The sequence below is a fragment of the Silene latifolia genome, chromosome 3, assembly GCF_048544455.1.
Source record: "Silene latifolia isolate original U9 population chromosome 3, ASM4854445v1, whole genome shotgun sequence".
NCBI classification, from domain to species: domain Eukaryota; kingdom Viridiplantae; phylum Streptophyta; class Magnoliopsida; order Caryophyllales; family Caryophyllaceae; genus Silene; species Silene latifolia.
Genome location: NC_133528.1, coordinates 20343588 through 20415676, shown reverse-complemented (window position 1 = coordinate 20415676; position 72089 = coordinate 20343588). Strand labels below are relative to the sequence as shown.

Sequence of the window (72089 nt, the reverse complement as noted above, 5' to 3'; positions counted from 1 at the left end):
GAATTTGTTTTCAAAAAAAGTGAACAGCACAGTTTCACATGCGGAGTAATACTTGTTTAAGTATCTTAGTAGTTAATAGTCCAACTTCTCGAGTCCTAGACGACCATCATGAGCAAAAAAACATAAAACCAAAAACGGATGATCTTCATTTCAACACAGGATTACAACTTAGACGACCCAAAACGATTAAATTTGCAAACAAAAATTAACATACTCATAAGTTGAGTTATAACTACGGATTTAAAACTAACACAACATCTTGATTAAGATACCTCGCAACAAACCTAGCCTCATCAGGGTTACTAAGGGTTAACGGTGGGCAAGGTCCTCAACTTCTCAACAATAGTAGTGAATTGGTCAGAAGAATTGCAGTACCTTACCCTTGCTTTACTGTAATCCATGAAAACACACAGCGACTCATCATTCTTGGTAACCAAGGCTGCCTGACACTTTTCAATAGACAAAACGAGCTTGGTCTTGGTTACCAAGAATGATGAGTCGCGGTGTGTTTTCATGGATTACAGTAAAGCAAGGGTAAGGTACCGCAACTCTTCTGACCAATTCACTGCTATTGTTGAGAAGTTGAGGACCTTGCCCACCGTTACCCCCTAGTAACCCTGATGAGGCTAGGTTTGTTGCGAGGTATCTTAATCAACAACATTAAGATGTTGTGTTAGTTTCAAATCCGTAGTTATAACTCAACTTATAAGTATGTTAATTTTTGTTTGCAAATTTAATCGTTTTGGGTCGTCGTGGTAACTATTGTTTTTGGTCTGGATAGCATCCGAATACGCATCCGCAACATCACACTTCAATTTCCCATCTTTAACTTGTTTCAACTTCAAATCTATAAAATATTATTAAAAGGCTAGCCTAAAGTGCCATGTAGAAAATGTCACGTGGGATAAAAAAAGCCACGTACACAATAACAATGTGACTTGGCATATGATATGGATTATCAATTTATTATTATATTGCATTAATTTAATTCACTTATTTCCTTTAAAAACTCATCCATATTCCATTAGCTTTAAACTTAATTAACTAAAAAAAACTACAATAAGAAAATACGCATTAACTATAAGTTAATAATTTCAAGAAATTTTATATGGATTAGTATTATATGTAGTCAAGATAAAAAAAAAAAAAAAACTGGATACATAAGAAATTAAGAACGAAGAATAATAAATGAAGTTGAAAACAAGTGTTTTTTTTTTTTTTTTTTTTTGTATTGTCAGATTTGTCACTAATTCACTTATTATAACTTTGTTGTATATAGAAGATATTTTACAGAACTAATTAATCAAAAAATGAGTATCAAATATCATATAAAATATTTTATTACGGAAATATAAAATATATGAAAAAGAAAATATTTATTTAATTTAAGTAATTTTCAAACAAATTTTGTAAATACTTAAATGAAATTAAACACTAATAATGGAATTTTAAAAGGGTAGTAATACCGTGTATTTAGTTCATGAAATTATTTCACGTAAAGGAAAATGGAAAATGTAAAATATATGAAAAAGAAATTATTTATTTAATTTAAATAATTTACAAACAAATTTTGTAAATACATAAGTAAATTAAACACTAATAATCTTATCTTTATTAATTCAGAAGACAATATTCAATCTAGGACGTGCCACGTCATTAATTCAGCTTTTTTTTTTCTTTTTTTTGGAAATACATGTTATGGTGTGATACCCGTCGTTGTGAGTACCAAAGATAAAATTTATAAACTCCTATTAAGACTAACCTAGGCTAGTGGTAACAGGGTCGATCCACAAGGAGGCAGTTGTAAATTCTAGTTGTTCTATGATCAGTCTAAGGTAACTATTATGGGGGTTGAATTGAGTTGGTCTAAGTCTAAAGCAAACAAAGATAATAAACTAAAAATACGATTTAAACAGATAAAAGAAAGGTACTAGGATATTCGGGTCATTACGGCTTCCTAAGTCCGGCAAAAACTAGGTCGGTCTGAAATAAACACAAGTAAGGCGGGAAATAAGAGGTCCTCTCGGTCCACTCCTAACAATTAGCATCTCTCGATCTCGCTAAAGGTCCCTAATGTCACTAATACTAACTTTCGTCCTGAAAAGCGACTAATGGCCTAAACTATACCTATCTTTCGATCTTAGCACAGTTTAGTCGAATTAATTGACGGTCAAGCAACCTACCCTACCTTTCGGTCTAATGGGTCAGTCACAAAAGAGGTATCTAACAGGTCGCATGCATTCGATTCGTTAAATACAAGTTTAAAAGCAATTAAAACGAGGGTAACCTTACAAGGTCAGTCGATCGACCAACTATGTCAGTCGATCGACTGACACGCGGGTTCAGTCCGTGTCTAACCTATTGCCGCCTAGCCATAAATCGCCTACATCCTAGCACTACAGATTTAGCTACTCATGGCGAAGGTAAAAACAACAATAATATTAAAGATTAAGACTAAAGGATTCATGCTTGAATTGATAAAGAAGACAATAAACATAAACAATAAATCGGCTTAGGGAATTAACTAACAATTCTATATTAACGAAAATAAAGCAAAACAGAATTAGGGCGGGATGAATACCGAGATTTCAAAGGAAGATTAAGATTAAGAACTCAAAGATCCGATGCAAAAGTCGATATAAAAAACCCTAACTCGAAATAAACTAGAACTTAAAGCACTGTATCGTGTTGTCAAACTTAATGTGTTCTCTGATAAAAATTCGATATGCTGCTGTTACGTTATATAGGAACTAACGCAACAACCTATTCCAAAACCTAAAACTTCACGGGCTTTCTAAATCTCAAATGCCTGAATCGAAGTCCGTCGATCGACTACTCAGGATGGTCGATCGACTGAATATCAGCAAACAGTAGCTTCTGGGAACCGAGCCTTGGTCGATCGACTGAATAAGCTGGTCGATCGACCGGATTAGCTGCTACTCGACTTCTTTAAACTCGTGGATTCGTCTTTCGGGCCTTGGATTGCGCACCAAGCTTGTTCCTTAAGCGGTTCCTTAACGTCATTTGCAATGCACTTACTCGGGAACAGATTCGCTTGATTTCCGCTAAATTCTCCACATTTCTGCAATAAAGTACAAAAGTACGAAAGTAGAGGAAAATAGAGAAATATGGGCATATATAGCACAGTTGAGCTCTGAAATGCGTGTAAAAAGAGATGTAAAACATCATATAAATGACACGCATCAAATCTCCCCAAACCAAACCTTGCTTGTCCCCAAGCAAGAACTAGACTCGATCTAATGACCTAATGGAACGAGTTCAAACTCAGAGCGAAACGCAAACTGTAGGGCCTGAACCAATTTAATGCACAACCAACAATCAACTAGTAATGCGAATCATGCAAACGAATTATAAGGTCGTCAAAAACTGCTGAACCATCAACCGTACAGACTTATCAAATTGGACTCTCGCGGGTCGCTCAAATCACTCAATCAAGCACAGGTGATATATTTGTAAGATAGAAAGAATTAATTTTGTAGTGACTCTCACCTAACTACGACCTATGAAAACATGCCAAAATAAATTATGAAGACGACCTCTATGACCGTACATACGCATTCCAACCAAACAGATGACCATTGACACATGCCGAGGTATAATTATGGAAATGTGAGGTATGGGTAAGAAGAGGCAAAACATTTTATGGTAAAGTGGAGGTACAGGTGATCAAGCTAGTACCAAAACGGAACCAAAGGACAACATCCAACTTCTTTCTCATAATCAAACGAAACGGTGCTATAGCAAGCACAAAACTCACAATCTCCAAACTATTAAATCAATAAACTCCCCATAAGAAATAAATGAAACATGGGAGCAAAAATCGCCAAAGGCTAAGGATTAAATCATGCGAATTGATTTTTTTTTCTTTCTTTCACGAATCTCGATCGATCGACTAAAGGTGGCGATCGATCGATCGCTTACACAAAGATTTTAACCTCTTTTTTCTTCTTTTTCGAATCTTTTTCATTTTTTTTTTTCTTTTTTTTCTTTCCTCCTTTATTTCATTCTCCCAACGATATCTCAAACATGAGCATGTACCACCAAAAAATGAGTAACAATCCCAAGAACACAGACTACTAGCTTGACAAAGGACAGGCTAAATGTAGGATGTAGAAAATAGGACAAAAAGGATATTTTTGGCATAGTGAAGCTTATGGGTAAAATGAGAAAAGGAAACCTCTACCACATGTGTCAACTAACCACAAACCGAATGCATACAGGTATTAAGTAGATCAAATTCATAATTATGCAAATTAAGGAAACATGTCTCATAAGGAGTACTACTCACATCCCTAGATGAACTGGTCATGAATGACACCAGTTATAGGCTCTAAGAACTCAGAATATATGATGTAGCTTGCCAATTATTAAAGTCAAGTCTCGTGCTCAAGAAAATAGTTTAACGAAAACTCGTAGATATGCACTAACGATTCTACTAATAACATGTAAGTCAAGCAAGGCTCAGGCAAAACAGATGCAAATGCTAAATCATCATAGAAATACTACCGTTCCGACTCGACCTATATGCTAAAATAAACGTGCGTTTTATGGAAATTTTTGAAATTTTTCAATTTTTTTTTTTTTTTTGGACTTTTGTATTTATGAGAAATGAAATAAACAAATGCAAGACAGAAATGTAAACGTGAATGCAAGCAAATGATATGCGACGCAAAACCCTTCCCCAAACCAAATCGCACAATGTCCCCATTGTGCAAAATCATATAATGAAAGCAAAGAGAAATGGGAATTTGCGAGAAAAGGGAAATAAAAACACAATGACGTAAAGTAAAGACTTGGGAACTCACAAGACTTTAAGCGCAGCAAAGGAAACCTCCCCAAACCAGCGTGAGCTAGGAGGTTTCAGTAGCCAGCAGTGCTACCGACAAGAGTGCCTGAAAAACAATCAAAACCACGCATAAGACGGAAGAAAGCAATTTTGGAACGTAAAAATTGTGCATAAATGAGACAAAAGAAGAAATAGACAATTCGACGGAAAATAAAATGGAGTAGAAAACTCCCTTAAGTCCGCATATCGACCAAACACAAAGCAGGTAGAGGTCGTGAAAGAATGTAGCAAAGAAGCAGTCGATCGACCAAAAGGGACAGTCGATCGACCAGATGGTCGTGAACAGTAGCTCCTGTAACCCGCAACTCAGTCGATCGACCAATGATACCAGTCGATCGACTGAAAACACTGCTGCAGTGTCTTATTTCTTCGTAATTGCTCAATGATTCGAGCTAAGAAACTCTAAATACCTGCAAAAACACAATAGTACGCGCCCAAAATTGCGCAAAACCCAGAACGAAGTCTGAAGCAAATAAAAATCCTAAGCAAACAAAATAAAAGCGAAGTTTTCGCGCACACAAAAACAAATAAATAAAAAAAAATAGTTCGAAAGCAGTAAAAAGAAGTTTATAACGAAAATTGATCAACTAATAGTTGATCAAAAAGGACCAAGGGATGGCCCACTTCGTCGGCTTCTGGCTACTAGAGGTAGCCTCAATGGTGCTCATATTATCAGCTGCACCCTTCTCAGCTTTAACAGTTGGAGAGCTCAATGAATCAGCTTTGTCATCTCCCCAATCAAGGACTTCCTCGGAATCGTCGGACTCCAAATCTGCCCATCTCACCTTGGTTGGCTCATCTTCCACTTCCTCGTCAGTCCCATAACTTAGGCATCCAAGACCTCCTCTCGAGACGATAGGCTCTGTTGCAGCTGGAGCATCCAATGATTCTTCCTTCCCCAAACCGGCTCCTGCATTATCTAAAACAACAAATTCTTCCTCCTTTTCGCTCCCAATCTGGGGCGGAGGGGTTAATACAGCAGTAGTAATAGGGACAGTCAGTTCAGGAAGCACAAAGTTGGGTTTAAGAGACTCAGCAGCGAACTGATCAAAAAACTCTAATGCCTCTTTTTCGGGCATCCCTGTGAAGTCCACCCTAGAGTTTAGGTATGCTCGCGTAGGGTCGGTCACCCCATGGATGATGGTCAAGAATATTTGGAGTGGAGAGAATGCTTCTTGTCTGGGCCCTACCCATTCCATAAGCCTGGCGACATAAGCCCCAAAAAGTTCGTTCTCTTTCTGCGGAAATCTCACAAAGAACGACATGGGCACGGTCTCGAGGAACCGAGGTTCCCGAGATAAAAGGGAGACTAAAAATAAAAACAAATAAAATTAGGACTATTGCCTCCCCTAAGAAACGGCGCCAAAATTTGATACCCGTCGTTGTGAGTACCAAAGATAAAATTTATAAACTCCTATTAAGACTAACCTAGGCTAGTGGTAACAGGGTCGATCCACAAGGAGGCAGTTGTAAATTCTAGTTGTTCTATGATCAGTCTAAGGTAACTATTATGGGGGTTGAATTGAGTTGGTCTAAGTCTAAAGCAAACAAAGATAATAAACTAAAAATACGATTTAAACAGATAAAAGAAAGGTACTAGGATATTCGGGTCATTACAAATTCCGGCAAAACTAGGTCGGTCTGAAATAAACACAAGTAAGGCGGGAAATAAGAGGTCCTCTCGGTCCACTCCTAACAATTAGCATCTCTCGATCTCGCTAAAGGTCCCTAATGTCACTAATACTAACTTTCGTCCTGAAAAGCGACTAATGGCCTAAACTATACCTATCTTTCGATCTTAGCACAGTTTAGTCGAATTAATTGACGGTCAAGCAACCTACCCTACCTTTCGGTCTAATGGGTCAGTCACAAAAGAGGTATCTAACAGGTCGCATGCATTCGATTCGTTAAATACAAGTTTAAAAGCAATTAAAACGAGGGTAACCTTACAAGGTCAGTCGATCGACCAACTATGTCAGTCGATCGACTGACACGCGGGTTCAGTCCGTGTCTAACCTATTGCCGCCTAGCCATAAATCGCCTACATCCTAGCACTACAGATTTAGCTACTCATGGCGAAGGTAAAAACAACAATAATATTAAAGATTAAGACTAAAGGATTCATGCTTGAATTGATAAAGAAGACAATAAACATAAACAATAAATCGGCTTAGGGAATTAACTAACAATTCTATATTAACGAAAATAAAGCAAAACAGGAATTAGGGCAGGATGAATACCGAGATTTCAAAGGAAGATTAAGATTAAGAACTCAAAGATCCGATGCAAAAGTCGATATAAAAAACCCTAACTCGAAATAAACTAGAACTTAAAGCACTGTATCGTGTTGTCAAACTTAATGTGTTCTCTGATAAAAATTCGATATGCTGCTGTTACGTTATATAGGAACTAACGCAACAACCTATTCCAAAACCTAAAACTTCACGGGCTTTCTAAATCTCGGAATCGAAGTCCGTCGATCGACTACTCGGATGGTCGATCGATCAATATCGAAAGAACAAGAGCTTCGAACCGGAGCCTTGGTCGATCGATCAATAAGTGGTCGATCGACCGGATTAGCTGCTACTCGACTTCTTTAAACTCGTGGATTCGTCTTTCGGGCCTTGGATTGCGCACCAAGCTTGTTCCTTAAGCGGTTCCTTAACGTCATTTGCAATGCAGCTTACTCGGGAACAGATTCGGCTTGATTTCCCGCTAAATTCTCCACATTTCTGCAATAAAGTACAAAAGTACGAAAGTAGAGGAAAATAGAGAAATATGGGCATATATAGCACAGTTGAGCTCTGAAATGCGTGTAAAAAGAGATGTAAAACATCATATAAATGACACGCATCATGGTGGGACCCGTTAGTGTGCAATGTATTTATTTCTTCAGAATTTCGGCTATACAAACCTGCGACAAATTCCGTCTTAGAAGAAATACTATGAAATAATTTTATACACTCCGAATAAATTAAATTAATGACATATAAGCGGAATGAATTACAAATCGGAATAAATGAAACTAATTACAAATAAATGAATTGCATAATTTTAAAAATAATAATAATAATAATAATAAAATTACATAATTACGAGAAGAAATTACATTTAATTACGGGATTGAATTACATATAATGCGAATAAATTACTTGTATAATTTTTAAAAACTAGATAATGCGATATATTTTTTTAAAAAAAAAATATCCTTTGTTATTTCCTCTTAAACCATTGCACGTGAACAAGTATTTGTAACAAGTTTAAACATTAATTATGTAGATCGCTGATTTAGACCAACTATACAATAAAAATGCAAAAAAAAAATACATTAATAAAAAAACATTAATACTGGCCCAAATACATACCCGTGCAATTTTGCACGGGTTTAAAACTAGTAGAATTTTAAAAGGGTAGTAATACCATGTATTTAGTTCATGAAATTATATCACGTAAAGGATAATTTAAATGAGACCTTCTCCATTCCACTTTAATTGTTTAATTATCCTTTAAAATTTATTCCAAATTAATTATTTTAAAAAAATTTAGTATGATAAATGACTTAACTATAAGTATCTATACAATATAATAAAAAGACAAGAAGAGTAATTTATTATTTGACGTGTGTCATGTTAAGCAATTTTAAGTGCCACAATTTATGTTATTTTCCTTTGCATTTTATCAATACAATATAGTTAAAAGCCTACTTAAAGCATTTAATTTTAATCCACGTGTAAATTTCTATTGGTTAATAATAATTCAATTATATCTATAAATATTATTAAAAGGCTACTCTAAAATGCCCAATTAAAGTCACGTAAACAATGCCACATGGCAAAAATTTATTATGACATGGCAAAATTTATTTTGACATGACATTAATCTATACAATGTAAATTTACTAAATTAACCCTTTTATATATGCATAAAATGTACTCAAATTTCTAATAAAAATGACATTATTATCATCATTATTCTTAAATAAATTAATACAATAAACACAACAAATAAATCAATATAAACTATTTATTTTCCACTTACAACTTTGGTTATAAATCTATCTTTGATATTATGAATCTATCATATATATCTAACATATAATTCTTTTATTTAATGATAGTTTGTTATTAATCACCATTATTAAGAATTATGTTATGATAATGTTTAATCTTCCCTTCATTCACAAAATTTTTCTTCTTCCTCCAAATAAATTGTTGAAATTAATAGGAGAATTAATTATAAATATGATCTTATTATAAATATCACACCAATCCTAATTTTCATTTTTATTACAAAAGCCGGTAGGTAAAAAATACATAGAGAACTAAGTGTATTGTTTCAAATTTTATCCTTATTATGTTTTGAATTAATAGTTAGAATCTAATTTAGTTATTATTTTGTGTTTGTTTTCGAATTGCGGGAGGGTGACATACTCACATATCAATAACATTACATGAAATTAGAAATAATGGTAATGTTTACACTTTTCTTTTGGTTTGAATACTCTTTCATTTTTGTCGAGTTTTTCTTTTTTCTATTTATGGTGCGTAATATAAAATGATAATATGAATCTCTGATATGTAGTGACATGTTATATCTATCTAGAATCTATAAACAATATAAAAAAAACTAGCTTGAACAATGTGACATGGCATCTTCTTAAGCATCTAAACCATATGTGACATCTCTTAAGTAAATTCCACTTATAATACCCTACCAAATTTAATTAGAAATTTTCATATATATATTTGCTTCTTAAATGTCAAAACAAATAATTAAGCAATTTAATTAAAAAACTATCAACATTCTACCATTTACTCCGCCCATCTATGAGTTTCTACTTTTTTTTTTTGAGGAAATTAATTCTACTATTTGAAATTCCCCGTTTATTCCATTTAATTATAAGTCTTATTCATTTTATCATTTAAATTATTGACATCAATAGATGAACACCATCACTTGTCGATATCCACCCTTTGCTCTACTAATTACATAGTAGTTGCTTTTTGGTTTTATTGAAACCAAACAATTTGTTTTGCATATGGAAGTTTGGTAATTTTTTTTTTTGATGCCGAGGGGTTTAATCCCCCCGGGCAAGTTTGGTAAATTTTAAATGATGTCTTCCACAATACACGCCAAATGCATTATGTGACGCAAATTGTTATTGAGTTGAGTGTTTATTGGAATTTGTTACTTCAATCGTAAAATTATCTTAATTTTTACTTCATTATTTACTTTGTAGGATTTCTTTGATGGGAATTCAAATACACCAATATATTATCTTCTAACTGAGGAGATTTAAGAGGTAAATAGTACGTTCTATTTTGATATGATTATTGTTTGATTTTTTTAGCAAGTAAGATTAACTTATTGATATATGATTACTTTTGATGATTGTGCATTTTATTATGTCATTCCATGTCCTTATATGGTTTCTTATTTTGCCAGGTTTATATGTTTTGAGGTGTTCAATGGTCGCTTCCTAAATCACCAAAACATCGACTCTTTACGTAATTTGTTAGCAAGTGTTTACCGAAATTTGTTTACCACAATCGTAAAATTATCTTAACTTTTACTTCATTATGTATTCAAATACACTCATATATTGTCTTCTAATGGAAGAGATTTGAGATGTAAGTAGTATGCATGTTTTATCTTGCCATGATTTTTGTTTGCGTTTTTTAACAAGTAAAGATTTGATAGTACTCTAGATTATTGTGCCTTTAATTATTTAATGCCATGTCCTTATATGGTTTTCTTATTTTGGCAGATGTATTTATTTTGAGATGTTCGAATGAAAATGGTCACTTCCTTAATCCCCAAACCCCCGACTACGTAATTTGTGTGATTTTTTAGCGACTAATCCTTTTGGTTTAATACAAAATCGATAGACGAAAACTTTTAGACTACTAGCTACTAAAGTGAGTTCGAGAGTGAATGACAAAATTCTAATCCTTATTTTTTAATAATAATAATAATAATAATAATAATTTGTCTTATTGGAATTCCATCGTTCTTCGTATTTACTCTCAAAAAATTTTTTGGGTATGTTTAAATGCTATACCACCCTTTTCTTTATGGTTGTTGTTAAATTGTGACTTTCTTTTAGTGCTAAATGTTTCGAGTGATGATGTTACTAATGTGAGATACAACAAAAGTTGCTACTTCACTTATCGTATTCCGTCGCAGCCTTCTTCTTTTCAATTTTAGGTTGAATTCTCCGCTGACGAGATTCTTAATTGCAAGGTTTGTCACATTTTTATGCAATTCTTAGTTTTTTCTTTAATAATTGTATTTTTTATCTTGTAAGGAATTTGCAAAATTTAGAACTTGTGATTTTTTCTCGCCGATGGGGCCATTGAAGTGATTACACTGGTGTGGAGGGAATGAAGGGAGTTACTCGGGGAAGTGGTAAACTAGCCCTTTAAGTTTGCATCAATGTGAGAATAACCCCCTTAACTTTATTTTGGTGTAAACAACCCCCATAACTTTGTAATAAAGTGAAATCAAGCCCCTTTCACTTTTCCGGTCAAAATCTCGTCGGATTGTTAATTTCTCACCAATATCTCACCAATATTACGTATAATTGCTCATAATTAACATTGAGATTTGGGTGCAACTTTTACAAAATTAAATTGCTACGTCCGTAAACAACTGGCTCGGGGAAAACAAGGAAACCTGAGGTTGTTATCGCCTCTTTGAGAATAGAATGTCATGACATCATTTAGTGTAAATCTCTGAATCATCTTCACCAACGGAACTCTCCTCACTCGCTTCTTTAAGAATAAATTTATTTATTTATTTGGCAAATTTGAGAAAAGGAAAAAAAGAAGTGATAATGTTGGTATTGAATGTTCTGGGGGATAGACAAGACGCTAGGGAGAGAGAAAGTCGGAGGTAGGAGTGGTAATGTGCTAAAATAAGGGTATAAATCTTGCGGATACATGCATTTGTATAAGTATATAGAGTAGAAAGGGTTAAAATTATAAGTAATATGTACAACATATGAGATATTGGTGAGAAATTGGTAATCCGGCGAAATTTTTACCGGAAAAGTAGAAGGGGGCTTGATTTCACTTAGAGCAAAGTTATGGGGGTTATTTACACCAAAATAAAGTTAAGGGGGTTATTCTCACATTGATGCAAACTTAAGGGGCTAGTTTACCACTTCCCCGGAAGTCATTATAAAGGTGGTTGATTTTACTTTTAGGAATACTAGTATTGGTGCCCGGCTTCGCCCGGGCTACCTCTACTTGCCATTAATTTTTTTTTAAAATAAAATTACTTAAAGTTACATAACCCATAAATTTATTATTTATATATTTTTTATAACATATCATAAAATTACGATGGAATAAATTTTGAGACAAATTCACTACTCCCGCTATTAATATTTTACTCTTATTAATGAAACAATAGTAATAACATTTCACTACTTGTCCATAATCATTGTTACTTTTACTACTCCCACCGTAATTATTGTTACTTTCACTACTGCCGCATTCGTAATTATTGTTACTTTCACTATTGCTGCATTAATATTGATTATTTCACTACTCCCGTTGTTGTTTCTACCCCTCTCACTAATCTCGTTGATAATATTGTTACTTTTACTATTCAAATGAGTGATTAATATCATATAACCATATCCAATGTTACTACAATTCTTTTCTTTACTGACGAAATTACTTTTACTACTTAGGCATGCAATTTTAAGACGATTATATATTTATATAAATATATTACATATATGCATTAAATCAAATCGAAAGAATTATGCAATATTATATATTATGGAATTTAACTTGAATTATTTATAACCTACTTATTATATTTTTGTATGTTAAATAATTAACATCTCTATACATCTAATAAACTAAATAAACTATAAAGTTTAATAAAATTGCATAGATTTTAAATTTAATATATAATTTTATGATGATAATAATTAATACTATAAGTGTGCATGTTTATACTAATTAATTATTTTATTTTAAGGAAATTGACCATCTTCTAGTCTTCTATAAATATTTAGGAAAATTACCAGGCATTTTCTTTCTTTTAGTCTCCTTGAAATTGATCATCTTAATTAATTATTTTATTTTAAGGAAATTGACCATCTTAATTAATTATTTTATTTTATGGAAATTGACCATGTTTAGGAAAATTACCAAACTTCTATATAATTTAATTTTAACCCAAACTATATAATATTTGCATTGAGATCCCTTATTCGGGTCCATCACACGGTGCTATTGATTTAAAACTATATAGTATAATTAATTTGTATAACTTTCTTTAATTACATTGAAGTTTCTTGGTTTCTGGAATTAATATATAGTATTGATTGATTGATGACCTATAGACTACTATAGGATTTTGCTTGCACAATTTCACATGTATAATGTACTCTTTATCTAGCTGCCAAAAAAAAATGTACTCTTTATAATTCTTAATTATAATAAACTCACCTGTATAGTATTATAATTCTTTACACTTAAATATTAGTGATAAATTTCAGGAGACTTGAGAAATCTTATATTAGCAGCCTTCTTTTTACTCGAAATTATGTTTGAATTAATTGTGATTATTAGTAGCTTACCATTGTGGTAGTTTCTAGCTTAAAAATGTTGTAGCTTGAAAATCTTATGTGGTAAAGGTAAGCTAGGAGCAACTAGCTTACCATTGGAGATGCTCTTATCGCTCTCAGATTTTTGTGCTAACTTAAATCGTTCAATGACTTGTTGGACAGTGAGCTATATGTGAATTTGACAAATTATCGAAAACACCGTGGTCTTTGGGAAAAAAATGCCTAGGAAAGTAGTACCTATAGCAGTGGCGGACCAAATGGGTGTGCACAGTGAGCTATATGTGACGGCGTGACACAAGGCTGCATGTTGTCGTTCATGACTTAACGCGTAGATTAGATGAATAAAAGGAGGTCGGAAGTCCTTATTCTTGAACGATGAAGTCTTGGAATAGTGACATTCATCATATAGATTCAAATCAAAACAATAAACATCAAACTTGTCCTTGTAGCGCCCTTTCCACCAACAGACTAAGTTAGGGCAAGATCTAAGGAAATTGAGCATATTTGATTATTTTCCGACAGCCAGTGACCAACAACACATAGAATTGGAACAATAGACATCCAAATGGACTGGTCTCTGACCAAGTTCTACTCCTTAAGGTTTTCGTATATCCCTAATTTAAACAAAGTAAACAGGTAACAAAAGGTTTAAACATTAAACTCATCAAAGCGTCCACAATCACAAGGAACCAATTAAATACTTTGAACTCCTTTCCCAATGTAGCCACTAGCCCGGTATAGGATCCACAAGGAACCAAGTAAACAGGTAACAAGTGCGAGTTCAGGCGATCCACCTTCAAAGCAATTTCACTCCAGCACCCCGCACATTGTCAATAACAGCTTTGATCTTACCGTGATACTTCTGTTCTCTCTTCAAGAAGACACTAACAGCAGGAATATTCTTCATCAGCAAGCGCTCACCAAGAATCTTTCCTATTTTGGCAGCAGCAGCCACATCTCGGGTGATTTCCATGGTTGATCTCAAGCCCTTTTCCTGAGAGCTTGCAGAAGCAGCAACTGTAGCTGTTGGTGTATGGACGACTTGAGCATGAACAAATTTGTTTGTGAAATGCATTTTCAGCACGTATGGCTTCAGAAACTCGATGATTCTTGGTGGTCTGACTGGTGGTGGGATAACCATCTTGTTCTGCAAGATGTTTGCTAATGAGTTTGAGATCACATTATTTTGAGAGAGAAGGGGTGCAGATATGATACAAATAAATGACTTTAGCATATAATTCAGTAAAAAAATTAACAGGGTAATGAAACATAGAGTAGTTGAAACTAAGAATGCGGAAGAAGCTAACAGAGTAATTAAAATACAAAGAACAGATTTCTTAGTAAAGGAAATCTAGTCCCTGTTGTCATAACACGACAGATAAATTTAAAGTGGTCGTTTCAAAGCAATTAGCTGAACAGCTCCCTTACTTTGGTCAGGCGTAATGACTTTATCTAGAACAAGAGAATGTCGAATTTCCATCAACCAACCAACCATGGAAGTGATACCTCAGCACACAAGTATTTGTCTCCACCTATAACTTATGATAGGACCATTCATTTCCATTTAGTCAAAGATTCATTGTTCTTTTGACTTCAAAACATAATGGACTTGAAAATTACTGGTACCCTTAAACGCTCCAGAGACGTTCTATCTATGACATACACACAGACGGCAGTATGCCTAAGGACTCCGCATAGGTCTTAAAACTTTTCAATTACTGTGTCAGCCAAAGAGACGAGAAAAAAACTTTTTGGAGTTACTACTAGGACTTGTCACTTAGAGGCCAGAAATCCAAACCCCAGTATAATAAGCACTTCAAAAGAGAATCCCCTCACCCTCCCCTCTCTCCTAATGGTCTGGAGTCTGGCCTACCAACCTGACACCCGTGTTGCACAAACTCTTAACTTTTACGGCCATACTAGCATCCAACACAACACTAAGGAAATGGGTATGGAATTTGTACCCAACACTTACCATTCTGACAATTCTCCTACCGGAAAGGGAGGTACCCATGACAAAAGTGAAAGACAAGATCGGTATGTGAAGTACTCCATGATATCGTTTTGGACGATTATAACCCTTATATTTAAAATATTCCTCAATTTTAAGTTAAAAAGCTCTAAATATTTCCAAATTTGATTAACTTTCTGTGTTGAAGACGAATCCCCATAGGCTGTGCACTTATCTTCCTGTTAAGTGTCTTGGCGTCTTAAATTTTGAGTCATGGCAAGTCCAATGCTTGTATATGAGCCCTTGCCCGAGAACAGTAAGAAAGCAAAAGAATTAGGTTATAGTCATCCACTTGTTCTTTCTAAAGTATCATACAGTCTTCCCATTTATACTCAAGGAGAAAGAGATCTCTCTTATTGCACACGTAAAGCCACCTACATCTAACAACTACTCCGATCCTAGCAAGGGCTTTAAAATGTCATGGACATATTGCGTAATGGTAGTGATGACGACAACATCACAACAGAGCACAAATAATGCAATTATCACATTTTCTGGAAAAGTTTGAAGAGGGGTCATTCTCATTCTTTGGATTTGCATTATTGTTACAAGCTTTCAATTATGCAAGGATAATTTTGAAAAACGATGCAATTCAAAAAGAATAAAGGAGCAGTAACAATTAGTACTATGTCGATAAATAACTGATCAATTTCCTCCCGTCCCTCACTTCACACTACCATTCTTGCTATGGCCCCCAAATCACTTTGGGATTAAAGCTCTTACGTAGTTGTCATTGGTGGTACCGATGTTTTCACAATACCATTCTTGATACGGGCCATACAGCCATCATACTGTCAACTGTCTAATGGTTATTTGCCAATAACAGCTCACTCCATACAACACAAACACCAATTCTATACGAGTAAATGTAATACTCCCTTTGTCTCAATCATTTATTTACCTTTGATTAAAATACCCCTGAATAAAAAAGTTAAACAAATGATCGGGACAGGGAGTAATTTTCAAGCTATCACTCGAGAATTTACTCATCAAATGCTATACCCAAAACGACAGCGGCAACGCAATAGATAAAGATAATCCCAATAACAATCATAAACCATGAAAAATTTCACGATTTAACTAACTCATACATAAGTTTCCGAATAAAGTTCATCAATTTTTCTAAGAGACAATTCATCGAACAGGTTGTGCGCATTGCGAGATTAATTACTCTACTACACAAACATCAAATCAAAAATTCGTATTAACATTGTGAAGGGATTACTAATATGAAATTGGATTTAATAATCTGACCTGAATGGATTGATGAACGCAATTGAATTCCCAATTTCGAAGGAAGAAATGCCGGCAAAAATACACGAAACAACACCTGATGGAGAAACTGAGGAGTATGCAGTGCACTGCTCTAGCGGGCTTTGGATTTGTTTTGTTCTTGTAAAATTGGACTGGATTGAGGATAATGAGCCCATAACCAACCATTCTTATAGAAGACCGTTCTAGAGGGTGAGAATGAAACGAGACAGTTCGCGAGCAACATGAAATCGGCCCGGTCAAAGCTTGGCTCGTGTGAGCCAGGATCGGGCTCTGTCTCAGCTCGAGAACTTAACGAGTGAAGCCGAGTAAACGTTGGTTCGACTCAAAAAGTTCGCGAGTAGCTCGAATTTGTGTGATTAGATAATATATTAATCATATTTTATAAAAAAAAATTATCATGATTACATATCAAATGTATAACTCATTTGCCAAATATATTTACATATAACATTTGAGCCATGTTGTTGAAAATATCAAAAGAAAAAAAAAAAAAAAAGAAAAAAAAAAAAAGAAAAATATTAATTAATTAACAATTATATGTAAGCTCGATTGACTCGAGCTCATATTAAAGCTCACAAGCTTGATATCGAACACATTTTTTCAAGCTCGAGATTGGCTCGAGTTTTACTTCATGAGCAGAGGCTGAACTCACATAAGTCATGATATGTATTCCTAATATCAATATCATTATTTGAAGAGTTTTCTGAACTCGGATATACTATAACCGTCATCTTTTAAAAGAAGCTCATTTGTTTTTCACTTATTCACGTTAATAAGTTATGTATCACTATATATTATAATGTATTATGATCTATATATTATTATACAACTATAACTATACAACAAATTATGATGTGTATATTATAATGTTCACATTATATATCACCTAAGAAACATCTGTTTGTTATAACTTTCTAATACCTGTGAAGTCTTGTGATACTAGTCTGAATAGCGAATTAGCGACAATATCTTTAATGACAACTCTAAGTATATAACAAAATATAATCTGTTTATTACAATTTTCACGTTATATATCACCTAAGAAGCGTTTGTTTATGATTTTTTATCAAGGACTCGTGACATTATTTTGAATCAATCAATATCTATTTATCTATATTAATAAAGGAAGCTTTTTTCGAGCGATTACAGAGTCTCCAGCTTTTACAAACTATCTAATTTTATATTTAGTAATATTAGATAAATAAATGAAATATGATAAGAATTTAATAACAATATCCCAGCTAAACTATGAAACTTAAGATCAATAAAAAAACAAAAAGAAGTTCAAGAGATTTCAAACTTTAACAAAGCAACAGGAAGACCATATATATACACTAATACACACACGCATAATCCAAATCTTAGGATTTATGATTTATTCTTAATTCTTAATTCTTAATCTTAGTTGCAAGCTTAGTTGACTTCCTTTTTTTTTCTTATATAGATTATGTACGTATATCAGTATATGTATATTACCTGTATTTTATGCTCTAACAAGTTATCTCTTAAGCACAAATATAAAGTCATCGGCTTTTATACTAATAATTTGGATTGGATTTTCAGGTACAACGTAAATTGAGCGTATGAGATGATTGAATTCATAGATGGATGATTTGTACAAATAATGTCTTAATTCTGAAGATTAGTGGATGTGAAAAGAATATGACGAAAAGGGAAGACATATTGTAAGTACTCCGTATTTCACATTGAGTATTCATTAAGACATGAATGGAATACAACTTTCTCCGTCTCCATTACTTACATCGCTTTATTGTTAACGTATCTAAGATTTTATACAATGTTCATATTAGTCCGTTTGGTTATTCTATCTATTGTTATGAATGATCTGTCTATGACAATTACAATTAGTGTCTAATTATGTTTGTATGATCGTATCACGAAATTTTGTTACACTTTCCACAAGACCACAATGATAGATGACCACAATGATAGATGAGATAAAGAAGCGTTGATTTGTATTATTAGAGTGAATTCAAATATTCTTAATCCCATGCCTTTCGCTAATAAAGTGATTCATAAGTTACATCATTATAGTCTATTGCTTCAAACTGTCACAAATTCTCATTTGTGACCATCAATATCCGTCACTTTGGAGTGACGGATACCATTTTACCTCACAAAGTACCCACTTTTTCTCTCTCTGCAACACTATTTTAAATCAATTTTATATATAATTCAATAGATATAAAACTGATTTTACTAAGAGCTACACACAAACTCAAATCTTAAACAAGAGTAGTTGAGCAAAACTAATTCTTTGTTGCCGTTAGAGCAATTTTTTTTATCTCCATTGAAATAAATATGGTGATGAATTTTTTTTATTGTATCGTGTAAAAGGGCTTTACAGAAAATCAACCCTATCAGAATTTCACTATGATCAAAACACATCAATGTTTCGGTGTATACTATACTCTCTCCAAGTTTTATCAATCTTCCCCTTTCAATAAAATACTCCTCACATATATTAGAGGGGAAGATACATATCACTAAGAGGGAGTAACTTATTTACTTACTCCCTTTTTCGACCTAACTACAACCTTATTTACTTACCCCCTTTTTCAACCTAACTACGGCTTAGGGAGTACAGAGTATTAGTTAGAGAATCATATATATTAAACTTCTGTTCTATGAGAATTTGAGAAGTATGAACTCACTCCTCCATGGCTCCATATGCTTAAATTGCCTCCTTGAACTAGACATTTGTTTATTTATATAAATACAACTTCGTCACTGTAATCCTCAAATTAATCATTTGTTTTGCTTTCTATTTTGTGCTATATACAATATACATAAGTTTTATCTGTAAAAATATAGCACGGGTATCCGTATTAAGAAGTGTTGTGGACAAACCGACAAAGTATTATAGTACGTACGAAGTAGTAAATAAACACTATCTAAGAGGCGGAAGAAACACACGAGATAAGTACCGACTACATGTGAGTTCCGAGTGACCTCTACGCACAATAAGGAAGGAAAACAATCAAAAATTAAATAAAGAAGATAGTCTTATGTAGGAATCGAACCATCAACGCTCTAAAATGCCGCGAGAAGAGCATGATACTACCATTACAGAAAACGTAAGTCAAAGAAGGACTCTACACATAGTGTAACTATTGAGTTGGAGAATGCTTACACTACTAAAATACGAGAAAAAAGATAAAGAAGTTACTCCTAATATTCCTACGAGACAGAAATTGGTAAAGAGCGGATTATTGAAGGACTCTTAAAGTACACTCCTATGTAATAAGAGTATATTTTTCCATACATGATTTTTGATTAGGGTTAATTAGGACCAATGTTTAAATTACATTATCTAAGCTACTATTTTTGGTAGGAGTTGTAATTTACGAGTTTTATTAGATTATTAGATTATATTTATATTTATTTATTTATTTGCATGATTATTCATGTTGTATGAGCAACAGATTTATTTTTGGTTACCGTTATTTTAAGTTTATTGTTGATAATTCATGCCCTAAATTTTTATAATCAGTGTTCAGGTATTATCAAGAAACAACAACACGATAACAGTATCAAACTAAGAATGTATATGGACTACGAGCACATAATGACTGGTTGAAGTATGAGCACTTAATGACTGGTTTGAGATCGAGCGTTATCAGTGAAATGTACCAGAATCAGTTTAAACTATTCGAGTAGTACTTTTATTAGTGAATTAGAATTAGAAATGTATTTATTAGGATACGTAATTTAGTCAGTTTGAAGTTGGAGTTCGCATCGAGCTTCTTTGTATATGGGAGTCGACATTTGTAATGGTTATTTTATAACGTGACGTTCAACGGTGTTTCAAAAGACAAAATATTACAAGTGGCCCGTGCATCGCACGGGCATTAAATCTAGTTATATAACTAAAGGAGGCTTTTTTTTCTAATTATACTATTAGCATTAGAATTAGGAGATAATTAATTATTTATAATTTTTCTATTATAATTAGAAATATAATTTTCCTATTAGAAATGAGAATTAATTAATTATTTTACAATTTTCCTATTAGAAATAGGAAATAAATTAACAATTTATTAAGGCTTTTTTTTCCTAATTTTACTATTAGAATTAGGAGATAATAGTTATTTAAAATTTTTCTATTACAATTAGGAATATGATTTTCCTATTATAAATGAGAATTAATTAATTATTTTATAATTTTATTATTAGAAATGATAATTAATAAATTAATTATGTACAAGTTATTAATATTAAAAAATTATTCATTAGTATTTGTTCACTTCCGATTAAAAAAATGAGGTATTATGAGGCTAAAAGGCCCTACGCTGAACTGGGTTGTGACAAACACAAATTCTTGTTTGTGACGGCACATATCCGTCACTCTTGAGTGACGGATACCATTTTACCTCACAAAGTACCCACTTTTTCTCTCTCTGCAACACTATTCATGTGGTCCCCTTTCTCCACTAACCCATTTTGTTACCATTTTATCTCACAAAATATCCGCCACAAATAGTAACCCGTCACAAGGGAGACCAATTGTGTGACAAATGTGCATGCATAATACGTACTACATAGAATTTACTCATGTAAAGAGTAAAATGAACGCTGAAATATGCCCCTACGTCTTTTGTTATTGCTAATGTCATATTTAATTATACATAATATGAAGTTTATTTTTCAAATGTCATATGTATTTCTCCTACTAATTTTAAAGTTACTTCCCTCACAATACACTTCAACTTCTATTGATAATTTATTATTATATTATTTACATTCATTTGTCATTATATAAAAGTATATTAACCAAAATTTAAATAAGATATTCACAAATTATTGATAAGTATAAAGTTTGATATCTATTTTTGAAGGAATATTAAAAAATAAAGAAAGTTGCTGCTAATTTGCGAATCGAAATATAATATTACGATAAATGAGTAAATGTTTTGAAAAACTTTATTGTGCGATTGTTTTACAATTTAAAGTAAAAATGGTACCACGAGTAATAAAATAGATATGAATGAGGCTTGAAGGTAAATTAGATACACTTATTATAGAAATATGTATAAGGTTAAGATTCATTTCAAGCAACGATCAACATTAAAAAAAAGTCATGAAAAACACATAAAAGGGTAAGAGTAGTCTTTCCCTAACATAGTGAAGACCGTCTCTCTCAAGCTTTTCTTCTGACAAATTTACATGCGTAAAAAACGGTACTATTCAATTATATGGAGCAAACTAATTATTGTTGATGCTATATATTTTTTTTTTTGTGTGTAAATTGAGCACATAATCACTATAATTTAGGTAGAGATACGAATTAGGGAAGGGTAAGACATATTCGTCATGCATAATACGATGTTTTAACCACCTTTAGGTAAAAATATAAAAAAAAATGAAAATAATTTAACCTAAAAGGGGGCCACGTACTTGCCAAATCTTCTATAGTTCTCTACGGCATTAATATTCTCATGAAGTTTATGACATTTATTTCATACTAATAAAAAAAATGATTATACTGCTTCATACAATTTGTGATTTATAACTTTTAGCTAACTTATTTGAACTTGCTTAAATTTATATATTTTAAGTGAAGAATATTAATTATAAATATGATAAAGATAAAGTTTGATTTTTAATTTTCTCAGAGATAAAAAAAACTCAATTTTTATTTTCTTATAATATACTAATTAAAGGTAATAATGTAAAACAGGAAATTACACCACAATCTACTATTTCAATATGTCGATGATCAACACTCAAAATAGCACATTAGTTATTTAAATAGTGTAAAAACTCTCAAAATGCTAAAAAAAATGTTCAATCTGTCGTTATCAAACAAAACCTAAGTTTCTGCATTTTTTTTGTCATGTTCAACTTAATCTTTACAGGATGTAAAAATGATGAAGTCAGAAAGTAGCGGTTAGTTTTCTGTTAGTTAGATGGACTTTTCAAGAGAGAGATGAAAGCTTTGCATTTTAGACCGTTTTATGTGTGAACCGAAGGGATTAAGTAGTAGGCTAAAGGTTATTTCGAGTGAGAATTAGGTTGATTGCGATGAGTTGGTTGACTAAATTTTTTCCTTACTAGATCTAGAAAGGGGATAATAATTATGAGATAATAAAATTTGAAGAAAAAAAGGGCAATAAAAATGAGATGGAAGTAGTAAGATTTATATATGCAAAATGAAATAAATAGCAAAGTTCGTGTATATATACATAATATTCTAACTTATTTAGTTTACAAACATAGTACCCAAACACTTTGTTTGAGTATTTGGAATGGAGGTAGGGGAGGGGATGAGAAAAAGACTAGGAAAGGAAAGGGAGAGAGATAAGAGGGAAGATTGCTTCTTAAACTTTTCTTTGTTGAAGGAAAAATAAATTGTCTTCGGTAAGGGAGACAAGGATTCATATATATCATCTGGAGTAAAGATTGATGTTTCATGGAGGTGAATGTGATTTATGACTTCTTAGATGTAAAACGTAGCAGAAAGGTAGTGATAGTGGTAGTGGATTTTAGGTTGTTTCAAGTAGTAAGAACTAATCACATTGGTTGATGTTTTATTTTGCGGGTAAATTAGTGGGGGTGGAGGGAGGGTGCATTTGTGGAAGGGTAATGAGTTTAACGAAGATAATGATAATAAATAAGGTTATTTATTAGCAAAATATCGCTTGCATTAAAACATATAGGTAACATGAATAATAACAAGAAACCTCAAAAGATCATACTGATAAACTTAATTTTGACCCCATCCATCCAAATTAAATTAAAATCTTAATTCCAACAACATTGTCGAGAGCAAGGGTTAGTTTCCATTGGATTGTGGATTTTTCTAGAAGTAGGAGTTTAGTTTTTCACTTGATTGGATAAATTTGAGAGAAGTTTCGAAGACAAGGATCGATCTTTCAAGGGATGAGATTGTTTTAGATCATGTGTGTGAATATGGAAAAAAATAGGGGTCGCGTGAAGGATTTTGTTTCAAATGAGAAGACGGGGGGCAAGACTATTGTTATAGGGGGTGTCATAAGTAGCCCTAACCATGTAGTATTGCGTTGGAATTTGGTTCACATTCAAAGGTACGTCTATAGTTTGACTGGGAGATATAACATTTAACTACCTGTAAATGTTTTTACGTAACTACCATTTGACCCAACAATGATTATTGTTTTCCTTGACCAATTGAAAAACAAACAGGTATTAATGAACAAGATTTAAAAACTATCAGTCCCAAGTATCATATATATAAACTTCATATTGGTTATATTTTCTTAAAAAAACAACATTGTTTAGAGCAAGGGTTAGTTTACATTGGATGGTGGATTTTTCTAGAAGTAGGGGTTCAGTTTTTCACTTGGTTGGATAAATTTGAGATAAGTTTCGAAGACAAGGATCGATCTTTCAAGGGATGAGATTGTTTTAGATCATGTGTGTGAATAGGGAGGAAAAATAGAGGTTTGCGTGAAAGATTTTGTTTCAAATGAGAAGATGGGGGCCAAGACTATTGTTATAGGGGGGGGGGGGGGGGGGGTTAAGCAGTCTTACCCATGTAGTATTGCGTCAGAATTTGGTTCACATTCAAATGTACTTCTATAGTTTGACCGGGAGATATAACATTTTAACTACCTCTAAATGTTTTTACATAACTACAATTTGATCCAGCAATGATTAAATTATGATTGTTATTCGAAAGAAGGAGATTTGTTGCATCATTTGAGTTGATTATGCAGAGTATATATTATTGTTTTCCTTGACCAATTGAAAAACAAACAGGTATTAATGAACAAATTTTAAAAACTATCAGTCCAAGTATCATATATATAAACTTCATATTGGTTTTATTTTCCTGAAAAAAAGTATTTTATTAATCAAACATTCTTTTATTCTTATGTCAATATTATGTTAACGGAAATTATTTGTTGGTCATGCGGCATACATAAAATCTTAGACATGAACGATGTACTATATGTCTATATTCCATTTTATTGTGAAATTTATCACACATTATTTTAATATCCGTGCAACGCACGGGCAAGAAAACTAGTACCAACTATAATCTTTAATGACAACTATTAATATCAACAAATTATATGTTTATTATAATTTTCACATTATATATTACCTAAGAAACGTCTGTTTATTATTATGATTTTCTACCGATAAGGACTCGTGATAGTATTCCGAATAACGACAATAATCTTTAATTACAACCATTAATATCAACAAATAGTGATATGTTATTATAATTTTCTTATGGGTTTTTCTATCCTATGCCCACTAGGTATAGGATAAGAAACCTAAAAGGAGAAAGAATTAGTGGATTTAATGGGAAATTGCAATGTCCTATCACTTTAAAAGAAAAATATCATTAATTATTTCCTTTTTAGGTTTCTTATCCTATGCCTAGTGGGCATAGAATAGAAAAACCGTTTTCTTATATCTACTTGGAAGGACTCTTGATAATATTTCCAATAGCGACAATAATCTTCAATGACAACCATATTAGTATACAACAAAATATGATATGTTCATTATCATTTTCACGAAATATATCACCTAACAAACGTCTGATTATTCTAATTTTATATTGTATTCATAATATTACTCCTTCCTATTCACTGTTTTCTTCCATATTTCCTTGTTTTATTCATCTCTCTTTCTTATCACCATACTCCTCACAGGCCCACATAACTCACAATTCCTTATTTAATTCTCAATTATTCATTACTCTCTCCAATCCACAAACCCTACCATCTTAATTTATCCATGTTTAACTCCTCCTTAGAGCATCTCCAATGGTTGAGAAAAAAGACTTGCTTGCAATTTTAAAAAATTGCTTATTTAATTCTCAATTATTCATTCCTCTCTCCAATCCACAAACCCCACCATCTTAATTTATTCAGGTTTAACTCCTCCTTAGAGCATCTCCAATGGTTGAGAAAAAGGACGCAATTTTAAGAAATTGCATGCTAGTAGCTCAACCATTTGAGTAGTCCAAATAGATTAGCTTCGCTCAAAAAAATTTGAGCTAGCTCCATGGAGCTAATTGCTTAAATAGACCCACAAAAAGAACATAAACAATAGGAAAATAGTGGTCTCATTTATAATTTTTTAATTTTATATTTAGAAATTTAAAATTAAATAAAAAAAATAATACCAACTAGCTTACCATTGTAGATACTTTTAATTCTTGTCCCCGAAAATAAAGGGAAGAAAACATGAATTTGAGGGAGTATTACCTATTACAAATAAACAATAATAATCTTTAGGGATATTCTACATGGTACCCCTCAATTTTTTGACTTTCTATATGGTATCCCTACATTTTTTAAAACATACGTGGTACCCCTAATTGTTGTCATTATGACTAAGTATACCCCTAAACTTTATTTTCCGTCAATTAAACTCAGTTTTAAGCGTTACGTGATTACTTGGACGCGTAACCAAGCTTGTCATTTATCATCCCATGACATAAGGACTCTATTAGGCTCAAATATCCATCTTTGGACATGATAATTTGGCATGGGATCAATAAATTTTCCGTCAAAATTTTTTTAGCCCATATATATCAATAAATATTAGGATCGAGATGGATATTGAGCCTAATAGAGTCCATATGTCATGACATAATAAATAACAAACTTGGTTACGCGTTCAAGTCATCACTTAATGCCTAAAACTGAGTTTAATTGACGGAAAATAAAGTTTAGGGGTGCACTTAGTGATAATGACAACAATTAGGGGTACCATGTATATTTTAAAAAGTGTAGGGGTACCACGTAGAAAGTCGAAAAGTTGAGGGGTACCATGTAGAATATCCCTAATCTTTAATAACCACCATTAATATGCTAGAGTGTTTGCTTTCCTCTAGTAATACTGAAAGCGATTCAAGTACATTTGCATAGTAACTGATTCACGAAAAGTTTACTTGAAGGGAGTATTATTATTTCAACTAGTAAAATGTAGTACTCCATATATGGAGTATAAATTTGAAGTCATTGCAAATGGATTTACACGAGTCTTCACAAACGAGAAATTGTAGTCGAAATAATCCACTGAGCCAAGTATTTGTACGCGTTTTCAGTCAAGTTGATTCCGTCCCAGATAACGTAGCCGTCAGGATTGGAGCAAGCCGAGACTCCAGGAGTTCCACACATCTTAGTGGGATCATAATTGTATCGTCCACCGGTTCCACAACAAGCATTCTTGAGATCAGAAGTGGCATTGAATCCTGTAAAAGAAACAAACACTCGATCATCATCTGAACAAAATGTTGCAGGATTTAAAGATGGATGTGAAAGTAGTGTACCTAGACGAGGAGCATTCTTTAAAAGTGACGCGAATGCGCTGTAGTAATCAGCGTAGACAATGGTAGCATCCAGTTGTTCTTTTTTGAGTCCTTGAATCGCCTTTTGTAGCTCGTTGTTGTGCAGGATTGACAAGCTGTTTAATCCCCTGTAATTGTTGGAAGATGCTGAGAGAAATGCGGGAAATTGGCTTAATTGGAAGATGCCTGGCACAATTACTTTGGACGCTCCAGATTGTACGACTTTCTGTATGCCATTGTTCAATTTTGGATCAGACAGAGTATAAACACGCACGTGATTTAACTCTGTAGGCAGTCGTTTTGAGGGATGGGATGGACTTACCCGTACGCCTTGAGCTATCTCGTGGACAACATCAACCACCATGCTATTGACGTCCTTAAATGTTTTCCCTTGAGAAAGGGCATAATAATAATCATATCTTCCAACTTCCCCAATAATGAAGATTGCATTCTTGAGCTTCTGCTTACAATCTGTATATTTTGCAAATCAGTCTATCAGGATATTATTAACTCAATAGTCAACTTTTTTATTAAAAAGACATACATATATACCTTGCTCATTATAACAAATGGCTTCGAGGTGTGACCAAAGATAGTCTGATTGTAAGCCGAAAGATGAATTAGTAACAGGGTTTGTAATGCCCTTTGCTTTTAGTGCATCTGGTGTCAATGCCGTAGCCCCAGCAAAAGCGAAACTTTCCCCGTGTCTGAATATCTCATCTCTGGTTAAGGATGGTTTGACAAGCGGAATACCCGCTGCCTTTGCTGATAATAAATAATATTAACACACATCATCAACAAAACAAATCAACATTATTCGACACTAACAATATGTTTCTACTTCATGCAATTCACCAATTAACGTGTGATAGTAATCATAACTGAAAATCCTGGCTCCGCCACTGGCTGGAGCCTCTAAATCAAAAAGAAAACTAAGCATATGCTTCTCTTGAAACTGAAAAATCAATCAATCACAACTACCCCACCACGTCAATAAAAGAAAAAGGAACAAAGAAAGTACACAAAAACAATTCACAAGTCAGAAAAAATACAAGGAAAATACATGCGTCTTCCTGAAAGGCGCAAGTATTTTCCAAAATAAAAAGTGCAAAAGAAAAAAAAAAGATCCATAAACAATAATGTCAATGTTTTCTCAACTATGTATTCGGAAATTGTCTCGAAAATGGATCGATTCACTACCCTGCATTACAATTTGAGAGATGGAACAAGGTTTTATTTAACAAGAATATTAACGAAAAGGTGTTAGTCTAGTGATTGAAACAAAGGAACGACTGTACGAGATTATTTCCTTACAAGAAGGATAAATATTGGAATTACGATTTGTAAATGACCAGGAAAAACAGAGAAAAGTTGAATAAATACCAATGAAGTCAATGATGAGAAGTCCATTAGAGCAGCGGCCAGTAGGGTGGCGAGACAAGGAAGATCCATATGGCAAACGGGAGCATATAGAGGCGGTTCCTTTCGGACTATCCAGCATCAAATTCCCGGTATCAGACAACGAATCACCCAACTGATATATCCCGTCTATGTAAAGCTTTCCGGACTTTCCAGCATTGCACAAATGTTGCACAAGCACAAAGACATAGATGAAGCTTAACACAAGCGTCGAAATAGTTCGTCTTTGATACCACATTATTGACTTATTGTATGTTACTAGAGGAAGGAGAAAAGTTATAACGTGAGATTATAACTTATTGTATTTTGGTGTGAATTTATGATGAGGAGTAAATTTGTTGTTGTTTTATAAAGTAACGTCCTCAGTTAATATGGTATTTAATCTAGTTAAAATTTTGAAAAGTTTTTATTGATTTTAAATGGAGTGAGCAACTTTATTCACCCAAAATCTTAAATTTATGTTAATCTTTCATAGTAAGAAATATTGTTATCCAAATTAATATCTTTCTCTAAATGCTATGAAAATGATTTTATTTTATTCTTTGATGTTTTGGAGAGAAAAAATCATATCAAGACATGTTTCTTTTCTAAATAGATATCGTTCCTCTTAAATAAGAAATGATATTCGGAAAATTCACGTGGTACCCTCAAACTTTGTCATTTTGCACGTGGTACCCAACTTTTTAAGTTTGTGTACATGATACCCTATATGTTTGATTTTAATGCACAACATGCCCTTTTTGTCGCTAGAAAAAAATTCAATTGCGCATAACTCCGGACCGGAATTGAATCGGGCAATTTTTTTTTCTAAAATGATTATCTCGTCATAACCTACGATTTGAGGAAAAAAATTGTCGACTGATATTTTTTGGGGTTTTTTTAAACGGAAATCTTAAATCAACCATATTTTCGATGATAAACTTCCGAATGACCATTTTCGTTTTATCAATTTATAGATCTCGAGGAGATAATCAATTTGAAAAAAAAAAATTAGTCAATTCCGATTTTTGGTTTATGATTTATGTTCAATTGAAAATTTTAAGAACGATAAAAATGGCGTGTTGTGCTTGAAAATCAAATCTCAAGGATATTATGTGCACAAACTTAAAAAGTTGGGTACCACATACAAAATGGCAAAATTCGAGGGTACCACGTGAATTTTCCGAATGATATTTTAACAATTTTGATTATATTATAATGAGAATAATATTTTCTCTTTGCACTAAATTAGTGTTTCTAAACCATCCACTAAAGAAATTATAAGAAGATATCTTTAGTGAAATGTAAAGCGGTTTTACACACAAAAATTTGTGTTCTTTTTATTTGGTCAACCAATTGAAAATCTTCAACCATAGGTCGTCGAACCACTCAGCGGCTTTGTGATTTTTAAATACAAAGATCAAAGTTGGAGAAACTCAACTAAGCCATACTGTGGTTATGGCTTGGTCTAGGTTGTTAGAACCAAAACCGATATATGTTACTCCCCACGTCCCGGTCATTTGTTTACGTTTGGTTTTGGCACAAAAACTAAGAAAGGAGGAGGCCAAAAACTAGATGACAAGTGGACCAAATTAAGTGTGTAGGATCATGTCCATCAACTGCATTCCCTAAATAGAAATGTAAACAATTGACTAAAACACCCTAAAATGGAAAATGTAAGCAAACGACCGGGACGGTCGGACGGTGAGTATCTACTTAGGGCAAACAAAATTCCACTTGCAGACGATTACTAATGCCTTGTTTGCATACTAACAATGGAAAGAAAGGAAGGAGAGCGGGAAATGGAGTGAATGGGAGGTGAGAGGGAAAAGAGGGGTGAGTTCTATACTTCTATACTCCAAATCCTTCATCTGTTTGAGAGGAAATAATTTGAAAGAAATGATATCACTCGCTTCCAAATCCCTCCACTCTCTTTTCCTTCAATTCTCTTATCCAACCAAAGAATAATAGTAACACTCCATAAGTACGAGAAAGACGCAAATCACAATCGAAGTAACCAGAATAGACAGGAACATGTAGATTTGTTTCACTCTTGTCAATAAGAGTGGCCATTATTTTCGAAGGCAAATTACATGACTTCCATAATCGGTTTGTACTTGATAATGTAATACTCCACTACTACTAGAAAAAATAATTGTATCCTGCAAAATCACTAAGGGGGAAGAATGTGCGGCATCCCTTATAAATCTATTTCAGAAATAGGCATAGTAACAATTCATGGTCGAAGATGATAAAAAAATCAAACTCCATTGAATTCCTGAGCGATCTATGTAGAGGAACAAGCTTTGCATATGGATCAATCTTTAACTGGTGTGTTTTTATGATCAAAATATTCAACTGCTGCAGCTCCAACCAGCGCAGCCAATGTAAGGGCCTGGGCATGCAACCTACATTCAGAGAATAGGCAATGAAAGCAGCGTACGAACAGTCAGTCAAGCTTTATCACCTATATATAACTCAACAGATGAAAAGTATAGTATCCTGAACCACATGTTCCAGATCGGTCGTCACAACTGATTGCCTACATTCTCTCTGAACATGTTTTGTGTAGTGAAAAATGTGTGGACTCTCCCTAACCAACTTAAATCTACTTATATAACAAACCAATCCAAAAGCAACCGCAATACATTGGCTAGGATACACATACGCATAGTATCTTCAGTGAGTAAATCCTAGGATCTTTGCATTTTTGAAACATATAGGTAATTATGCACGAGACTAGCGACTATGTTCCTTGAAGGCATATATTTAGTAGATAAGTATGACAAAAGAGACATTCTAGCATTACAACTCAACTCGTGTCACGTGCTTATTTAATAACTCCATCACTCATGAGGCCATGACCCATCAGTCCATCACATCAAGGAGGTTACAACTAGGCATGGCAAATGAACTCGAGATAGGCATGGCAAATGAGCTCCAAGTCACTTTAGTTCAGGTCTTGTAGGTATGTAATTCAGCTCGGGTCAATCGGGCCATGTCGATCATTTTGGGGGAGGACAGCTGCTTGTGTGTTATTATCAAGTCATCTAGGTAGGTCACTTTGGGTTTGACTTGAATAATTTTGGATAGTCTTTGTTAAAGTTGTCATTTGAAATGTAGAGATAAAATAAAGCGTAGGATTGTGTCAACAGGTTACTAAACAATGCATGAAGCAAAAATATCACATATTCATGTTACTCTACATAAAGCAGCGAATAATGAGTCTTTTGCCTTCATGGAATGAAATGTAAACATGCATGGTATCTTCAAATAATTTGTTGACAATAACCACTAACTCACACATACTTCAGCACACACGGCCTAAGCACTATTCTTCACATTTGTAAAGCTTAGAGCAATAAACATTTGGGCATACAATCTGCAAATAATACAAATTTACTAACTACACGTCTGTACCTAAGACGATGAGCATTTCGTCTCTCATTGTCGTTCTCAAAAATATAAAGGAATTATCGGAGGAAAGTTTCAACTATTTGTTACAATTTTACATGTGAAGCATCCCCATCTTTGATATTCAAAGTATTCCTCCATTATTTTAAAGTCCCAAAGTCTCCCAAAATTCTAAGGCCATATCAGTGACCAACACACGCCAAACTAAATACTCGGATGTCAACATTGCAGGAAAACCTTCTTCCCTAATCCTCAAGACCTCAACACAACCTAAACTATATACCCTACCTAATCCACAAAGTGACGGAGTGTCGCCGGACATTTCAGGAACCCAAAAACAAGGAAAGAAGAAGATAAAATGCCCCCAACAATTGCCAAACCATAGTCACATCTTAATTACAAATCATACCACGGCAAGCTCGTCAAATCAAAGTTATCAACACCACAGAACACTCATAACATAACCCCCAACAATTCCATAAACAAAAGATCATAAATTTGTTACAAAACGTAAGCCTCGAAATGACTCTCAATCTGAATCTATAACCTAAAGACATGACATTATGACAACTAAATTCATCATCCCAATCCATCATAATGCCTAACCCCCCTATTACACAAATCCATTTCTTTAGAAAAACTTCTTAGGTACACCCAAGTTGTCAATTCCATCCTTCTCATTGGCCAGGGTGTACGGACGTACGGTGACGGTGTAACAAAAGGTTATTGGTTGGGGTGTACGATCATGGTGTACTAAGAATTTATCTTTCTGTAGATATTGAATTCATATTAACAAAACATAAAATTTACAAAACTTTAAGAAAAAATTATGAACCACAAATCTACAATTGAATTCAATATCCCAATTCATCATAATATGTACTACCTCCGTCCCAATCACAATGAAAAGAAAAGGTAAACAACCGACTGAGAGGGAAAGAGCAACCAATAAACAAATGCAATTAAAAAATTGTGTTAAAAAGGGTAAAACAAATATAAACCTGGCATGAATTAATCGAACGCTAGTTTTCATGGTGGGACGAGACCAATTGTAAGCGATAGATCCAGTAATTCCACTCAACCATAAACACCCTGTACAGTTATTGGCAATTTATTCATCAATCACATTAAATTAAATATTCAATTTAAAATCGAAATGCAAAAATTGGGGAAAATATAATTAATTAACTAATTACCGACGGTGCGAAGCTTGTGTTGGACAATCCAATGTCTAGCGGATTCAAAGGTGGTTTTTGATTCAGACATTATGTAATAATTTCAATTTTCAATTTTAATTGAATTGGGAAAATTAGGAAGAAAATTGGTGGGATTAATTGGGAAAATTAGGAAGGTAGGGAGTATGATATATGAGGGGAGAGGCGGGAAGACGGAAGCAAGGTGGGATGAACAAGTGTTTGGCGAATTCTGCTGCCAAACACGATTCTCTTGTTTTGGGTCAAACTACGTCTCCTATTGATGCCTTTCTCACGTGTTGTGTTAAACTCAATTTAGGTATGACTTGGGTTTGTTGGGTTTATTGTCCAACATTTGAATTTGGAGTCTCTGTCGACAGTAATTCTCCGGTGAGACAGTTTTTAAACTTCTTCCGTTGTGATGAATTGTATACGTTTGTTTTATACATCTATATAAATGCATGTTTTCTTTTACATACTCTCTCCTATTCATTTATTTTGTCCCTCTTATTTTGTGCACAAGAATTAAGGGTGGTATTAAAGAATGATTAAAGTACAACTAGTCTGTCTAGGGTTCCTAGGTCCGTCTAAGGCTCTTAGGGTTTCTCCTCTCTTATTCGGGGCTTAATCTCACGATTTTAATCGTGAGATAGGGCTTTCTTCTTGTTTTCTTGTGTTTTCTTTGATTCTCTATGCAGGTACAGATGTCGAGCAACACACGGGGTTCAAATCGATTCGATAAAGCGCCGGTTACAGAGGGCAACGATGATCGACATGGGGTTTTTGAATGGGAGGAGGAACAGACGACTGGTGACAGCAAGGGGATTCTTGTCGGGAAATTGTGGGCATCGCGTCCTCTTAATGTCAAGGCCGCAATTGATACAATGATCCGACTATGGAATCCAACAAAGGCAGTGGTTGGGAATGTTGTTGATGCTAAGGAGAAGACTTTCGTCTTCAAATTTGATCTTGAGCGAGACAAAGCGAAGGTGTTAGAAGGGCAGCCGTGGCACTTCGAAAAATTCGTGTTGTGCTTCAACGAACCTAATTGCTCAGGTAAAGTTACTGATGTCCCTCTTTACCACTTTCCTATATGGGCAAGGGTTTATGATTTACCTATCTCGGGTCGATCGAATGCTGCGAATATTGAGAAAATTGGGGCGATTTTGGGTACGTTTGTTGAGGCTGATATGGGACCGAACTGTGAACTGGATAGGGCGATTAGGGTGCGTGTCATCCATGATGTCCGTCAACCCTTAAAAACTGTGGTGCCCATTAAAATGCGAGATGGGAAAGTGGTACAATTCGACGTTAAATATGAGCGACTTCCGATCTTTTGCTATGGTTGTGGAATGATGGGACACGTCGAGAAGGATTGCGAACATGGGCCTTATGATGAAGAGGACCTTCCCTTTGGAGAATGGCTTAGGGCATCACCTTGGAAAATTGTGAAGACATCGAAGGAGGGTTCGGGGAAAGCTCGAAAGGACTTAAGCTCGACTTTTAACGAGGAAAGGAGGAAAGAAGACGCGGCTGATATCTCTGCTATGATCGACAAACTTCAAGCCATTGCTATTGATTTTAAAATGCGAAAGAATGGAGGGAAGGACTCGAAAAGCAAACAGGCTGGTCCTGTTGTTACGAAAGTAGGGGCAGTAGTGACGGGAAGTGATGAGGTGGTGGTGATCTCGGCTGTTGAAGAGGGGTGTGAGGAGCCAGGTGGGGTGTACGGGCAGGGGGTAACGGGTTGGGAGTAGTGCAAATGCAGGTGGAAGGGGAACCTGGAAATGGGAATGTGGGTGGCTGGGAGAGTGAAGTGAGGGATGAGGGAGATGATGCTGGCCAGACTACCTCGTCGAGTTGTAGTGCGGGGAAGGGGAAGGGGAAGAAGGGGGAGTGGCGAAGGTTGGAAAGGCTGGGAGAGCGAAAAATTGGGAGTGGAGATGTGAGTAGTCTATGTGGGGGGAAAACGCAGTAGAGATGCTGGAGAGGGCTGTGGTGGTGAGAAACGAGTGAGACTTACAAATGACGGGGGCGTCTTTATACCTGAGGCGGAGGTTGAGGGAACTCAACCCCGCCAGGCCCAATGAATCTCTTAAGTCTCAACTGTCGGGGCTTGGGCAACCCCGACACGGTTAATGCCCTGCGTACTTTGGTACGTCGGGAAACCCCGGCCATGATTTTTCTTTGCGAGACGAAACTTTGTGGTCGTGATATGAGGAGGGTGAGGGAGAAGTTGGAAGGGTACAATGGAATTGAAGTGGATAGTGTGGGTAGATCGGGGGGTCTTGCTTTCTTATGGAAGAAGGAGGTTGATTTCACTTTTGTGTCGGCTTCGATACACCATATTGATATCCATGTTCGTGAGGGTGATAAATAATGGCGTGTCACTGGCTTTTATGGGTGGCCGGCGGTCACGGACCGTCACCTTTCTTGGGAGCTTCTTCGTTTATTACACACTCAATCAGCTCTTCCTTGGGTTTGTATTGGAGATTTCAACGAGATTCTTTACTCTACGGAAATGAAAGCTGGGAGTCGAGCACAATGGCAGATGAATAATTTTCAGACAGCTGTTGATGAGTGCAGATTACGAGATGTTCCTTGGGAGGGGTATACTTTTACTTATGATAATGGGCAAGTGGGGGAGGCCAACCGTCAATGTAGATTGGACCGAGCACTGTGCACTGAGACATGGCTCGATCTTTTCCCGTACGCAAAGCTCTTTAATCTGGACCGTGAATGGTCCGATCATGCTCCTTTGAGGCTGGCGTTTGATAGACGTGAGATAGGAGGAAAGACGAGAAGCAGGTTCCGCTTTGAACAAATTTGGGTAGGGGAGGAGGGCTGTGAGGAGGCCATTGTGAGGGGTGTCGAGAAGGGGCAGGGGGATTTGGTGCGGTCTCTAAAGAAATGTGGGAAAGAATTGTTCGCCTGGAAGAAGATTGGTATTGGGAAAATAGGGCGTTCACTTGATCTCAAGCGGAAGCAGCTGGCTCGAATTAATGAAGGGGACCGAACTGAGGACAATGTGAGGAAACGAAAGAAACTTATCGCAGAGATAGCAAGTTTATATAAGCAAGAGGAGCAGTATTGGAGGCAACGGTCGCGTGCTCTTTGGCTCAAGGATGGTGACCGAAATACAAAATTTTTTCATTCACGAGCTGGGGAACGGAAGCGTAAGAATTTCATTGGGAAATTAATTGATGATTCGGGCCGTGTGGCTAACGAGTATTTTCGGGACTTATTCACTTCGGCAGAACCTACTAATTTTGAGAATGTTTTGGATGGTATAGAAGGACGGGTAACCGAGGAGATGAACCGTGGGTTGCAGGCGGAGTATAGCGAAGCAGAGATTATAGAAGCTCTGAACCAGATGCACCCTTTGAAGGCTCCGGGACCAGACGGTATGAATGGGCTTTTTTACCAATCTTATTAGCAGATAATTGGGTCGAATGTTGTGAGTACTGTGCTTAATATTCTCCGTGGAAACATGTCTCCAGCTAGCATAAACAAAACCAATATTGTATTGATTCCAAAGAAGAAGGCGCCGGACAAAATTCGCGATTACAGGCCCATTAGTCTCTGTAATGTGGCTTATAAGCTGGTCTCGAAAGTGCTAGCAAACCGACTGAAAGTTTTTCTTGGGGATATTATATCGAAGAATCAAAACGCATTTATGCCGGGTCGGTTAATTTTCGATAATATTTTGATTGCTTTTGAGCTTTTCCACCATATGAAGAATAAAAGACAGACGGAGGGATACATGGCAATCAAACTCGATATGGCGAAGGCGTATGACAGGGTGGAGTGGGGGTTTCTGAGGCGAGTTCTTATGCGGATGGGGTTCGACCCTCAGTGGATACAGCGGGTTATGGATTGTGTATCTACGGTGACTTTCTCGGTTTTGATTAATGGCTCACCATCGGAGGACTTTCAGCCGGCTAGGGGTCTACGTCAAGGTGACCCGTTATCCCCGTACCTTTTCCTCCTATGTGCGGAAGTTTTATCTAATTTGTTACGCAAGGCGGCTGTGAATGGCTCTCTTCATGGTATTCGGGTGGTGTGACACCCTTAAATAACGCGATAATTAAATACGTAAAATCTACAGAAAAACTGGTAGGATATGTTTGTAATTGGTTCAACTAGACAAAACCTGTAATTTTTAAAACTTTTCCTAAACCATTCACAAACATCTCCAAATTTAAGAGTGTCAATACCTGCAAAAGCTAATAAACTAATTTACATAACCACGCTAAAGACACGGGGATATAATGATACAAACCAAAATAGAAAAGGGAGACATATGTCCCTTCAAAATATATACAAAACCAAAAGTTAAAAAGTTTACTATAAGAATAGCCAAACTAGGTCCAAGGTTCCTTATGCTCACTAGCTCGTCCGTGACCCCACCTAAATCTTCAACCTGTCAATCGCATTTTATACAAACACGAAAGCCACAATTCAGTGGGGAGTAACTTCGAGTCCTCCCAGCCACGAAACGTCATATTTAATATAACATGTAATAAAACATGTAAACAACATGATAAACAATTTAATTATCAAGTATTCCAACCTATGACCCCCTAACTGACCAAAATAAACTATCATGTGAAACATATAACAAATAGTAATCCAAACTTTATCAATTGTAACCGGCTTACATCTCACCTATTACAATTCATAAAATCACCATACAAGAAAGGGCAATATATCAAAGACAGGCATAAGTTCTTAGCACGGTCAATAGTCACTCAGAATCTCGAGTCTATACCACGAGGTAGAGAAGGTAATCGAACCGGTATCTTGGCTCTGCGGTTAATATTAATAAAACATGGCCAAGACACAACACAACCCTAGCCTAAAATCTGCGCAGACCTAGACATGCGGATACACACCACCGCACCCAAGACCCACAATTTTTCTAAAACAAAGTGAGTACCCTAAGGAGTCCACCAAAGGGTTGGCTAGTACTTAAGCTGACCACTTACTATCAAAATAAGTAACGAGGTCATGCCCCAACTTGGATATAAACCCACCAAGTCAGGAACACAAAGGCTATCAAGCAGTGAACATATACTCGTCAAAGACTATAAAGACCTATCTATGATGAAGGCCGAAATACTCACCTAGGACCTAGTCCCACTAGTCCCACTTGAATACTTTAGCCCACACCACACAAGACAAGTAAGACACCCACTTAACCATAAGAGGGCAAAGAGTCCAACTTACCAACATAAATGCTAACATTCTATCATGTGAAAGGCTATATAAATGTTTATTCAGCAGACAATCCAACAATATCCTCAATAAGTATTCAATACCAATTTCCAATTCTAACAATATTAACCATATTAAAGGTTTCGGGGAATCTAGGGCCGTTTCTACAATATAAGAAGCTACTTAAATCAACTAACTACACATGTGAAATAAAAATATAATAAATGGCCTAAAACAAGAAAAAGGCCGATTATCTAATTCATTCAAAATTTCATCCAACCGAATTTTTACCCGCAACCCCACCTGCGGCAGTGCGGGTTAAATTGCGGTGACCAATCACACAATTGACTGACATCGAATCAGTCAAAGGGACCAAGGCTCAGTTTTCGGCATAATCATCCAACATTACAATAATCGCTATATAATTCATTCTGAGCCTATTCTTTACAATTTCATTTTCTAACCTATACTAACATATGAAACTACCAATATAAACATAATTTTTACCTTTAACATAATTTTTACTACTAATATGATTTAATTCAAAAGTGTACTCATACTAACTATGACATTAATAAACCCGAAATGACAAATATTGCATGAAAAACCGCGAAACATGCAACGGACCAACCCGGGCCAGCCGTGGGCCTGCCGTGGGCCTGCCGTGGGCCTGCCGGGCCTGCTGCCGCCACCCCTACACCTCCATTTTTCCGTTTTTGTTCATTTAAACTCCGTTTTAAACATTACTTAATCGCTCCTAAATTAATATGCTAACTTAAACTAACAAAAGACAAGCATTAGACATGCATGCATCCAATTTTATCATGTGAAACTTTACTACTCAAACAAAAATCACAAAACATACAAAAACAACAAAGAATGTGACGATTATTCGTCGAGTAACTCGAAATATGTTACCTTAAGCTAGAAAATGAGCAATTAGCACCTTGAATACCAAACCCTAATATACATTAGCCGCTATCTTCGACAATATACGAGTCCCCAAACTCGTCTTCCAATTCTTCACCTAAATAAACAATAAAAACACAATAAATAAGTATAAATACCGAAATTTGCCAAAATTCGTCTTAAAACAACTTCAAGAAAACTGAAATTAAAACATACTAGGTTGTATATCTCGACGAGAGGATTCCGGAAATATAAATTATGTAAAAATCCGTCAAGAAACGAGAAAGTTATGGTAAATTTAGCTTGGATTATGTGAAAAATGGTGTTTATGGGTGATGGAATGTTTTAGAACAATAAAGAAGGTGATGTTAGGTGAGAAAATCAGAAAAAAGAAAGGGGGAAGGGGGGTGTCCGCGGGAAAGGAAGGGAGCGGGTTTGAGTCGGGATTTTACGAGTCGGTTTTGGCTCGTTTCGATAATAATTAGAACCGTTTGTCAAACGCAAATTCCGACAAGACCAAAGTTCTTAAACACGAGATTACAAGAAAATTGAGTATTAAATGACGACCCATTTCCAAAATCGTTTGCCCAATTTTCGATAGAGTTGTCATTTTTTTCCGATATGTCCTTATTTCGAAATAAAAGGTTTTTACACGGTTTAAACTATTTTTAAACATTTCGAAACTATCAAAATAAATACTTTTCTTCAAAATATAATAAAATTATATTTCTTTGAATTATTTTTACTTTAAATACATTAATATTAAATTCAACTTGATTAATAAATTACTTTCGCAAAATAGTAACGGTCCAAAATTTACGGGGCGTTACAATCACCCCTCCTTTTAAAAAGTTTCGCCCTCGAAACTTAGAAGGAGAAATTATAGTTATAAGAAAATATAGGTATCTTTTCAATGAAACGGTGATACTCTTGTTGATCAGACAAGAACATCCACATTCATATCAAGATATAAAAATATTTCTACACCAATAAATGAGAAAACCCATTATTGGGACGTCTCCAACAACGAGATTTAACATTCACTAATGTTAAAACCATTGAAAATCATAAAAGCATTTTCAAACTTTTAGTTTAAAGTTCTATAATAAGAATAATATCTTTACTAATTATGATTAAACACGGCTTAGTAACTCGGAAAAAGAGTAAGAAAAGGAATACCTTACGGAAATAAATCAAAATTTCATTTTCAAGTCTTTAAAAATAGGTTAGGTTTGCAGAAGTGACATAAACTTTTAAGAATGAATCGAAACTGGTAGCTTGAAAGTTTAGAAGTCGTACAAAAAAGGAAAGTAACTTAGATAGCATAAAAACAAAGTATGTTAAGAGAGCTCAAACTTAACCAAAAAGAGAGCTATAATGAATTTCATGGGGTAAGAATTGAAGTCGAACCTAACAGGGTGTCAAAGATGGAGTTTCATAGGTTACCAACATCAAACTTATGAGAGGAGTATGATGAAGTAAGGAAGAGAGGTATGAGCGGTAACGCTCATGATCAAGGAAGAAGGGAGATAAGACAACAAGGAAACGCCAGACACTCTTATCTCAAACAACAACATCACTCAAAACGGTTCCAGAAACTTCCTAACAACAAAACTCATAACCACATCACTCCCAAGGGTTTCCTCAATCGCTTATGTTACCTCTTCCTAATATATTCCCTGGAATAAGATATTTCACTATAAGTGTGATCTCATCGCTCCAAATCCTCAAACATCCCGAAACAACTTTCACAAGCCTAAGGTCAAGGCTTCCAACAAAGTTATATTCGTATACAACTAGTGTCAACTATGGGTTCCTCAAATATTCTACAAGGTTCTCATTTCAAAACAAGGTAGTAACATACCAACCCCAAAATCCGAAAAATCAATAGGATCACAAGTTCCTCTATCCTTTTACTTATTAAGGATTGCCAAAAGCGGAACTACACTCAGCTACAACACCGTCCCATCATCTTAAGTACTCAATGCGACCTCAAGGTCTATAAAACTATAGGATTAACAAATTCTTCTCAATACTAAGTCTCTCTCAACTCAAGAACTCTCAAGAGCCAACTAATACCAAATCACATCACCAATCCATTCTGGTCATCAACATCCCCAAGGAGTATTCTTTCAAATTTGACATCCTAAACTTACTTACCATCAAATTCTCAAGGAACAAGGTCATAATTGTAACAACACTTTATCACCTCAGAGTTCCTAAAACCATAAATTGAAATTATGTTCCTTAGCCTAACAATTGGTGTCAACCATACCATTACCCTTTCTAGTTACCAAAACAAGTGCTAGAACCTCCCAATAATGTAGCTTACTCTCACTCTCATACCATACCTCAAGTAGTAATAAATATTACTCACTAAAACCAACTAATAATCCCACATTTAACATTTCTCGCACGGTAACATATACTTTATCAAACCCTCATCTCCAAAGTGATTATGGAAGCCAATCACAAACTCGACTACTTAGTCAATCCTATATCCTCAAGTCACACCTCACTAAATCTGTAAACATGGTCAACAAGGTACCAACTATACTAAGGAGATAAGGAGTGATAACGGAATAGAGAAATGGTAAAATATTTTCGAAGGGTGCATGAGCCTGACAAGTTAGGAAACTAAGGAGTCGGACCGTAAAGATAACGGTCGGCAAAAATAAGAGGTATTCGAGTTAAGAAGATATCTCGGGCAAGAAGAAGACACGTAAACTTTGGCATAAAAATAGGGTTCAATGATCGTTAAAGAGAAGGAAAGGAGAACAGAAGCAGCATAATGAAAGGGTTACTGCTTACAAAACACTCATCAAAGCTTATGATCGATGTGATTAGGTTACATCACTAAGGTGCTCAACAAAGCCCCAAAAGTCTACCAAATTATAAGACTAACAAGGACTCCACAATGGTAGGTATTCCTCAACTCAATTGGTTCTAAGGGCCAAAATCAATTCACCACACAAATTCATTTGTTACCACCCATGTCCCAAAGTATCTTCTTTACAATTCTCGTCATTGAACTTCACTTACTATGCCATCCCCAAGTACCATAGCTTGTCTACTCCATCATCTCACCACTTAATACTTCTAGTCTCCGATACCATAAATTGGAATTACATCTTTGAACTCACGAACTACATCGAACAATATTCCACCAAAATTCCCAAATCCAGATATGATTAATAAGGTCAACCACGTGTTCTCAAATTTCGAGAGGTCAACAAGGGCTATTCTATACTAGATTTGGTCAACTCAAAAGGTTTAACAAACTAACTAATTCCAAAGTACGATACCAATCCATTAAGCAACTTCAATGTCCTATTGTATTCCTTTCAAGGCCTACAAGGATTAGTGCTAACTATCATTCCTTTAATTCTCCACAGGAAACATCGAGACTCTCAAATGAAGTAGCTCAGGTTCATTCCATATTATGTGCTAAGGTAGTACCCATGCTCAATCATCTATAACAAACAAGCTCTCAATAGACATAAATCCCAAGGTGTTTCTCATTTCACTAAGTTCTCATATCAAGCACAACTAACAAGACTAACCAAAGGATCCCAAGTTATATTCTCCTATACAACTCAAACCCTAAACAATCAATTTCTCAACTCGTTCACGCCCTCCCATGATACATTCTCTCAAAACTGGGTTCTCTTGAACAAGGGAACTATCCTGCGGATTAAAAGGAAGGTGTCCACAAGGACTCTTATTATAAGAAGAAAACGAACCAAGGATGAATCGGGAGAAAGAATAGAAGAGTAGTTACCAAGGCGAGAGAAGAGGAATTAATAAGACGAATAAACAACGAGATTGGAAGATTAAGGTAGGATACACTAAATACGAAAAGAAGTATCAAGAAAGTGGAAGCATTCTTCATTTGGCATAACCAATCTTCAACATTCGGCAACGGCCACTCAGTTTTGGTCACCAACGAGTAAGATCACGGTCATAGCTTCAACGGCACAAAAATTAATAACTAATTGCGTTATCAACGTTTCTTGGAGAGCCATCTTGCAAAATAGAACATTGGTTAGAACCTAACAAATAGCAATCACAAACAGACTACCACATAAAAATCCTAACTCTACCCATCCTACCCATCTCTCAAGTTTATTATTTAAAGGTCAAGTGATTTTAAGTGGGGTGCACAAACGTGCGTCGGGAGCAATAAGCTCCGATACCAACTGTGACACCCTTAAATAACGCGATAATTAAACACGTAAAATCTACAGAAAAACTGGTAGGATATGTTTGTAATTGGTTCAACTAGACAAAACCTGTAATTTTTAAAACTTTTCCTAAACCATTCACAAACATCTCCAAATTTAAGAGTGCCAATACCTGCAAAAGCTAATAAACTAATTTACATAACCACGCTAAAGACACGGGGATATAATGATACAAACCAAAATAGAAAAGGGAGACATATGTCCCTTCAAAATATATACAAAACCAAAAGTTAAAAAGTTTACTATAAGAATAGCCAAACTAGGTCCAAGGTTCCTTATGCTCACTAGCTCGTCCGTGACCCCACCTAAATCTTCAACCTGTCAATCGCATTTTATACAAACACGAAAGCCATAATTCAGTGGGGAGTAACTTCGAGTCCTCCCAGCCACGAAACGTCATATTTAATATAACATGTAATAAAACATGTAAACAACATGATAAACAATTTAATTATCAAGTATTCCAACCTATGACCCCCTAACTGACCAAAATAAACTATCATGTGAAACATATAACAAATAGTAATCCAAACTTTATCAATTGTAACCGGCTTACATCTCACCTATTACAATTCATAAAATCACCATACAAGAAAGGGCAATATATCAAAGATAGGCATAAGTTCTTAGCACGGTCAATAGTCACTCTGTAACTCGGGTCTATACCACGAGGTAGGGAAGGTAATCGAACCGGTATCTTGGCTCAGCGGTTAATATTAATAAAACATGGCCAAGACACAACACAACCCTAGCCTAAAATCTGCGCAGACCTAGACATGCGGATACACACCACCGCACCCAAGACCCACAATTTTTCTAAAACAAAGTGAGTACCCTAAGGAGTCCACCAAAGGGTTGGCTAGTACTTAAGCTGACCACTTACTATCAAAATAAGTAACGAGGTCATGCCCCAACTTGGATATAAACCCACCAAGTCAGGAACACAAAGGCTATCAAGCAGTGAACATATACTCGTCAAAGACTATAAAGACCTATCTATGATGAAGGCCGAAATACTCACCTAGGACCTAGTCCCAGCTAGTCCCAGCTTGAATACTTTAGCCCACACCACACAAGACAAGTAAGACACCCACTTAACCATAAGAGGGCAAAGAGTCCAACTTACCAACATAAATGCTAACATTCTATCATGTGAAAGGCTATATAAATGTCTATTCAGCAGACAATCCAACAATATCCTCAATAAGTATTCAATACCAATTTCTAATTCTAACAATATTAACCATATTAAAGGTTTCGGGGAATCTAGGGCCGTTTCTACAATATAAGAAGCTACTTAAATCAACTAACTACACATGTGAAATAAAAATATAATAAATGGCCTAAAACAAGAAAAAGGCCGATTATCTAATTCATTCAAAATTTCATCCAACCGAATTTTTACCCGCAACCCCACCTACGCGACAGTGCAGGTTAAATTGCGGTGACCAATCACACAATTGACGACATCGAATCGATCAAAGGGACCAAGGCTCAGTTTTCGGCATAATCATCCAACATTACAATTATCGCTATATAATTCATTCTGAGCCTATTCTTTACAATTTTATTTTCTAACCTATACTAACATATGCAACTACCAATATAAACATAATTTTTACCTTTAACATAATTTTTACTACTAATATGATTTAATTCAAAAGTGTACTCATACTAACTATGACATTAATAAACCCGAAATGACAAATATTGCATGGAAAACCGCGAAACATGCAACGGACCAACCCGGGCCAGCCGTGGGCCTGCCGTGGGCCTGCCGGGCCTGCTGCCGCCACCCCTACACCTCCATTTTTCCGTTTTTGTTCATTTAAACTCCGTTTTAAACATTACTTAATCGCTCCTAAATTAATATGCTAACTTAAACTAACAAAAGACAAGCATTAGACATGCATGCATCCAATTTTATCATGTGAAACTTTACTACTCAAACAAAAATCACAAAACATACAAAAACAACAAAGAATGTGACGATTATTCGTCGAGTAACTCGAAATATGTTACCTTAAGCTAGAAAATGAGCAATTAGCACCTTGAATACCAAACCCTAATATACACTAGCCGCTATCTTCGACAATATACGAGTCCCCAAACTCGTCTTCCAATTCTTCACCTAAATAAACAATAAAAACACAATAAATAAGTATAAATACCGAAATTTGCCAAAATTCGTCTTAAAACAACTTCAAGAAAACTGAAATTAAAACATACTAGGTTGTATATCTCGACGAGAGGATTCCGGAAATATAAATTATGTAAAAATCCGTCAAGAAACGAGAAAGTTATGGTAAATTTAGCTTGGATTATGTGAAAAATGGTGTTTATGGGTGATGGAATGTTTTAGAACAATAAAGAAGGTGATGTTAGGTGAGAAAATTAGAAAAAAGAAAGGGGGAAGGGGGGTGTCCGCGGGAAAGGAAAGGAGGAAAGGAAGGGAGCGGGTTTGAGTCGGGATTTTACGAGTCGGTTTTGGCTCGTTTCGATAATAATTAGAACCGTTTGTCAAACGCAAATTCCGACAAGACCAAAGTTCTTAAACACGAGATTACAAGAAAATTGAGTATTCGTACGACCCATTTCCAAAATCGTTTGCCCAATTTTCGATAGAGTTGTCATTTTTTTCCGATATGTCCTTATTTCGAAATAAAAGGTTTTTACACGGTTTAAACTATTTTTAAACATTTCGAAACTATCAAAATAAATACTTTTCTTCAAAATATAATAAAATTATATTTCTTTGAATTATTTTTACTTTAAATACATTAATATTAAATTCAACTTGATTAATAAATTAATTTCGCAAAATAGTAACGGTCCAAAATTTACGGGGCGTTACAGGTGGCCCCTCATGCACCGACTATCTCTCATTTACTTTTTGCAGACGATAGTATTTTTTTCGTGAAAGTAAATGTAGAAGAGGCGGATGTGATCAATGATATATTACGCTGGTATGAAGGGGCTTCGGGACAGCTCGTAAGCTTGGATAAAACTACTGTCTCTTTCAGTAAAGGAGTCGATAGAGGACGGAGGAGTATAGTAGCGGCACGGCTAGGGGTGGTTGAAGTGGAGGAACAAGCTCGCTATTTGGTTTTACCCACGGTGATAGGTCGGTCAAAAAAAGTTATTACGGATATTATTCGTGATAAACTTTGCAAAAAATTACAAGGATGGCGCGGGAAAATTTTGTCTAGGGCTGGTAAGGAGATTCTCATAAAGGCGATTGCCAATTCACTCCCTACCTATGTGATGAGTGTCTTTAAAATTCATGCAAATTTTTGTAATGAGTTGCGGTCGATTGTATCGAAGTTCTGGTGGGGTCATGAGGAGAACAAGCGGGGGATTTTTTGGGTTTCTTGGAGCAGGTTGGCTCGGCCAAAGGGGGTTGGAGGCATGGGGTTTCGTGATTTTCGAATGTTTAACCTCGCCCTCCTCGGAAAACAAGCTTGGAGATTAATTACAAATTCGACAAGCCTGTGGTCACGTTTAATGCAAGCTAAGTACTTTCCCGATGGTGATTTCATGTCGGCCTCTTTGGGCCATAACCCGAGCTACACGTGGAGGAGTATTTTCGAAGCTCGTAGCGTTCTTGAGGCTGGATTGAGACGACGCATTGGTGATGGGAATGACACTAAAGTTTGGGGACATGCTTGGATCCCGGGCACCCAAACGGGTCGTGTTATTTCGCCGTGTGTGCAAGGGAATGAAGGGATGGTGGTGGCTGAGTTGTTGACCGCGGATGGGAGGGGCTGGGATGAGGGGAAATTGGAGCTCCATCTCCTTCCTTTTGAGAGGGAACGGGTTTGCAATATTCGCTTGAGTTCGAATAGGCCGAGGGACATGTGGTACTGGGGCCGAGAAAAGGATGGGATTTATACGGTACGAAGCGCATATAAAATGCTCGTGGGGGAAGTTGGTGATATGGAAGGTGGCTCGAATTGGGTTAGTGATAAATGGCTCTGGAAACGGCTCTGGAAAGTATCGGTTTGGCCCCGTGTGAAACTCTTCTTCTGGCAAATGTGTAGTGAAGCTTTGGCAACACGAGCAAACATTGCAGCCCGAATAGGAGGTGAGTACTCTTTATGTCCTTTTTGTCATTCTAACCTTGAATCTAGTATACATCTTTTCAGGGATTGTGGGGTGGCTGCTTGGGTGTGGGAGGAGCTGGAGATGGGAGATGTAACGGAAACAAGGGGTGGGGACATACGAGAATGGGTGGAGGCTTGTTGGAATGATATGTATCGAGAGGAATGCGTCAAGTTCATGGTGGGTTGCTGGGCCATATGGGAGCACCGAAACAAAGTCATATTTGACAATGTGGAGGTGGAACCGGGTGTGGTAGCAAGTCGAGTGCGCGACGTGATTAGGGAGGGAGTAGGGGAAGGTGGCGGTACGGCTGTGAGGAGGAGAAGCCGTGGGAGTGTCGAGGAGGCTGAGGGGTGGAGAGTAGCGAAGGAAGGGTATGTCAAAATCAACGTTGATGCGGGAATAAAAGAGGGTAAGGGGGTTGATACGGGGATTGTGTACCGTGGAGATAGGGGGAGGTGTTATGGGGTGTGTCTATTGCTCGAACTCAAGTGTGGGAACCTCATATAGCTGAGGCGGTTGCTATTTTGGATGGGTTGGAGGAAGCTGCTCGCAGAGGGATCCAAAAGCTAGAAGTGGAAAGCGATTGTTTACAAGTTATTGAAGCAATCCGGAAGCGGAGCGATGGGAGGAGCATTTTTGCAGTTATTATCGATGATATTGTGTCTTTTAGATCTAATTTTCTTTCCGTTTGTTGGTTACATGTTAATCGTGTTAATAATTGTGTTGCACATGCGTTAGCTCATTGTATTCCACGTACGATTGGTAGAGTTGTGTGGGAGGATGGTTTACCACCGACTGCGACAGCTACTGCTGCTTTTGATCAATTATTAATAGAATGAGACCTTCGGGTTTTCCCCTCAAAAAAAAAAGTACAACTAGTCTAGATCTCGCGCAAATGCGCGGCTTTTTAGATAATAATGTAAAAAGACATAAATTTTATATATCTAATTGCGAACATGTTTAAGCGGTGTAATAAGAGAGAATATTTGATAATTTTCACACTAAATAAGATTGACGTTTTAACTGAACCTAATTATATACATTAGGGAGTATATTATTATACGATTACATTTACAAAAATATGACTTAATTATACAATAAAACTGTGCAGCATATTTTGTCCCATGCATATTATTAATGCAATGACATAATATCCCATTAATGTGTGTTTACAAATTAAAAATTAGTAGTAATATCTCCTATTTATGGTATGTACTCCGAAATTAATATGATATAATTATGATATATTGTGAAGAGTGAGGACCAATCATAGAGCATTTCAGTTGAGCGGGAAAATTTTAGAGAAATTTTATTCTCTTAGTAGTAGGGGGGAAGTGGACCTAGTTAAATGGAGAGAGGAAAGTAGGATTAAGGAAAATTAATAAAGTTAGCTTATGCTAAACTTTCCCTCCAAAAGCTTAAGCAAAATTATACATTGAAAATTTCCCTCCAAAAGTACAAATACAATACAATTTTTTTGTTTCTTCTACATCTGCCATACCAATATTACATGTCCTAAGAATATTACACACTAATTTTTCTACATCTGCCATAACTGCCAAACTAAGGTTGCTTAAAAAAAAACTTGACAAAATATGGTTGGATTTGGACTTCAGATTTCAGCAAGGGCCACCTTCTTCCTTCAAGTTGGACGTCCAAATTCACTAAGCAAAATGCCAAACTAAAGGACACCAAGTTCATAATACAATTAAATTTGGCACCAAATTCAAATAAGGAGCCAAAATGAAAATGGTTCAGTTTTTTGCGCCCAAATTTGACACCAAATTGAAACTTGTGCAAAGTTCAAGATAGCTATAAATAGAATAGTGGCAACTAAATTAATCATTTACACACAAACAACCAAAAAAGCACTTTCCTACAATAATAAATCTACATCAAACAGCCAAAAACTCTGATTCATCCACATTTATTTCTCACAAACAACAATAAATGAAGACTAAAAACTTGACAAACTTAGAAAGAAGTAAGATTTCTCAAATCTTATTGTTAAAAAGCAATAGTGGAAAGGTCAAAAGGGATGTAATGCTAGAGGTGGCAGACCAGTTCAGTGTTTGCAGGAAGAGTATCACAAGGATCTGGAATGAAACAAAGAAGCAATTGGATGTAGACCAAGCAATTAATGTAAACAGCAAACTGAAAGGCAAAAAATGTCATACAAGGCAGGTGTTTGATGTTGAGAAGTTCAACAAAATCCTCCTTTCAGAAAGGACCACTCAACATAGTACTGCTGAAGCTTATGGGACTAGCCAGTCAGCAATATCAAGATAGGTAACAGATAAGACAATACCTTCTCACACAAATGCAATCAAACCTTAGTTGAATGACAAAAACAAACTAGAGAGATTGCTTTTCTCTCTTGGACAACTACACTATGATGAGGTATGTAACCAAGTGAAATTCAATGATCAAAATATTGTTATTAACATGGATGAGAAATGGTTTTATTTAACTCGGCCTAGTAGGAGGTTATACTTATCTAAATCAGAAAAAAAAAACCATATAGAAGTGTTCAGTCGAAAACATTTATAGGAAAAGTAATGTTTATGTGTGCTGTTGCCAGACCAAGGTATGGGTCAAATGGTGAAGTTCTTTTTTATGGTAAGATAGGTATATGGCCCTTCATAGTTGAAGTACCAGCTAAGAGAAATTCTAGGAATAGAGTTGCAGGTACAATGGAAACAAAATGCATAGAATCAGTTAACAAACAGGTTGTTAAAGATATGATAATCAAAATTTTTATTCCAGCAATTAAGGCAAAATGGCCTGAAAGTGAAAATAAGCATATTATCATACAACAAGATAATGCACGTCCACACATAAAGAACTCAGATCCAGATTTCAAAGCTGAAGCAAACAAGGATGAGTGGAATATTGAGTTAAGTTGTCAAGCACCAAACTCACCAGATTTGAATGTCTTAGATTTGGGTTTTTTCAGAGCTATTCGGTCACTTCAGCAAAGAACAAATGCTTACAAGTTGGATAAACTTGTTGTGGAAGTTAATAATGCTTTTGAAAAGTTGGAGGTAATTAAACTCAATTATGTCTTCATAACACTACAAGCATGCATGATAGAGGTTTTGAAAAGGAAAGGAGGAAATGATTACCCCTTACCACACATGCACAAATCCAAATTAGCAGCTGCAGGCTTATTGCCTGATTATCTAACTGCTGATTTGGACTTGGTGCGAGAGTGTATAACATACTTGAACAATGTGGGAGATGCTTCTAGCATAAAAAATTTGGTTGATGCGGTGAAAGCACATGATGATGATATAAATGAACCTGTTGGCAGCATTACTGAATCAGTTGGGTCCAGTAATAAACAACAGCTCCATTCTTCAGTGACATGACACATTAACATGTTGAAACATGGATACATGCTAATGCATATGTTGATGCAAATGTTAATGCAAATGTTGATGCAGATGCTGAACTTGTTGGTAACATTACTGAACCACCTGGGTGCAGTAATGAACCAACATCATCATTATTTATTGACCTCACCGAAGATCAAGTTCTAACCAATGAACCTGTTGAGATAGTTCAGTAATGCAATGTTGTGGTTTATTTGTTTTTTGCTAACAGTTATGCAGCATATTATGAACATAAATGCTAGATCAGATTGGTCCATATTTTGTCAACAGCAGAAGAACATGTTTTGCAGTTAAGAAGACCAAGCTCAGAATACAACCATCATCTAAACATCAGCAGATCAGCATATTTTGAAGATCAGTCAACAACAGAAGAAATGTTTTATAATTTGTGTATTTTATGGCTTACTTATGAACTTTGCACAATGTTTAAATGTAAACTGGGACACAAATATTATGAACATCAGATTTAACTGCAATTAACTTGGCGTACAACTTTAAAAATTTAGTAGCTTAACGAATTCAAGATCCCAAGCACTTAATGCTTGCATAGCCTCATCACTTTGAGTTGTGGTGGCTTTACGCATGCACTAAGTGACTTAGGGTCAGATTTTGCCCTCAACAACTGATCATTGGGCATTAGTCCATTTTAACAAAGGAAATATACCCAAACTGTAATAAAAATTCATCACTATTCCATTTTCACAAAGCCAACCAACAAAAACATAAAAAAAAAAACAATAAAATTATGGATCTAAAGAAATTAACTTCCCTTATTCTTCAAGGAGCACCTTCATAGCAGGAAAATAATTGCACAACTCCTCCAAAACCATTCTTTTATACTCAGGTGTCTCATACCTTGCCAATTTCTTCATAGTCCTCTCCTCTACATTTTTCTTAAACTAAATGTTATACGCATCTTGCTCAGACAAGCATGTATGGTAAACAACTTCAGATTCAGCATCCATGCATGTCTTGGGAACAACATCGACATCACCAGAATCAGGAAGAATATGGACATCACCAGAATCAGGAACAACTTGAGATTCAGTATGGACAAACTCAGAAAAATCATCATAAGATGATGAATAATCATCATAAGAATCAGGAACAATCTTCATTGACATAGCCTCAACAGTAGCAATACTCTTCTCTCTTACTCCGTAGTCATCAACATCAACAAAATCAACATCAGACATGTTGAAAAGACAAGGACCATCTTCAATATCTGAGAAAAAAATACTCAGATCTGGAGATAAAGAGTGAAATTGTGATGAATCATTATCAAGTTGAAGATGCAACATGTTCATGACTGTTTTAAGATGTTGAAAGCTTGGGAATGATAGAGATTTGAGATCACAGATGGAGAAGCGTGTCTCAGATCATGAGGGAGAGACGATGAGAGGATTCTAGAAAGATGAGAGGACGAGGAAGATGAGAAGATTTGGGAATTTTCTAGGTTGGTGTTTGAGAGAACGAAGAACAATCTAGAATGATGAAGATCTTAGAGGATGGTTGCTAGGGTTTTTTTAGGGAGACGGATAATATAAGGCGGGAGTTGGGTTACTAATTGGGTTAGTAATGATTTTGGGCTGGGTTAATTAGTGAGGGGTGGATTTAATAAGATTTGGGTTAGGTTAAATAATTGGGTTAATGAATGGCAAATGTTGTAATATGCAATAATAGCCAAGGATATGATGGTAACTTTACAACTAAAAAACTTACCAAAAATAGAAAGAGGGACAAAAATCCGACTAGCTTCGATAAGGAAAGAGGGACAAAATGAATGAATAGGAGGGAGTATATCTTTAACTATATATTATTAAAAGTTCTAAAAATGTGATATTCATAACGTACTCGATAGGACAATTTCAAAAAGATCTCACATGATTATATTTTATGTTATATATTAGAAGTTATAATAAAGATTTTCCTCACTAATGAATAGTGCCCAAAAAGCAAACATATACAACTCATTGGAACGGAGAGTATTATGGAACGGTTCAATTTTACAAAAAGACGACTTATTTATTAATTTTTTTATAAAATGAACCGTTTTACGGTATAGGGCCGTCTTATTCTAGAATTTGTATTATGTCGAGCCATGATAAAAAGGGGTAATCTATAATTGGGTTGAATCTAGTTTGGGTCAGTTTAAATTTTTAGGTCGTTTGGATGAGAATTTGTGTTGGGTAGTGTTATTTCGGTTTTGGGTCGGTTTCTGGTTTGTTGTTGTTGAGTTATTTTCAGGGAAATAGTTAGCGTAGGACAATGAACGGTCAGGTAGGCATTGCTCATTTCGAGTTCGATCAGTTTTGAGTGTATTGTTATAAAGTTAATTAGGAATAAAGGTTAGGACGCGAAAATAAATGATTGAGTCGGATTGAAATGGGGATTGGGTTCGGTCAATTTGGGTCCTCTTCTGAGTTGAAAATTGAAATAAATTAGATGATCTTTCTAAAATAAAATGGGAAAGGATAATGATTATGAGGAGTGCGGGAAAGATCACAAATGTTTGTAAATATCAGGTTAGTATCAAACATAATATATATGATCCATTCATCTTTTTTATTAATTTGGCCCTTGATATAGGATCATTCAAGTCCAGTTATTTGGTTATTAGTGTAGGTGAATTATTATAGATATTTGATTGATTTAATACATATTTTAAGAGCAGTTCATATTGATTTTTTATCATCTGACTCGGGTAAGAATAAAAAGAAACATACAAATCAAAATATATCTATTCTCCATGTGAATGGTTACTAGGGACTGATTTACGTTTTTACTAATACACATTCAATACTAATATATATGTTGTCATTACTTTTTCGACAATCTACTAGAAATATTCAATTGAAAATGTATCGCTTATTCACGCGAGTAAAACTATCAATTTTCAATAGTCGTATAACACCTTAAATTTTAGGTTAATACCCTTGATCACTCGATATATTACAAGACTTTGTATACAAAGGGTGAAAATGTAAGCACTGTGTAATGAATATTAAAAAAAAATGTTCAAAAAATCGTATGTCAAGAACTTCAATATAACCTTTAGTTTTTTTTTCAGTGAATATATAAGAAGCGGGGAAAATTAAAAACTAAATGAAAAAAAAAACATGAAAACGAAAACTATAAAGCATAAAAAGGAACAAGTTGAGGCCACGCCACTCCCCCATTATCTTGCTGAATTAGTTGGAAAAGAGGGGCTGGCATATACGAGACCTCGATGATGTCCAATTGCTGCCCTTGCGACACACCAAGATTGGCTAACCAATCCGCACATAAATTGGCTGATAAATATGAACGAACTCCACTTGCCATGAAGTATCCCTTATAAAAGATTTGTAGATTTGAATCAGGTGGGAGTAATCACATGAACTCCTCAGAGCTTATGCAATAATCTTAGTAAGGGAGCTCCTGGAAATTTATTGGGTTGCAAATACTCGTAGTAATTACCGCTCCTTTATCGGGATATAGTATGGTAAATAATTCAATATAGTCTTGATAGAAAGGCTTGCCTGAATCAATGTGAACTACAAAATTAAAAGACACAAACAAATTTGTGGCGACACTAAATCGATAGCTAATATGCACAACTTGCTTTGCCTACATACACACACCATAATCACAATCAGGTGATCAATTCATCAATTGACAAGAAACTAAATAACAATTGAATTAACGTCTCATATCAAACAACAACCATTCTAGCGATAACGTAGCCCTATACTATAATAACCCTAACACCAACCACAAGAATAACAAAATAGAAGGGGTATTGCTCTTTCATGTATATGATTTACTTAATTACGTAAATAATAATTATCCATTTTACCCTTCCATTTTATTACCCTCTCTTTCAAATACTCTACCCAATCCAGTTTCATGTTTCAATATTTAACTCCCTCTAGGTTCGAGCCCCACGGTGGGCGTTTTAATGTTTTTCGTACAAAAAAAATAATATTTAACTACCTCCCACCAACCCTGCTACGACCATCCATCGTACTTCACCCATAACTCCACCCCTCCCGCCACCACCTCCCATTAGCACCCCTACGTAAGCTTGAGAATAGACCCCAAACTATGAATTTTAATCCTTCTACACTTCAACTTGTGATATTTGGCCTTTGTTTGATTGAAAACTACACTACTTATCATTTCAACAGACATCACCTCTTCATTCACTTGAAGTTTATCTTTCTTCAAATTGGGATTTCTACACATTATTTATGTTATGTTGAATCATTATTCTTGACCATGAAAATTGTACCCTATCGCCCCCACCCCCCACCTAGCCTCCCTCGACCGCCTCTGTCAGCACCCCCTCCGCAACCAGTTACCTTCTACCACACCTTCCCCGTGAAATATTTGTTGTAAAAACTAGCCCTAATTGTTTTTATATCCAATTAATTAATTTGATATGAAAAATTGACGTATAATAAGAAGAAAACAGTGTTGTTTCTTACTTAGTATGACAATTACGATGCATGATTGATCAATTTTGGAGGAATTTGATAATTTTTTGAGGGAAGGGGAAAAGAAATAGAATTTTTGCTCTCTTAAAAAAAGGTATGCAATGAAAAGAATATGAAAAATGTACATAAAAGAGTAAAATATGTACATGAAAGAGCGATTACAATACTAGCTCACTAAATTCGACAAAACCATAAATAACTAGACCTGCAAAACGACTCATTCTGAACCTCAATTAAAGAACCGAATCCCGAATTGACCCGAATTTATCCAACTCGACCCGAATATTTGTTACTCCCTCTAATTCACCATTTTATTCCCTATTTCCTTAAACGGATTATTCAGGTTTTCTTCCCTATTTCCTATTTTGGCAAATTTTTCTACATATGCAATTACCATATTGTCCTTTTTATATTTTTAGATTTATAATTTATGTCACAACTTAAACCACTAACCCAAGTACTAACCTAACAACTAAACCCAACCCATTAACACTAAACCTAATTAACATCCCTACTTAACACCTACTTAACCCTAATCCCTCCCACCTTATTTACCCAGCCATCCCAGAAAATCCTAGAACATTATCTATCTTCCGCCATTATCATCTCGTCTTTCTCTATCTAACTTTCTCTCATTTTCTCTAAACTTCTCCCTTTGTCTCTCTTATAAACTATTGCTCGCCAATAATCTAACATTTGTCTCTCTACAATCTCCCATCAATTAGCATGTCAATGTCGTTTTTTCTAAATCGCGATAAATTTGAATCCTTTCACAATTTTACTCCAGATCTGGGTTGTTATTACTCACATCTTGAAGATAATCCTTGTTTGTTCAACAACTCTATTGTTGATTTTCACGGTGTTCTTGAAGATTATGAAGGGGGGAAGAGAGATGATGATGGTGAGGTTGTTGCGGCTGATTGTGGTGATGTTGTGCCTGATTGTTTAGTTGATGATGATGAGAAGGTTAGGGAGGAGATGTTGGAGTTTACAAGGGTTGATTCTGAGAAAAGGGCGAAAAGGATGGTTGCTAGGCGTCAAACCCCTGAGCATGAACGGTGGTTTTTGACTGAGCTTGCTACATATTGGCCTATTTTTTACCTGCTACTTGAAGATGGCGAGGGGGTGAAGACAAATGATGTTGATGGCTAGGGGGTGAAGATAAATGATGTTGATAAGGAGGTGAGGCCTGACTCTTGTGATGTTGTTTCTGATTACTCTGTGCCTGTCCCTGATTCTGTTGATATTATCCCTGATTTCTTGGATGAAATTGATGAATGGATCCAAGATACTTTCATGTCTGATCAAATAATAGAAGAGAAGGATAGGGAGGTCTATTCTTTTTTTACTCTGTTACTCTTTTGATTTTTTTGTTTATTTTTTCATTGGGTGGTTTATATGGACTAGTGATGATAATGTCGCCTTCATATGAGTTTTTTCTCCTTTAGTTAAAAGATAATGCTCAATGATCTGGATTGAGGGTATTACATTGCCAATACAATCCATGCATTACACCACCACAACTAAATGTGATGACTAGTAAGGCTATGCATGGATTGTGTTGTCTGGGCGTCTTCAATTACAACACTAAATACTCGAAGTCTTTCTACAAATGCAATGCTGCTGAGTTACATTTCGTTCACCTGTGATAAGTCATAATTATATACATTTATATGCCTCTCCTTAGTTACTTTTAATACGGTTTTCGTGCTAAATTACATTGTTTATATGTCATTTATATTAGAATGTTGTTACTTCCGCTATTTGGTGTTTAATGCAGGAATGATGCATTTGTGGAGTAAAAGAATGAAATCTAGCACCGCGAAGATGGCATGAAAGAATACACGAAGCATGACACGAAAATCTAGAAGAATAAAGAAAGAGAATTGAAGAAGATTAAACGAAGAAAAGTGCTAAAGCAAAGAGTACTCGACCAAGTCCTGTTAGACTCGATCGAGTGGTGGTGTACTCGATCGAGTATACGGCGACCTGATGACTTTTCGCGCAAGTTTCCTAAATCGCTTTATGTTTAGTATAAATACCCAATTCGTGCGCTATTATATTTTTACGTCTTATTTTACCTAGTTACGCTGCTTTTACAAAACAACCTCTCAAAACCCTTAGTTTAGTTTTATTGATGTTATTTCGGATCTAAAGCACTCTCTAATTACGGTATTGCTAATCTTTCCTCGGTTATTATTAATTCAAAGTTCTAGTTCCTTCAATTGCTTGTTATTCACCTTTACATGCTTTCAATTACGTCTTTCATTATTATTATTATTATTGTTAATTCTCCTAGTATGCGTAGCTAAATTCCTTATCTAGGGTGAATGGGGATCTAGGTTGTTAGAAGGGATTATATTAATGAAATAATAGTTAAATTGTCCTTAGTTGTTGTTCAATTGTTGTTTTAAACCTAATTGATTAATTACTGGCCATGATTACTTAGTTAACATTGTGAATTAGGATTATTACCGACCGGATTAAGACTAATATACGCTACGACAATTGAATAGGCTGACTTAATGATAGCGAGTTAGCGACCACATGATAAGTTTAGACCTAAATTAAAGGGCATATTAAAATCGACCGACCATATGACCTTCAACAATATAAATCGCTCTATGAATTAGTTAAATCACACCCCCGGATAACTATCTAGTGAACTTGATCCCTAAACTCTTTAATATTATTGAATTTGTCTTATTTACTTTCGCAATTAGTTTTAGCAAACGAATCAAACTCTTCAAGAAAACTGTTACTGTAAGACGGACTTAAATATTAACAAACTAGAACAGTTACCTCACCTCCCTGTGGATTCGACCCTTCTTGCCGCTAGCTATCTGTTAGTAGTAATTTAGCTTTATTTTGATATAGGTGATACGACTTTAGCCTTATCAACTTGCATGTTCCAAATGACTAAAAAAAGTTGTGTAAAGTTCAAAATACAACTAAATGAGTCTAGATTGATGTGCTGGTGGTTCATTTGCTTTTGTTTTATGCAAAAAAAAACTCTAAGTCATTGTTTTGCTGATGCTTCATCTGCTTCTGTGTTGTTCAAAAATTTGTTCATCTGGATTAATTTGTTGTTGCATCATCTGTTTTGTTTGATAATGTGCAAAAAGTAGTTCTCTGCTTCATCTGCTTCTATCTATTTCATTTACCTCCAAAAAGTTGTACCGTTTAAACTTCAATCACCATTACAACCACCTGCATACTTCATACTTGGTTTGAATTACCTGCACACATGTCATTGAAAAACTCTTGCTGTAATTCTGTGGGATCATTAGTAACAGCATCAGATGCAGTAATGTTACCAACAGTTTTAATGTCTGCTGCTGGGTTATTACTAGAACAAGCTTGCTCTGTTACTTCTGAAATGTTACCAATAATACTAAGTGAATCTACTAATTCACTTATATAACTTGCATCACCAACATTTTGGACATATCTTATGCACTCCTTGACCAATTCTATGTCAGCATTTCGATAATAGGTAGTAAACGAGCTGCTGCTAGGTTAGACTTGTGCATATGAGGTATAGGATAATCATTACCACCTCTAAGTTTCATAATGTCTAACATACATGCCTGGAAAGTGATGAAAACATAGTTAAACTTAACGATTTGTAACTCTTCATATGCTTTCATGGTATTTTCAACAAGATCTTTCAATACATTGGACTTTTTCTTTTGTTGGAGTGATTGAATGGCTCTAAAAAACCGCAAGTCCAGTACATTTAAATCTGGAGAATTTTGTTGTTGATGAGTCAATTCAATATTCCACCCATCTTCTGTTGCAGCCCTTCTGAAATCTCCATCCATATTAGTTATATGGGGTCTAGCATTGTCTTGCTGTATCAGAATGTGTTTGCTGTAATTTGAAGGCCAATTTGCTTTTATTGATGGCAGAACTTTGTTGATTAACATATCTTTTGTAACTTGCTTTATGATTGACTCTATGCACTTTGTTTCTAATGTCCCTACACATTTTGTTTTGATTTTCTTTTGCTTGGTGTAACACCCCAACTATCCGGCCAAGATAACTGAAGCGTTACCATCTCGGTTTCCCGAGGTAGGGTTTCAAAACTTCAATCCTAGAACATTTTATTAATATAAATATTTAGTGAATTTACATAAACGTAAACAAATGAATAAAAGTACAACTTATGACAACTATACTCGTCTAGCCAACTAGACTTGTCACGTGAATCATCAAGCTCGTCCCATCTCCCGCGTACTATCCAAACAATCTGTACTTAACCTGCTCCCCATATGACCAAAATATATCATATGGATCGACATAGGTCACCCAAGAGATAGGTGACAATGCACAGATACAACAAACGTCAGATTCAACAAATAAATAAAGTGTGACACGACTCGAGTGTGTGAACATGCAACATGACCATGATATGAATGACATGATATCAACAACCGCCACCACGGTACCAGAACACTCCCAGACATACCAATAACCACAAACAGGTACCAGGACACGCACATGCATACCGGGTCCGAAAGCCAACTGGATCCCTTGTCAGACGTCGTGTCTCAACCACACGAGTCCCTCTAAACTCAAGTCATTAATGTGCACATCCCTCTTGGAGTGGGAAATCTCCAAGAGGCGACCCAAGCGGAAGACGATCTCCCAACCGCCTTCCGTTTCCTCAACAACCACAACACCATCACAAACCAGTATTATACAAGATAATCAAGTAACACCACCAATGATTTCCAACACAACACAACAATGACCATACATGAAAAATGCAACACAACACCAATTATATGACTCATCGTGAACTCAATCCCAACATATCATGGATAAAACTTCCTCCAATACCAACATGTTATCCCAATCAACTCGTACATAAAAATGATGAAGCAGGACACACAAATATGCACACAAAAATATTGAAACCGAGTAGGATAAACCTACCTTTTAGCATTCTCCATAAGCAAATCCAAGACAACAAGAATCCATCTCATTAAACCGTCTCATCCTATAATAATCATATAATAACTATCATAATATATCCTAATCTATTATACAATACAAAACCTCTTATTATTACCCATTAATTATCCATTTAACATATACTAATTAGTAATTAACTACCCATAGCAAAACCCCCAATTTCTAGGATTCATACTAAACAAAAAGGGTAGATCTATACTTACAAATTAAGAGGAAGAAAGGAGGGAGGTGAGAAATCCACTAAATCAAGCTTGAATCCCCTAATATGGTGTTGGTGAGGGTTTTAGAGAGAAGGGAGAGAGTTTAGAGTGATAAGGAAGAAGATAGAAATGAAATAGAAGAAAGAGGGCTTGCGGGTTTAAAACCCGTCTGACCAGAGTGCACTCGACTGAGTGCCGAGTCCACTCGGTCGAGTGCTAAAAAATCGGTCGAGTGACACTCCACTCGACCGAGTACAACGCAGTTCTCAACAATGACCAGTTTTCGTAAAACAGTCATATCTCACTCGTTTCTTCGTCATTTTGGGCGTGTGACCTACCGTTGGAATCGTAAGAGAGCAAGATATAATCTCCAATTGGAATCTCATCAATTGCATATCTAGATTTCAAGTTATAACATTCGCGAGAACCTTTCTCCCCTGAAAATGTGTCCTCCCTTGCAAACGACGGTTTCCCTGTTTTATAAGGTTTTGGGGCTGCAACAAGCGCTTCATTTTAGAAAGCGCTCAAAACTTGTAACGTAATTCCTTTGTTTAAGGCGACCCTTCTATAGGCGAACATTATAACAACTCCACTAAGTCTAGTATTGGTTATACTCGGTCTTCTCGGTCGAGTGAACGCCTTAGAAACTACGAGGTATTATAATCTTCCCTCCTTAAAAAGAACTTTGTCCCCAAAGTTCACCTTACTCTCTCCTTTCCTCAAGTCTCTTCAAGTCTCATCACCGATTCTCATGCACTCTCTCGCACCTCACATGTCTGTCGACCGTGTACGCTGTTTCATAAAATTACACTAATCTCAAAGTTCTTGTTCAAACCTCATTACTTTATCACATTACGTACTTTCTCTTTCCTAAATTTCCGAATTATTACATCCACTCTCCCTGAAAGAGAACTTCGACCCGAAGTTCAGCCATCAAATCTCGTAATGATCTCATACACTCATTACTAAATTCCACGAATAATTATGTTCCAGGTTCAACACTCTCTCTTACCTATTTTAAATCCGTAATTAAATCTTATATCGTCTTATGCCATTGCTATAATTCCATTCTAGACGCCTTTTTAAGCCCCCCCCCCCCCCAAAAAAAAAAAAAAAAAAAAACCTACAAGCCTCCCAAAGGTCAAGCGCCAGGTCAAACCCACGATTCCCATCTATAATCCCATTACTAATTCCCAACTCAAGTCGGTTATAAGTATACGTATCTATCACGGGGTATAACTCGATTATTATTACATATCTATATCACGTCAAATCTCATGCTTTCACATGTATGCACATCAATCACGAATATGCGGACTACAAAAAACACTCAAATAATGCAATTTCTCGTTATGTGACTCAACCATATTCAACATTCCCATTTCCGTACATCATGCCACGCATATACCGCGTCAAATCCACCACGTGATCACACAGGTGTTTCCATATCCATTCCATGTTGGGGTTGGTGTCCTCTACAGTTAGTGCAATAACATTTAAATCTCTAAAAGGATCAAAGGGTATACTTTTGTATTATTATCAGTTGGTCCACGTTTATCAATAACGGTTGGCTTGCTAGATAAGTTTGACGTTATTGTCATACTGATGGTGGTGATCAACTGGTCCCTAAAAGTCACACCTATAGGATACGTTTGAGAGATGTGACGGTATGAAAATACAGTCATGTTGATGCCTAATTTGACTAAGCAGTTAGTCGGAGTTATTGACTAATAATTAGTCAAACGCAATGTTGAGATAATTATTTAATACGGATTAAATAATAATGGCTAAGACGAATTAAGCGGTTAATTCGTAAATTGAATATAAACGATTATATTTAATTAATGTATATTGAATTAATTATACAATATTGTCTTTGTCGGACAAGTATTAATATGTCGACTAATCCATGTTACTAGTCGATATTTTAATAACCGATAAACGATGACGATTTATAATAAAAATCCCGTCATATACATTTTAGCATTTTGAGTCGGACCACGAGTTAAAAATAAGGAGAAAGTGAAAGCCCACTCTCTCCCATTTTGAAACCCACGGCCGAAACAAACAAAAGGGGAGCTTCTCTCCTTTTGTGACCTAATCATCTCATTTGCAAAGAAATTAGGGTTTCGGGGCAATTTTCTCTGAAATTCTAGATCTCACATCGAAAAACCTCACAACAACTCTCTCAATATTGCAAGTCAATTAGAGAGTATTTCTAGCACAAGGGGCATAGTCTCAGACGGTCTTGGGTGCAACGATTAGGAGGAAATCTATATTGATTTCTGTCTTAGGCCGAATTCACAAGGACCCGAGGTTGATTCTATTCTCTTATCGTTTTCTCTTGTATTTTTGTTTTATGACCATAATCACATGTTAAAGATACGTTATAGTCCTAAAATTTAAGGGTTTTATACGGATATTACCCCACAAGTGGTATCAGAGCGAGGCCACGTAAATTTTTCATGTTGATTTTCATTAAACGATTTTGAAACGATTTTGTTTTGCATAGAAAACCGTGCGGCCAGGTTTTTTTTGTCTCGGCAGAAATTTTTTTTGGTCTCGGCTGTTTTTATTTTTTTTTATGCATTGTAAACCGTGCCATGTATACACGATTGCTGTTGTTGTTTTTGTTTCATTGAAAACCGTGACAAATAGGTTCCCGTCTGATCAGACGATGTTTTGTTTTCGATTTGATTTTACATATTGTTTTTATAATTGATTTTCAGCAACATGTTTTGGTTTGAACAATTGTAGATTTAATTCTATACGGATTAGTTTGAATTTGCAATTGGTTTTTTTGTCAAATCGATTTTGCGAGGGTTTTGATGTTTGGGAATTTTTCCCCCTTTCTTGCTCTCGGCATGAGCTGATTAAAATAAAAAAAAAAAAAAATTGTGTTCATGCTCACGGTTCAGCCGTGAAAAGAAAAAAAAAATTTCGTGTTTTTTTTTTTTTTTTCGGGCCATGATTTGTGCATAATACGGATTTTATGCATTCGCTTGATAGTGAAACGGTTCACTCACGTACCATTTAGTTATTTTAAAGCGATTTAAAGTAACGGATTATCATGGATTAAAATTAAGTTGATTAAAGCGGTTTTGTCACATAATTTTAATCATTAAAGGTGGTTTGGATAAATTTAACATAATTACGGAATTATGTCACTAATAAATTTTGTTTTAGTTGATGCATTTTTATTTATCGTTATTTTGAATGCCTTGAATGTTTTATTACGTATTTAATTTTACAAACGGTTGTAACTTAGTGTGGCCTTAGTAGAACGTGTTACCGTAATGATGGAACACGGTCTTGGTTGTATTTTGAGATCTCGCATCTCCGTTTTTTTTTTTTTTTGTAATTACAGTTTTAATTTAGAATGTAAATAGGTTTATATTTTGTAAATTTTAAATTGTAATTTTGAGAAGACCAAAGATGGAGATCGGATGCTCACTCCCGCTGCATGGACAAAGATGGAACATCAAGACAAGCTTCTCGGGTCCAACGGTGGATTCCAAAGTTGTATTATGTTCTTTTTACTAGGATAGGCCACACTAGGACTTTTATTTACGTTTTGCATTCTTTTATTTATTTTATCGTAACGATAGTTTGCATCATATTCCGCCTAAAACCAAACCACCTAATAATTGCATGAAAACTGACTCATATAGAGGTCACGCGTTAGTTTTCTTTGATATACAGATATCACACGTTTTTCATAAGCCATCACCTAAATTAATTCATTCACGCAATGCTAGTTTTTCGTTCACTTAAAATGAATTAAAACTAAGTTGATGGGATCTTCCTCGTATAAACAAAAATTGAGAATAGTCTTTATAGGTCAAACTCCAATGAATCCCTTCTTCGTCGGTAGGCATAATATGACCCCTTCTACGTCGGGTAAGTTGGAACTGATTGACCTATTTTATCTCAACACTATGGTCACTCGTACGATCCTGTGATTATGGTGGACTATAGATAGGATTTACGGAAATCTATCGACCAAGAGTTCTAACGGTAGAACTAGCTAAACAGTTGGCTTATCAATTTACGGAAATTGAGTCTTGGGATCACTTGTATTATTCTTGAGGGAGATCAATTATGCAAGTGTAATGAGTATACACGTTAAAATGAATTTTAAATAGACTTAAATCACCTCGATGAGTTGCTTATTTCGTTTTGTTTTTCCTTTATTTTTCAGTGTAGATCACGATCACTTAAACTGCTAATAACAAAATGGATGGCCGTGCTAACGACCCAATGCCAAGTGCCACATTGGACCGTGAGTCCTGGCTTCGGATCTTCATGAATCAGATGAATCAGTCTACTCGACTGAAGAATGATGGATCAAACTTCGCGGACTGGGAGGCGGCATTACGGAATCTTGCGCCGCTGCAGACGGAAGCTCAAATATCCGACGAGCCCATCCCGTCAAACCCAGGCCCCACGGCTGGAGCTAACGAGATCGCCAAGTATAACGATTTCGTCATGGAAGCGGGTGCGATTAAAAACGTACTCATTTTTGCAATGGAATCCAATTTGCAGAAACGCTTCATAACCCAAGGTGCAAACAAGATTTTCACCACGCTCACTAAGGAATTCTCGAAAGCACCGAGAATCGTGACCTATGAGCATACCACTCGCTTCTTTGATGCGAAACTCCAGAAGGGCCAACCGGTTAGCCCACACATTCTCAGCATGATTGAGAATGTCGAGAGACTGGAGGCGCTTGATTGTAAAATCAGCGAGAACATCGTGATTGACCGCATGCTTCATTCACTCCACGATGGTTTTGCGCTCTTTAAAGCGAATTACTATATGAATGATTTGAAGAAAAGTCCTCATGAACTACACTCCCTACTCGTACAGACCGAGAAGGATATGAAGTTTAGTGGGAGCTTGAAACAGGATGTTCTCGTTGTGTCAAACAAGGGCAAGGGTAAGGGCAAAAATATAACACCCTTAAAATTAACGATAAATAAAGGCGTAAATTCTACAGAAAAACTGGTAGGATATGTTTGTAATTGGTTCAAATAGCCAAAAACCTGTAATTTCAAAAACTTTTTCCTAAACCAATCACAACATTTCCAACATTCCCAAGAGGCGGGTGCCAAAACCTGCAATGCTAATGAACTACTTTACATGCCATAGCTAAATAAGAAAATAGAATGATACAAACCAAAAATAGAAAAGGGAGACATATGTCCCTTCAAATTATATACAAAACCAAAAGTTAAAAGGTTTACTATAAGAAAAGCCAAACTAGGTCCAAGGTTCCTTATGCTCACTAGCTCGTCTGTGATCCCAACAAAGCATCAACAACCTGTCAATCGCATTTTATACAAACACGAAAGCCACAATTCAGTGGGGAGTAACTTCGAGTCCTCCCAGCCACGAATCGTCAAAATTAATGTAACATGTAGTAAAACATGTAAACAATATGATAAACAATGTAATTATCATGTAAATCCAACCTATGACCCCTAAACCGACCAAACTAAACTATCATGTGAATCATATAATTCAAATAGTAATCCAAACTTTATCAATCAGAATCGCTTACATCTCACCTATTACAGTTCATAAAATCACCATACAAGAAAGGGCAATATATCAAAGACAGGCATAAGTTCTTAGCACCGTCAATAGTCACTTTGTAACTCGAGTCTATACCACGAGGTAGGGAAGGTAATCGAACCGGTATCTTGGCTCAGCGGTTAATATTAATAAAACATGGCCAAGACACAACACAACCCTAGCCTAAAATCTAAGCAGACCTAGACATGCGGATACACACCACCGCACCCAAGACCCACAATTTTTCTAAAACAAAGTGAGTACCCTAAGGAGTCCACCAAAGGGTTGGCTAGTACTTAAGCTGACCACTTACTATCAAAATAAGTAACTGAGGTCATGCCCCAACTTGGATATAAATCCACTAGTCAGGAACACAAAGGCTATCAAGCAGTGAACATATACTCGTCAAAGACTATAAAGACCTATCTATGATGAAGGCCGAAATACTCACCTAGGACCTAGTCCCAGCTAGTCCCAGCTTGAATACTTTAGCCCACACCACGCAAGACTCACCACACAAGTCAAGTAAGACACCCACTTAACCATAAGAGGGCAAAGAGTCCTACTTACCAACATAAATTCTAACATTCTATCATGTGAAAGGCTATATAAATGTCTATTCAGCATACAATCCAACAGAATCCTCAATAAGTATTCAATACTAATTTCTAATTCTAACAATATTAACCATGTTAAAGGCTTCAGGGAATCTAGGGCCATTTCTACAATATAAGATGCTACTTAAATCAACTAATTACACATGTGAAATAAAAATATAATAAATGGCCTAAAACAAGAAAAAGGGCTGATTATCTAATTCATTCAATCAATTTTTACCCGCAACCCCACCTGCGACAGTGCGGGTTAAATTGCGGTGACCAATCACTCAATTAATCGACATCGCATCGATCAAAGGGACTAAGGCTCGATTTTCGACAATCATCAAAACATTACACTTATCACTAAAAAATTCATTTTGAATTTATAAACTATCCTAACATTATTTATCACTGTGACAAAAGCTAAATTAGGTGCATATTCCACTTATTATCCTTTAACATATTAGTTGACACTCTCATTTACAAAAGATTCCACCATTTTTAACTTTTGTTTCATACTTCACTTTGTGATTAACACCATAATCCAATACAACAAAGTTAAACCCCTAAACACTACTCGGAATATTTTAATCAACTGAACTAACTAATTATGAACAGAAATCATAATTAGAACGGGACAATACTCATGACTTTATCGACTAAACTAGCTAATAGAAGGCGAGAATAAAACGAGCAATGCATGGAAAACCGCGAAACAAGCAACGGGCCGACCCGGGCCAGCCGTGGGCCTGCCGGGCTGCTGCCGGGCCCGCTGCCGCCACTATTACTCCTCTTTTTTTTCCATTTTTATTCATTAGAAGACCGTCTGAAACATAATTAATCGTTCCCAATACTAACTTGTTAACTAAAACTAACAAAATACATGGATTAAACATGCATGCATCAAATTTAATCATGTGAAAATTATTACTCAAACAAAAATCACAAAACATACAAAAACAACAAAGATTGTGACGATAATTCGTCGAGTAACTCGAAATATGTTACCTTAAGCTAGAAAATGAGCAATTAGCACCTTAAAACCCAAACCCTAACAACAACTAGCCGCTATCCTCGACAATATACGAGTCCCCAAACTCGTCCTCCAATTCTTCACCTAATTAAACAATAAAAACACCATAATAAGTACATAAATACCGAAAATACCGAAAATTCGTCTTAAAACAACTTCAAGAAAACTGAAATTAAATTATACCAAGTTGTAGATCTCGACGAGGGGATTCCGGAAATGTAAATTTCGTGAAAATCCGATAAGAAACGAAGGAGATGTGACGATTTTTAGCTTGAAGGTATAAAAATGGTGTTTTGAATGTTTTTGGAAGGTAGAAGAAGAAGATAGAGGAAAAATCAGAAAAAAAAAGAAAGGAAGGGGGGTGTGCCGCGGGTAGGGAGAAAGGAAAGGAGGGAGTCGGGTTTGAGTCGGGATTTTTCGAGTCGGTTTTGACTCGTTTCGATAATAATTAAAACCGTAAGTCAAATGCAAATTCCGACAAGACCAAAGTTTTTAAACACGAGATTAAAAGAAAATTGAATACTCATACGACCCATTTCCAAATTCGTTTACCCAATGTTCAAAAGAATTGTCATTTTCCCCCCGATACGCCCTTATTTCGAAATAAAAAGTTTTACACGGTTTAAACTATTTTTAAACATCTCGAAACTATCAAAATAAATACTTTTCTTCAAAATATAATAAAATTATATTTCTTTGAATTATTTTTACTTTAAATACTTAAATATCAACTTTTATTTGATTAATAAATTATTTTCGAAATATATTAACGGTCCGAAATTACGGGGCGTTACAATCACCCCTCCTTTTAAAAAGTTTCGTCCTCGAAACTCAGAAGGAGAAATTATAGTTATAAGAAAATATAGGTATCTTTTCAATGAAACGGTGATACTCTCGTTGATCAGACAAGAACATCCACATTCATATCAAGATATAAAAATATTTCTATACCAATAAATGAGAAAACCCATTATTGGGACATCACCAACAACGAGATTAAACACTCATTAATGTTAAAACCATTAAAAATCATATCAGTATTTTCAAAATTTTAGCTTAAAGTTCTATAGTAAGAATACTATCTTTACTAATTATGATTAAATAAGGCTTAGTAACTCAGAAAAAGAGTAAGAAAAGGAATCATTACACAAAACGAGAAATAGCTTAGATATCCAATCGAACACTAGGGTTGAAAGAGAGTGAGAAATCATTTTCAAATGTTATAGTAAAAGGTCAATTTGTAAATTTACTCCAAGTAAATGAACCAAAAGTTTACTCATACTATATAGAACCTATGCAAGATGGAAAACAACTCGGGAACGAGAAGTGCAAGTCGCGATAGGGAACTCACACCCAATGATGACAAGAAGGAATTGAACTTTTAAAGGTGGAATTTTTGGATGAAGTCAATAAAGATGTCAACGAACAAGACGCTTTACTCAAGAGGTCAAATGAGTTCCATAAAGGTGAACACAACGAAACAAGCCAGAATAGCAAGAATGACAATTGTCGGAGATCGGAATTAGGAAGATCGGTACATCGAGAAAGGTTCACTCAATTTTCCAACCACAGAGTCATCCTACTAGGTCCTCCGAACATCAACAGGGCAACAACCAGAGGCCACACTAATCCAAAGAGCCATCTGAACCACTCATCGACAAGTCTACACATAAGTTAATCCTTGAGACAATCCTATCCTCTACAATTAACTTAACCATTTCCCAATCAAAATGTTTCCACCAATATCCTCCACCGAACAAAATCAAAATCCAAAGCCGAAACTAGTAACAACATTATACCCTTACCAAGATTCAATATTCCCAAAACGCATTCATGCTTGAAACCAACCTACAAACAACAAGTTGCACTATCCAATCCATAATTAGCACTAACTATAAGATAAATGGGTTCATCACACAAATCATCTGATCGGTTCACTATCCTACTTCCCATCAATATTCCAATTCCAATAGAAAGATTCCTCAAAGGATTAAATATAAGGTCCAAATTTACAATAACAATCCACAGACTTAACTATAAATCCCCAATTCCGTAAAGTAAGGATCAAATGACAAACGACAATCCCCGAACGACAATGCCCAAAACAAATCCAAAATAACCATAGAAATACTCCACCCAAGTAAACTAATCCCATTAGTCTCATCATCAAATTGAAACCAAAGTGGGTCTTATACCACCAAAACATGCGAACCTTAACTCGCAAGGAGACTACAACATTGCCATCATAAGAATTCCATCAAAAATCTAGCTCTCATATCACATGGTCAAATACAGACACAAACTCCTACACTAATTCCCGACAAAAATCAAAATACAAAAATCCTCAAATCACATCCCACTAACTCTGTAAACATGGTCAACAAGGTAACAACTATACTAAGTAGATAAGGAGTTATAACGGAATAGAGGAACGGTAAAATATTTTCGAAGGATGCATGAGTATGATAAGTTAGGAAACTAAGGAGTCGGACCGTAAAAATAACGGTTGACAGAAATAAGAGGTACTCGAGTTAAGAAGATATTTCGGGCAAGAAAAAGATACGTAAACTTCGGCATAAAAACAGGGTTCAACAAATGCTAAAGAGAAGGAAAGGAGAACAGAAGCGGCACAAGGAAAGGGTTACCGCTTACCAAACACTCATCCAAGCTTATGATCGATATGATAAGGTTACATCACTAAGGTGCTCAACAAAGCCCCAAAAGTCTACCAAATTATAGGACTAACAAGGACTCCACAATGGTAGGTATTCCTCGACTCAATTGGTTCTAAGAGCCAAAATCAATTCACCACACAAATTCATTTGTTACTATTCAAGTCCCAAGGTATCTCCTTTACAATTCCCGTCATCGAACTTCACTTGCTATGTCATCCCCAAGTACCATGGCTTGTTTACACTATCATCTCACCACTTTGTACTTCTAGTCTCCGATACCATAAATTAGAATCGCATCTTTGAACTCACGAACTACATCGAACAACTTTCCATCAAAATTCCCAAATTCAGATATGATTAAAAAAAAATCAATAAGGGCTACTCTATACTAGATTTGGTCAACTCGAAAGGTTTAACAAACTAATTATTTACAAAGTATGATACCAATCCATTAAGCAACATCCATGTCCTATTGTATTCCTTTCAAGGCCTACCAAGATTGGGGCTAACTATCATTCCTTTAATTCTCCATAAGAAACATCGAGACTCTCAAATGAAGTAGCTTAGGTTCATTTCAACTTATGTGCTAAGGTAGTACCCACGCTCAATCACCTATAACAAACAAGCTCTCAAAAGACATAAATCCCAAGGTGTTTCTCAACTCACTAAACTCTCACATTAAGCACAACTAACAAGATTAACCAAAGGATCCCAAGTTATATTCTCCTATACAACTCAAACCTTAAACAATCAATTTCTCAACCCTTCACGCCCTCCAATGATACATTCTCTCAAAACCGGGTTCTCTTGAACAAGGGAACTATCCTGCGGAATAAAAGGAAGGTGTCCACATGGACTTTATTATAAGAAGAAAACGAACCTAAAATGAATCGGGAGAAAGAATTGAAAGGTAGTTACCAAGGCGAGAGAAGAGGAATTTGAAAGACGAATAAACAACGAGATTGAAAGACTAAGGTAAGATTGCATTATCTACATCTATTGGAGAGCCATCTTACAAAAGAGAAAATCAATTAGTACCTAACAATTAGCAATCACAAACAGACTACCACATAAAATCCTAATTCTACCCATCCTACCCATCTCTCAAGTTTATTATTTAAAGGTCAAGTGATTTTAAGTGGGGTGCACAAACGTGCGTCGGGAGCAACAAGCTCTGATACCAACTATAACACCCTTAAAATTAACGATAAATAAAGGCGTAAATTCTACAGAAAAACTGGTAGGATATGTTTGTAATTGGTTCAACTAGCCAAAAACCTGTAATTTCAAAAACTTTTTCCTAAACCAATCACAACATTTCCAACATTCCCAAGAGGCGGGTGCCAAAACCTGCAATGCTAATGAACTACTTTACATGCCATAGCTAAATAAGAAAATAGAATGATACAAACCAAAAATAGAAAAGGGAAACATATGTCCCTTCAAATTATATACAAAACCAAAAGTTAAAAGGTTTACTATAAGAAAAGCCAAACTAGGTCCAAGGTTCCTTATGCTCACTAGCTCGTCTGTGACCCCAACAAAGCATCAACAACCTGTCAATCGCATTTTATACAAACACGAAAGCCACAATTCAGTGGGGAGTAACTTCGAGTCC

The 72089-nt window shown here is 35.6% G+C and overlaps 5 protein-coding genes across 5 annotated transcripts; 2 read left to right on the top strand and 3 right to left on the bottom strand.

The window, feature by feature from the left end:
- Positions 1-13940: 13940 nt before the first annotated feature.
- Positions 13941-16886, bottom strand: LOC141647361 (uncharacterized). Its single transcript, XM_074455504.1, has 2 exons — positions 16720-16886; positions 13941-14601 (listed from the first exon to the last, which is right to left on the bottom strand). The coding sequence occupies exon 2, from the start codon at positions 14593-14595 to the stop codon at positions 14251-14253; it is 345 nt and encodes a 114-aa protein (XP_074311605.1). The 5' UTR covers positions 14596-14601; positions 16720-16886; the 3' UTR covers positions 13941-14250.
- A 9686-nt stretch (positions 16887-26572) lies between these two features.
- Positions 26573-28788, bottom strand: LOC141645986 (acetylajmalan esterase-like). Its single transcript, XM_074454120.1, has 5 exons — positions 28439-28788; positions 27608-27820; positions 27378-27526; positions 27038-27281; positions 26573-26959 (listed from the first exon to the last, which is right to left on the bottom strand). The coding sequence occupies exons 1-5, from the start codon at positions 28710-28712 to the stop codon at positions 26751-26753; spliced, it is 1089 nt and encodes a 362-aa protein (XP_074310221.1). The 5' UTR covers positions 28713-28788; the 3' UTR covers positions 26573-26750.
- Positions 28789-30440: 1652 nt separating this feature from the next.
- On the bottom strand, positions 30441-33345 carry LOC141647360 (uncharacterized). Its single transcript, XM_074455503.1, has 3 exons — positions 33064-33345; positions 32869-32959; positions 30441-30861 (listed from the first exon to the last, which is right to left on the bottom strand). The coding sequence occupies exons 1-3, from the start codon at positions 33131-33133 to the stop codon at positions 30771-30773; spliced, it is 252 nt and encodes an 83-aa protein (XP_074311604.1). The 5' UTR covers positions 33134-33345; the 3' UTR covers positions 30441-30770.
- Positions 33346-35581: 2236 nt separating this feature from the next.
- Positions 35582-48373, top strand: LOC141648798 (uncharacterized). The gene is made up of 4 exons (XM_074457515.1): positions 35582-36464; positions 36561-37109; positions 46330-47943; positions 48042-48373. The coding sequence occupies exons 1-4, from the start codon at positions 35582-35584 to the stop codon at positions 48371-48373; spliced, it is 3378 nt and encodes a 1125-aa protein (XP_074313616.1).
- Positions 48374-50092: 1719 nt separating this feature from the next.
- Positions 50093-51105, top strand: LOC141648797 (uncharacterized). The gene is made up of 2 exons (XM_074457514.1): positions 50093-50870; positions 50981-51105. Exons 1-2 carry the CDS (start codon positions 50093-50095, stop codon positions 51103-51105), a joined length of 903 nt encoding a protein of 300 aa, XP_074313615.1.
- The last annotated feature ends 20984 nt before the right edge of the window (positions 51106-72089 follow it).

What these genes read in the sequence shown, in the direction of transcription:
- LOC141647361 (XM_074455504.1), bottom strand. Translation starts at nt 14,595, where the DNA reads ATGGTTATCCCACCACCAGTCAGACCACCAAGAATCATCGAGTTTCTG.
- LOC141645986 (XM_074454120.1), bottom strand. Translation starts at nt 28,712, where the DNA reads ATGTGGTATCAAAGACGAACTATTTCGACGCTTGTGTTAAGCTTCATC. An exon ending in AGATAGCTCAAGGCGTACGG is followed by an intron (nt 27,282 to 27,377) that starts GTAAGTCCATCC and finishes AATGGCATACAG; the next exon opens with AAAGTCGTACAATCTGGAGC. An exon ending in AAAGAATGCTCCTCGTCTAG is followed by an intron (nt 26,960 to 27,037) that starts GTACACTACTTT and finishes TTTCTTTTACAG; the next exon opens with GATTCAATGCCACTTCTGAT.
- LOC141647360 (XM_074455503.1), bottom strand. Translation starts at nt 33,133, where the DNA reads ATGTCTGAATCAAAAACCACCTTTGAATCCGCTAGACATTGGATTGTC. An exon ending in ACACAAGCTTCGCACCGTCG is followed by an intron (nt 32,960 to 33,063) that starts GTAATTAGTTAA and finishes ATAACTGTACAG; the next exon opens with GGTGTTTATGGTTGAGTGGA. An exon ending in GTTCGATTAATTCATGCCAG is followed by an intron (nt 30,862 to 32,868) that starts GTTTATATTTGT and finishes CTCTGAATGTAG; the next exon opens with GTTGCATGCCCAGGCCCTTA.
- LOC141648798 (XM_074457515.1), top strand. Translation starts at nt 35,582, where the DNA reads ATGAAAGCTGGGAGTCGAGCACAATGGCAGATGAATAATTTTCAGACA. An exon ending in GAAGGCTCCGGGACCAGACG is followed by an intron (nt 36,465 to 36,560) that starts GTATGAATGGGC and finishes ACATGTCTCCAG; the next exon opens with CTAGCATAAACAAAACCAAT. An exon ending in TGATGCGGGAATAAAAGAGG is followed by an intron (nt 47,944 to 48,041) that starts GTAAGGGGGTTG and finishes AACCTCATATAG; the next exon opens with CTGAGGCGGTTGCTATTTTG.
- LOC141648797 (XM_074457514.1), top strand. Translation starts at nt 50,093, where the DNA reads ATGTTTATGTGTGCTGTTGCCAGACCAAGGTATGGGTCAAATGGTGAA. An exon ending in TACTGAATCAGTTGGGTCCA is followed by an intron (nt 50,871 to 50,980) that starts GTAATAAACAAC and finishes ATGTTGATGCAG; the next exon opens with ATGCTGAACTTGTTGGTAAC.